Genomic DNA, 72,089 nt, shown 5'->3' with positions numbered 1-72,089 from the left:
TGCTGCTACTATTAAGGGTTGTCCTCTGTAGGTGACTCTTTGTTTATCTCTTGCAGCCTTCAGGATCCTTTCTTTATCCTTATTCCTTTCTATTCTAAATATGATGTGTCTTGGTGTCTTCAAGTCTAGGTTAATTCTGTTTGGGACCCTCTGGGCTTCTTGAACCTTTTATGTTGTCTAGACTAGAGAAGTTCTCAGCTATTATGTCCTGAAGAATGCTTTCTTCCCCTCCCTCTCTTTCTTTCTTTGGTAAGACAATAATGCATATACTGTTTCTTTTTAAATCATTCCATATGTCTCTGTTGTTATTTTCAGTATCTCTTAATCTCTTTTTGAGATCTCTTACTTATTTTTAGTTGTCTCCAATTTGTCCTCAATCTTGCTAATTCTGTCTTCAGCCTTATTTATTCTATTCTCTCTGCCCTCTACTGTTTTCTGGAGTTCATCTATTTTGTTACCGTGTTCTGATACTGCTTTATCTTGCTCAGCTAGTTGTGTTCTTAGCTCAGCTATTTCAGCTTTCAGCTCTCTAATAACCTTGCTATAATTAGTGTTTTCTTCCAGAGTCTTATTTGTTGTTTCTGCATTTCTGACGACAATTCTTTCAGACTCCTTACTCACTCCTTTGATTATTTCCTTAACTAGTGTTTGGATGTTGACTTCACTATATTGTGGTTCAATTTTTGTGGGGGCTTTTAGCTGGACTCTTGTCCTGGTTCATTCCTTCAATATTTCTTCTTGTTTGTTTAACCATTCTATATTGTATGTTATGAGGTCTCTCTCTCAGTACTTTACAAATTACTGATCACTCTTGCCTGGATTGACTTGTATCTAAGTAGGGTACTTAAAGAGTTCACATATGTGGAAATTAGCCATTGTTTCAATATTATCTCAATACCTGAGTTTGAGTACAGTGGTGGTTAAAACCTCTTTTGTTCTTTTTCTTCCCTGTAGACTATGGGAGCCTCAGGGATATTAAACTATAAATAGGTTTCTTAGCTTAATCACTCACTCCTGAGACCAATAGATAAAGCAGGGTGGGGGAGTGATAGCACAGTGGTTATGCAAAAAGACTCTCACACCCCAAGGATCCAAAGATCCAGGCTCAGTTCTGCTTCTCTACCAAGCCAGGTAATATTGCTGGGCCTTGTGAATTTCTACACAAGTCCCATTTATTATCTCTAGTTTCTGAGGCAATTATTCACCATGTTCTCATCAGGACAACAATGTCAAAAGGCTCCAACTATACAGCCCCACTCTAGGCCACCAAGGTGTAGCTCTCCTCCTGAGCTTCCTGGTCAGTTTTCTATTTCCAGAGCCAGCATCAGGCCTCCCCCTTCCTGCTCCAGCCTCTGAGGGCAGTAGCCATGGAGACTCACAGTTGCATTTGGTGAGTCTTAGGGGAGTCCTCTCCTCTGTCAGCCGTCTTTTTGTTGGTAAAGTAGACTAGAGGTGGTGCCTTAACTGGTAAACTACCAGTCTGTTCCCAGCCACTCAATCTCTCCTTAAGCTGTTCCCTGTCCATGAGCCACACATGATTTCACTTACCAGTGATTTCGTGGGTTCCTGAAGTCATTCTAGTCCTGCCTTGTTGCCGTCCCCGGTGATTTTCTTTGGTATTCTGTCTTCTTTCTGATATAAGCATTTAGTACTAAAATGTACTTAGTACTTCATACTCCTTTTAGCTGCATTTCACTGTTTTCTTAAAATAGTTTGTATTTTCCTTTTCATTCCCTCTATGTTTTGAAAAAGCTTCTTTGGAGAGATATGCTCCTTGGCTTACAGTCTGTTTAAGAGATGTCTTGTCTTGTTTTCATGTGTTTAGAGATCTTCCTGTTGTCACTCTGGTTTGATTCTATCATGGTTGGATTCTATCATGGATTATTTAAAATAGCCTTAAATTTTCTAAGCTTTTTTTTATGTCCCTGGACCTATATATCTTTGTGAAATGTTTATGGGAATATATACATATATATTCCCTTTTGTTGCCCTTGTTGTTTTATTGTTGTAGTTATTATTGTTTTTGTTATTGATATCATCGTTGTTGGATAGGACAGAGAGAAATCGAGAGAGGAGGGGAAGACAGAGGCGAGGAGAGAAAGACAGACACCTGAAGACCTGCTTCACTGCCTGTGAAGTGACTCCCCTGCATTGAAGTTTCCAACTATAATTGCGCATTTGGCTCCTTCTAGGTCTGTTGGCTGGTGTTGATTCACTTACTTTGAGGCTCTGTTTTTGGTGCGTCCCTCTCTCCAGAGTTACTGTGTCTTTCTGGTGGATTGATTCTTTTATCACTGTGTAAAACATTCCCTTTATCTTTCCCTCTCTTCAGATAAGTAAAATCTCAGGCTGGATGAAAATTTCTCACCTTCAGTGCAAATATAGGAGAGGAAGACCACAACTGGGGTTGGCAGGCAGCTGGATGGGGTGGGTGAGGAGATTGTGAGGAACAGGCTGGGTGGAGGCAGATGCAGCCAATGGAGAGGAAGGGGGAGGCTGAGCCCAGGAGAGTGTTTGCTTTGTTCCTTTGAGATAAACATGCAAAAGGCAGAGACACACCAAGACAAATTCTCCATTCTCCATCATGTCCAAATTCAGACATTTATTAAAACTGAATTTAAATAGTTTTTAGATCTCTTTCATCCTGGGGGGAGGGAAGTGTGTGTGTGTGTGTGTGTGTGTGTGTGTGTGTGTGTGTGTGTGTGTGTGTCACTGGTGCAGTCTGTAATAATGGCTGCAATTAATCTGTGCAATTCCAGATGCACTAGAGAGAGTCAGGGCAGCTTCTTGGCTTTCCAACCTTTGGCTTCAGAACAAAGCAGCAAGTGTGAGTGGTGGGGATGACACAGCACAAAACCTCAGGGCCACCTTTTGTCAGCTTCTCTGTTACATCTTGCTCCAAAATGTCCCATGGATATCAACTTAGAATGGGTGGGGGAAAGGTTACATTTTCAAAATCAGCTCTTCCCAACTTTTGCTATAAATCTCTTATGGAAATTAAAGATGAAAACCCCATTTCTTTTCCATGGGTCTCATTTGTCTGATAAATGCCTGAGGGATTCACAGCTCAATCAATGCTTCCAATCTCCTGAAATTAAATTATCTGCCATCCGTGAGACAGCTAGAAATAATTTAAGTAGGTGGAATAATTTGACTCTTGGTGTTATTGACTGAATAACAGTCTCACTACTGTTCTCCTTCCTGTGTTACTGTTTCAAGAGCAGGCCATGATTGCTGGGGGGGGGGGGGGGGTGAGGAAGAGAAAGGGAGAGGGGGGAGAGGGGATGGAGGGGGGGAAGGAGAGTTGGGAGGAAGAGAAAAGGAGGGGAGAGGACAGGAAAGAGAAGAGGGGAGGGGAGGGGATAGGAGAGGAGAGGAGAGGAGAGGAGAGGAGAGGAGAGGAGAAGGATTTCTAAGAATAAGTTTCCAGACCAGATAATAGGTCTTTCTCAAGGCCCAGCCAAGTGATGGAACATTCCAGATGCCTCAGAGTTACAACAGGAAATCAAAGGAAGGAGAATAAGAAAACTGAGGGTGTGGGGGGAGAGAGAGACGCCTGTCCTGGGATGCAAGGGTGGGAAGTAGAGAGGAATGGCTATTTTTACTGGAAATCTCTGAGAGGCATTGGTTTCTAAGGTTTCTGTTTGAACAGCTGGCAGCTGGTGGACAACTTCCTTCTCCTTATTCTCCCAGCCTGACAAGTATTTTGAGTCCTGGGACTTTGAGAGACTAACTCCATAGCTGTCCTTGACATTTGAAAAATCTGTTCCTAGTTTCAATTCAGCGGAGTCTTTGGTCTTAAATATGAAAGCTGTTAACAAGAACCAAGGGCAGCTCTTCCTTCTTGCTGTAACCAACCTTCTAAATAAAAACAAACAGTGCATCCAGGGCCTCCTTGTCTTCCGTGAGGGAAATGGAGGAGATTAAAACTCAGTTCTTCAAGCTCACATCTTGCCTTTCCTCTCAAGGACTGGGCTCTGGTCACACTTAAGGCTGAACTAATAAAATCCAAGTTCTTGTTCAACAAAACATATATTCTCCATTTCTTCCAACTGTATGAAATCTTGTCCTTGGAGAAATTTAAACTCAGATATAGGCTGTAGAGTGATGAACTTTCTCCCTTGTTCGTCTAGAAGGAAATATAGACATAGACATTGATTCATTTAAATATCTCCTGATTGATATCGCATCTGCCAATCCCAACCTAATCAATGCAAGGAGTACCACCTCAGCATGTTTCACTTCAGACTGTGTCCAGAGATGTCAGACATGGAATGTCAGCCCTTCACCCTCATTACTCAGGTGAGACCTTTCTTTCATAGTATTCTCTAATTTCATTCCAGGAGGTTCACTTCCTAACAAAATCCCAAAACCTAGATATATACCAGGTCCCATGAGATAGAGCACATGTCCACATGTATCCATAAATTAGGGAAAAATATATACCTGAAATAAAAAATACACAATAGTCTGTAGTGAGTCAGTATAAAGTTCATAATGAAATAGTGTCTACTTACCCTCCTCACCTACTCCCTATTACAGTTCTCTCACTCACTCCAAAGCTGACCTTATCAAAGTAAGGACTGTGAAAGCTAAATAAGGGCAAGAGACTGGCATACTTTAATGATGACTCTTTAATCACTATCAGGCCATTCCATCAGCTAGGGCCCTCGTTGGGGAGTTCTGAGATTCCCAAACAGACTTGATAGGCCTAGACCTCGAATAAATCCCTCTCCCCATTGTTACCAGTCATTTATATCAGGAACAACACAGTAGATTCCTCTGTGGGCCCCCATAGGACCTTGACCTCAACCTGGATCAACAATGGTAGAGTAAGTTCCATCCTCTGAAGGGAGGCTGGACAACATACTCGATGCTACACTCTATGGGTCAATATTGGGGCAGCATGGAATGTTCCTACTCATGACCACAGAATGTGAGGTCAGATCTACAGGGATACAGAGGTCACATAGGCTTCTAAGCTGAATATGGTCCCCAGATCACATCAAATCGATGGGGTTTACAGTCAACAATATTTGTACACCTTTCCCATATTTGGGAGCTATTCTCTTCCCTCATTCAGCTTTCTGGTCCTTTTTCCAACCATGACATCATCTACTCACACAATAACTTGGATCCACCTGAATATCATATTTCAGGCTCAGGGGAAATAATTTTAAAAAATGAGTATAGCCACAGGCCCTTTGGAATATAATTAAAATATGCCCAGTAGCTATCTACAAACTAGAGAACCCCCCTCCCCAACTCTTCATCTGCACTATTCCAGCCTTTAGTTGTATGATTGGTCAACAATTTGTTTGGCTTTGTATGTTAACTCTCTTTTCAACTACCAGGCTCTAGATGCTGGCATGATGTCTTCCCTGGACTTCCCTGGACAGATGACTCCACCAGGGTGTCCTGGAGCTCCTATTCCCCAGAGCCCTTCCCCACTAGGGAAAGAGAGAGACAGGCTGGGAGTATGGATCAATCTGTCAACGTCCATGTTCAGCGTGGAAGCAATTACAGAAGCCAGACCTTCCACCTTCTGCATCCCACAATGACCTTGGGTACATACTCCCAGAAGGTTAAAGAATAGGAAAGCCATCGGGGAGAGTATGGGATACAGTGTTCTGGTGGTGGGAATTGTGTGGAGTTGTACCCCTCTTGTCCTATGGTTTAGTCAATGTTTCCTTTTTATAAATAAAAAAATTAAAAATAAATAAATAAATATCTCCTGACGTCTTATATTAATCTTCTGAAAGCAACTCCTTAGAGATGTGAAACATCCCTCCTTAGGAAAAAAAGAATGCAAAAAAGCTAATTATTAAAAAAAAAATGCCACTATCACCAATGTGTCCAAGAACCTCCCCTCTTCAGATCCCTATCCCAGTAAGGAAAGGTAGAAACAGGCTGGCCGTATGGATCCACCTGCCAGCAGTTGTGTCCAGTAGAGGAGCAATTACAGAAGCCAAACCTTCTAACTTCCACACCCCATAAAGAATTTTAGTTCATACTCCAAGAGTGGTCAATGTTAGGGAAGATGACCAGAGGTTTCTAGACCAGAAATTCATCAGGACATAGAGAGAAAAGAGGGAGAAAATAAATAAATAAATAAATAAATAAAAAGGAAGGATACTCAGAAGTATAAGATATGATCTAAGAAAGGAAGAGAAGAGACAGGATCAAATTGTAAAAAAAAAACAGCAAATATATACAAATATAAACAGATAGTTATAGAAATAATAGTCAATGGTATCTGTGATCTTGGGAGAACTATTGCAGTTTCCAGTGGAGGGAATGAGGACTCAGAACTCTGGTGGTGGAAAAGATGTGGAATTAAGCCTCTGCTATCTTATAATTTTATATATCAATATTAAGTCACTAATAAAATAAAAAAATAAAAAAATATCACTAGCTATGGAAAGCAATGAAAATTAAAGAAATCCAAAAATAGCAATATATAACAAAGTGACTATAAAACCCTGCAGACATTCTTTAGGGAAATTATGTTAAAAATCAAAGAGACAAGCCCAACATACACCAATATGAACTGGAAAGTTATTAGACAATCCAAAGAAGCAGGGGATAAATCATAGCACAAAAAGATGTTTAAAGACTGGCCTAGTTTTTTGCAGATTCTGAGTAATTTAACTCATAGTTCCAAGAAGCTCAAAGAGCTCCAAGCAGAATAAACACATGAAAAACCCTATGAAGTCAAATGCATGAAAAATGAGGATATACAAGAAGTCTTTTTTTGCAGTAAGAGTGGAAAAAAAAGTATACACATGGGGGCCAGGTGGCGGTGCACTTGGTTGAGCGTACAGTCCCCAAATGCAGAGGGAAATCTTCACGAGTGGCAAAGCAGGGCTGCAGGTGTCTCTCTGTATCTGGTTGTCTCTATCCAATAAATTCAAATAAAAACAAACTTAAAAAAATTTTTTTCTGTGTACACAGGAGGAGAGCACTCAGAATGGCCAGTCACATCTCAGTGTCAACCGGAATATACTGAAATGACTTCCGTGGCATTTTAGAAGCGTGACTCTTACTAGAATTCTACCAATGAACAGTGTAGTCAGTTATTTTTATTTAACTCGGGCCATTTCTATTTATTTGCCAAGAGGCTCAAACTATCTAATGCTTACTCCTTAGTGTTAGGAACTAGCATTTTGGGGATCTTTTTGTTTGTTTGTTTCACTGCCAGTCTTTTACAATAACACTGTCTTATTCCTATGCCACCCAACTTCAGATGTATACAATGAGAGTTATTCCAGAATTAGGACCACCAGGCTTTTTTTTTTTTGTTCTATCAAATGTATAAAGTAAGCATTTTCTCTACGTAGTTGTTTGTTCATTTCAAACCAGAAATCCAGATAATAATTTCCATTTTACAGATGAGAGTCTGTGACTTATAGTCTTGCAGTGTTCAGGGTGAGTTCAGATTGCCAAATGGTCAGTTGGACCACAACTTTCATGTGACCTCTCTCTTGATTTAAATATTTTAAGTTGGGAATCGGGAGGTAACACAGTGTGTTAAGCGCACGTGGCGCAAGGTGCTAGGACCGGCATAAGAATCACGGTTCGAGCCCCCGGCTCCCCACCTGCAGGGGAGTCGTTTCACAGGTGGTGAAGCAGATCTGCAGGTGCCTATCTTTCTCTCCTCCTCTCTGTCTTCCCCTCCTCTCTCCATTTCTCTCTGTTCTATCCAACAACGATGACAACAACGATAATAACTACAACAATAAAACAACAAGGGCAACAAAAGGGAATAAATAAATAAATATTTAAAAATATATATTTTTAAGTTTTTTTACTGAATGGAGACAGAAGTCAAGAGATAATGGGGAGATAAAGAGGGAGAGAGGCAGAAAGTCACCATCATCACTGCTTCAACACCAACAAAGCTTTCCCTTTGAAGGTGGGATTTGGGGGCTTGAGCACTGTAATTTGCGCACCCAACCAGGTGTACCACATGCCAGCCCCTATCATCTCCCCTGTAAAGATTCTCTTCCAGTGGGCACTTAGGGCAGAGGCGATAGCATTTCCTGCTCACAAAACATCTTCCATTGCTCTTACAAATGTTCAGGGTCTTGGGGTCAGGCAGCGTTGTATGTGGTTCAGCACACACATTACAGTTTGTAAAGACCCAGGTTCAAGCCCTTTCAAGTCCTTGGTTCCTACCTGCAAGGAGAAAGCCTCATAGTGGTGAAGCAGGGCTGCAGGTGTCTCTCTAACTGTTTTTCCCTCTCTATCTATCTCCTCTTCCCCTCTCAATTTCTCTCTATCCAATAATGAATAAATAAATAATAAAATTAAATGTTGAGGAGTTCAGTAGGTAGACCAGTTATTTTCTTTATCTTTTTTAGTTTTTTAATCTGTATTTATTTGTTTGTTTTGGATAGAGTCCAAGAGAAATTGAGAGGGAAGAGGGAGATTAAGAGGAAGAGAGACACCTGCAGCCTAGCTTCACCACTCGTGAAGCCTTCCCCCTGCAGGTGGGGACCAGGGGCTTGAACCTTCATCCTTGTGCACTGTAACATGAGCACTTAACCGGGTACACCACCGCTTGGCCCCAAGAATTCTTTTTATCGGTGTTGTTTTACTCTAAGCACTGCTTGCTTGATGAACCATCTGCATCATTCTCTAAGAAAAGTTTTAAACAAACCTCCTGGAAGAGGACTAGCCCTTCCCTGTATCAGCTGGTAACATAGTTTCTCTAAGGACCAGGAGCACTGTGAAAAAAAAAGGAGGGGAGCTGAAAAGCTTTGTTGATTTATGTTTTATGAATCTAAATATAGCAGCCTCTTATTTTCCATTTCTTTTGTTCATATTTGGTGATGCCATTATAGAAAAAGAAATGGGGGGGAATGGTGATGTACCCGGTTATAAATAAATAAGATTTTTAAAAAAGAAAGAAGGAAGGAGGGAGTGAGGGAGGAAAGGAAGAAGAAGGAAAGGCAGATAGTCAAATAATACTATGAAAGGAGGAGGAATAAATGTTTCTCTACTAAGTCCACACCAAGTATACCTTAACCTAAAGGTTTATGGAAGGACAATTGGTCTGAAACAGATCTGTATAGATTTCCTGTGTTCGGCACAATAACTCTATACCTGCACACATTATATCACCGCCTCAACCAGAACTCAAAGTCTAATGTCTAATCACCGCCTTACAGTCCAGTTTCTTCCCCATCCCAGCCCCCACTCTGTTCTTCTCTCCTCTGACAAACACGCCATCTGTTCTCAATTCTAGCAAGCTTATTTTTGCCAATTGTGTTTGTGTTTAGCACAATTTTGTTTCAGCCAAGTTAGCTTTTGCCTTGTTTTGTTTGTCGTCAAAACCAAAACAATGTTCAATTATAATGTCTAGGTGTTGATGGGAGTGTTCTATTTTTCCATGCACCTGTTAAACAATATGGTGGCGGGTAGCAAAAGCCTTAAAAGCTAAATAATTCAACAATTCCTCTCCTTCCTGCTCCAAAGCTTTCATTTTAGTGGCACACCCCGTTAATCACAAATGTTACCATGTACAAGGATTTGGGTTCAAGCCCCTGATCCCCACCTGCAGGAGAGAAGCTTCACAGGAAGTAAAGCAGGCCTCAGCTATCTCTCTCTTTCTCTCTTTTTCTCCCCATCCTCCCTCAATGTTTCTTCGTCCTACCAAATAAAAAATAGGTTAAAGTAAATAAGAAAATCTTAATAACAAAGGAATAACCTGAGGAAATAATCATTGGTGTAAGACAAAGTCTAAACGTAAGGAAATCTGTATCTTGTTTTGCTATTAACAGTCATCTAAATGGCTGAGGGAATAAAGTGACAGTTAAGTCATGGTCAGTTCAAGGAATGGAACCACAGTCATGAAGACAGACTAGGAGGAATGCTGAGACCAGAGTCAGAGTGTAGCTGCCGAACAGTGTGACCCTGTGTGTGTTTGCATGAGCTGAGAAAGGACTGTACAAAATGTCATCAGTGGCTACCTCTGAGTGGTAACTTCCTTGTCCAGCTTTCTGTTGCACCCACCTACCAGGAAATGTTCCCTGACTTGTCCCAAGGGTCCTTCAACTAGCCTATAGTTGACTGAGAATGAAAAGCAAAAATAGAGGGCCTGGTTGAGAGCATATATTATAATGCCCAAGGATGTAGGTTCAAGCCTCCGGTCCCCACCTGCAGGGGGAAAGCTTTGTGAGTGGTAAAGCAGTGTTTCAGGCATCTCTCTGTCTCACCCCCTCTATCTCTCCCTCCCCTCATGATTTCTGAATGTCTCTATCCAAAAATAGAGATAATTTTTTAAAAATTATAAAGCAGAAATAGAGATAGAAAAACTGTAATCAATACATTTTTTAATTTCCATTTATTTATTTCTGGGTTTGGGATGTTGGAAGTCAAATTCAAGACCTCATATGTATGAAGCATATATTCTAATACTGACGTATATTGCAATTCTCCATTTGCACTTCATTTACTTATTCATGTAATAATTTATTTTACTGTTTTTTATTGTCACCAGGACTATCACTGTACAACAAATCCACCCCTACTGCTAGCCATTTCTCTCTCTCTCTCTCTCTTATTTAGTAGGGCAGAGAGAAATTGAGAGGAGAAGAGGCAATAGAGAGGGAGAGGGACAGAGAGACACCCGCAGGCCTGCTTCACCATTCATGAAGCTTCTCCCCATAGGTGGAAATGGAGAGCTTGAAACCAGGTCATTACACATGTAATGTGTGGGTTCAGCCAGGTGAAACACTGCCTGTATTTATTTCCTCTTTTTTTTTTTTTAAATTTTCTGTGGTATCCTTAATTTTTTTTAGTTTTTAGTACTATTATTTCCTTTCTTATTTTTTAATTTAATTTTTTATTTATAAAAAGGAAACATTGACTAAGCCATAGGATAAGAAGGGTACAATTCCACACAATTCCCACCACCAGATCTCTGTATCCCATCCCCTCCCCTGATAGCTTTCCTATTCTTTAACCCTCTGGGAGTATGGACCCAAAGTCACTGTGGGATGCAGAAGGTGGAAGGTCTGGCTTCTGTAATTGCTTCCCTGCTGAACATGGGGCGACCTCCGCTCCCCTTAACCTCCCCCCCTTGAAGCTGAATTTCCACCCTCACCCTCAACACAGGGTTTTTACTTTGGTGCCCTACTACAAATTCAGTCAAATCCTGCTTTGAGTTTTCCTTTCTGTTCTTCTTTCTTAACTTCTGTTTATGAGTGGGATCATCCTATACTCATCTTTATCTTTCGGACTTAACTCAACATAATTCCTTCTAGCTCCAGCCAAGATGGGTCAAAGAAGGTGGGTTCATTATTCTTAATAGTTTTGTAGTATCCCATTGTGTATATATACCACAACTTTCTCAGCTACTCATCTGTTGTTGGGCACCTGGGTTGCTTCCAGGTTTTAGCTATTAGGAATTGTGCTTCTATGAACATAGGTGCACACATTTCTTTTTGGTTGGGTGTTAACGGAGTCTTTGGGGTATATCCCTAGGATAGGGGTTACTGGTTCATATGGAAGGTCCATGTCTAGCCTTGTGAGAGTCCTCCAGACTGCTCTCTACAGAGATTGGACCAATTTACATTCCCACCAGCAGACTGTCCCCACAGTCTCTCCAGCATTTGTTGCTGCTGTTCTTTTTGATGTATGCCATTCTCACAGGGGTGAGGTGGTATCTTAGTGTTGTCTTAATTTGCATTTCTCTGACAATCAGTGACCTAGAGCAGTTTTTCATATGTTTGTTAGCCTTTTGGATCTCTTCTGTAGTGAATGTTCTGTTCATATCCTCTGCCTATTTTTGGATTGGTTCATTTGTTTTATTGTTGCTAAGTTTGCTGAGCATTTGGTATATTTTGGTGATTAGTCTTAGTCTCTTGTCTGATGTATGGCATGTGAAGATCTCCCATTCTGTGAGGGTCTCTTTGTTTGTGTGATAGTTTCTTTGTCTGTGCAGAAGCTTTTCAATTTGATGTAGTCCCATTGGTTTGTTTCTGATTTATTCTTCCTTGCAGTTGCGTTTGTTTCTTCAAAGACGTCCTTGAGGTTTAGGTGAGAAAGTATTCTATTAATGTTTTCCTCTAAGTATTTGATAGTTTCTGGTCTAACATCCATTTCCTTGATCCATTTGGAGTTGATTTTTTTTTATGGTGTGATAAGGTGGTTCAGTTTCATTCTTCTGCATGTTTCAACCCAGTTTTCTTAGCACCGTTTATTGAAGAGAGCCTCATTCCTCCATTTAATACTTTGGGCCCCATTATCAGAGATTAGATGTCCATAGGTGTAGGGTATTTCCCCATTTATGTGTTTATTTCTTTCCTTTGTGGATCCAGGGTCTAGCTGCATGATCTCACTATTGCTGGCCTGTTTTTTCATTCAGCTAGAGAAACAGAGAGAGAGAGAGAGAGACCCCAGGATTGGAGATTCCCCTGGCAGCAAGGGACTCCAGTGTGCTGAGGTTCCAGCCTGGGCTGCCATTACAGTAAGCTAAGTGCCCTCTGTGCACCCTAATAATAGTTTTTAAGAAGAATACTATAACAATTAAAAAAGAAAAGTCTGCAGGTATCTGTCTCTCTCCCTCTCTGTCTTCTCCTCTCTCAATTTCTCTCTGTCCTATCCAATCAAATGGAAAAAATGGCCACCAGGAGCAATGGATTTGTAGTGCTAGCACCAAGCTCCAGAGCTAACCCTGGAGGCAATAAATAAATAATATTTTTTTAAATAAAAGACTTCTGCGGCTTTGGCTGGGGTTTAACAAACAGGAGGTTCATCACATCGTGGTTTCATTAAAACATGGCAAAAAATAGGTGTCGGGCAGCCCCCTGCTCTGATGCTGTGGTCTATTTACATAATCATTGTTTTGCCTGAGACCTGCCCTGCCTGCAGGGTATTGGTTAATCCCACTGGTTAGAACCTTATAACAACTATGGAAACTTTCTACCTTCGCGCTCTTTTCTCCACCCCCTCTCCTAGCCATTTCCTTTTCCCACTTGCCACTTATGGTTAAAGATATACATAAAGGTGTTGTTTCTGATCAATAAAGGCATTACATTGCGTTCCCACTCTGCCACGAATTCCTGGTCTCTCTCACGTGTTGCTGAGTAAGCAGCAGCCCAGGTTGGCTCCAGTTGAGTCCTCTCCAACTGAGAGAGCACGTGCCCAGGAAGAAACACCCGCAATGCTAGCCTGGCAAATAGGCAAGGGCAAAGATGGTTGGTCACGATGTCAGGGAGCTGTGTCTTTTAACTAGTTCTGGCACTCGGCTGTGCATGTTCGGGTCCCCAGGGAAGCAGCATGGTGGGTCCCAGGGGAAGGAGAGCAGGTGAAGAACAGTAGGAACAGAAAGAATGGTTTCTGCCAGACACAGGCTTCAATAATTTCCTATTCACCCACATTCCTTGTGGACTTGCCTAAGTCCATTGTATGCTTGTCAGGCTGAAGTCAGCTGGGTGCTAATTACATTTAAGTCCCAACAGAAGACATCCTACATTATTAACTTTCTGGGGATTGTGGGCACTAGAGTGAGAGACAGCTTCTCCATCTCTTACCTCACATGCCAGAACCCACGAAGTCCAGAAGCATGTGGTGGCCTCCACATACAGCCTGTGTGCTTCCCCCATCAGACTACAACCCGTCCTCAGACCAGCTCTGAGGGTGGAAGAGGTGAGAGCCTGATGGAGGGGGCTTGGGTGTGTCATCAGAGTGGCTTTCCCAGAAAACAGGGAAGGAGAGAAGCACTGAAGGGAGCTAAGTATTGGGGGCTGGGCAGTGGTGCACCCAGTTAAACATACGTAGTACGAAATGCAAGGATCTGCACAAGGATTCAGGTTCGAGGCCCTGCCTGGCTCCCCACCTGCAAGGAGAACACTTCATGAGTGGTGAAGCAAGTCTACAGGTGTCTAGGTGTCTATCTTTCTATCTCCTTCTCTCCCTCATCTCTCAATTTATCTCTGTCCTATCAAATAAAAAATGGAAAAATTGGCTACCAGGAACAGTGGATTCCTAGTGTCAAATCAAGCCCTGAGGATAACCCTGGAGGAGGAGAAAGAAGAAGAAAAAAGGAGGAGCTAAGTATTGAGAAAAGAAAGGAGCAGACATGTTGCAGGCAAGGGAGAAGTGTGAGCTAGAATTGGAGACAGGCAGGCCAGGAGCTGATGGAACTGAAGATGGAAGAAGGTGGGAAGGGCAGGTCAGATGAGCCCTGCAGACTTGTGCAGAACCCCCATGAAGAGTGCTGGCAGGGTGTTCTGTCATAGACCTGCACCTCACAGGACACTCTGATCCCCACTGGAGAGTGGACTTAAAGAAGCCAGAGCACCCTAAGATACAAGGGGTGGAAGGTGATGGGACCACCACCCCACCCTACACACACTCTCAAACACAATCCAATGGAAACACTTGGTGACAGGCAGACTATTTTTAAGTGCCTTCTCTGTTCACTCCTTAGCGGGGCATCTCTGGCCTTACAGTTCAAAGGCTGAAACAAAAAGAAGACCAGCTTTTCTACTCCACAGTGACAACTTAGGAATGTAGTTTCAGAACAATAAAATTCCAGGGGGAACAGAAGCCACAGCCACAGAAGCCATTGTTTTGCCCAGGGGGGCACGGTGGGAGGGAATTACAAAGTGTATTTCTTCCTGCTTTGTTCATCAATAACCTTACAATTGGAACTGACATATCTTAGCATCAAAGGAAAAAACAGAGAGTCCCATTTTGGAAAATCATGCGACAGGCAGTAAAATTGTCTGACCCTCTGCGTTGGGGTCATGTGGCGACAGAAAAGGTGCTGTTCATTATACTCTCTGTATCATCAGCCACCTGAGAGGCCTCTCTCTTCCAGACTTTTAATGTCCTGCTTGCCATGGTCACTTCACATTTCTAATCAGAAGATAATGTCCCAAGGACAATCAGGATTTTCATCATATTCTCTCTCTTTCTCTCTCTCTGTCTACCTCTCTCTCTCTCTCTCTCTCTCTCTCTCTCTGTCTACCCCCCCCCTCTCTCTCTCTCTCTCTCTCTTGCCGGGATAGCCTGAGGGTGCTTCTTCCCAAGCAAGTGCTCTCTGGATTGGAGAGAACTCGACTGGAGCCAGCCTAGGCTGCTGCATGGGAGAGGGATCAGGAACTCATGTCGGGCTAGCATGGCAGGAGAAAGACTCTGGGACTCTCAGAGCCGGAAGGCAATTCCAAGTGTGTTTAATCAGAAGAGCAGCTGTATTTATACTCACCAAGTAGGGTGGAAATAGGTTGTGACATAGAGAAGGTGGGGCCAAAAGAGAGTGGTGGAAAACAGGGTGTGACTAGGAGAGGGGGCAGAGCAGAGAGAGAACGTGAACCAATGGGGATTAAACCAGTGCCCTGCAAGCAGGGCGGTGCTTAGGTAACAGTGGTTATGTAAATGACCACAGCATTAAGCAGGGGGAAGCTGGCGTACTTCCCAACTCTCTCTCTCTTTCTCTCTCTCTCTCCTCTTCTCTCCTCTCCTCTTCCCCAATACATCTTTAAAAAACAAAACAGAGGGGCAGGGATAGATACCATAATGGTTATGCAAAGAGAATCTTCTGCCTGAGGCTTCAATGTCCAAAATTTAATCTCCTAAACCACCATAGACCAGAGCAGGGCTCTGGGGGAAAATAAAAAAGAAAGAAAGCAAAACAGAGAAGTTCTGTCACTAGCACCCACTACATTTCAGATCGGAATCAGTTGACTGCCAACTCCCATTAAGTCTTTGCTGCAATTCTTCTGACACTGAGAGAGGCTGGCTCAGATCTGCCCAGTGAAACTACATGGGTCTTTGCTTTTCATGCAGCGTGAAAATTCCCTTGGCTGTCACTGGAAGGGAAACTAAGCATAAGGGGATGGGAGTAGTCAGAGACTTTTCTCAGACATCCAGAATCTAGCTTCTGGAGTTTGATTTCCAGCTAGGCCCTACCATGTGCATGCATGCAGAATAACTACTCATTTTGCAACATTTTCTCATCTGGACGGTGAGGGTTACCATGGAGAAGTCCAGTCCAGAAATCCCTTAAGTGAAATATGTGGGCATAAATATATTTTTTAAATTCATATCTTCCTGAGACCAACAAGTCAGCTCTCTGGGATAGTCTACCAGCTTTGCTGTGTGTAGAACCCTGGGCCCATCACACTGGAGGAAGCATTAATGCTATATTTTTTGCCTCTCTTGTTCTGTTTCTTTCCCTCTCTTTCTATATTGAAGTGTTAGCCTGAAGTGGTGAAGTTCAAGCTATGACAAAAAAACAAAAGAAGTAGAAGAAGAAGAAGGAGAAGAAGGAGGAGGAGGAGGAAGAGGAGGAGGAGGAGGAGGAGGAGAAGGAGGAGTAGGAGAAGAAGAAGGAGGAGGAGAGTAATTAATTAATGAGTGAATAAATGAAGAGGAAAAGAAAGTTTATAGCAGTGAAGCCCTAGCAATGACAAAAAATATCTCCAGAATTTGCTGATTTTAAAAAGATACTAGGACTTAAGAGTTTATCACACTTAAAGGGGCTTTGATATGAGCTCCCTACCCACTAAAGTATCACATTAACATTTCTGTAGTGGAACAAATTAAGATCAATCTAATTGGGGTAAATTGGGACTAAGCTTATTAAACTGATGAGTCAAGAAAAGAGCTCAGCCGGCAGAGTACAGGACTTGCAGGCCCAAGTCTCCTGATTCAAACTCTTGCATTCCATGTACTGAAATGATGCTCTAGTCTCTCTCTTTCTCTCTCTCTCTCTCTCTTCCTCCATATGTGAAACTCTATACTCATAAAATATTTTTTATTTATTTAAGAAAGGAGACATTAACAAAACCATAGAATGAGAGGGGTGCAATTCCGCACAATTCCCATAACCCGATCTCCACATCCCACCCCCTCCCCTGATAGCCTTCCCATTCTCTATCCCTCTGGGAGTATGGATCCAGGGTCATTGTGGGTTGCAGAGGGTGGAAGGTCTGGCTTCTGTAATTGCTTCCCCGCTGAACATGGGCATTGACTTGGTCGATCCATACTCCCAGTCTGTGTCTCTCTTTCCCTAGTAGGGTGGGGCTCTGAGGAAGTGGCCCTCCAGTACACATTGATGGGGTCGTCTGTCCAGGGAAGTCTGGTCAGCATCCAGAAGCTGGTGGCTGAAAAGCATTCACCACACCACACTGACTTTTTCAGATAGTGTCGGGGGGTGGGGGGAGAGATGGCAGTGTTGAAGCTGCCTTCAGTGCAGTGGGGTCTGGGCTTGAATCTGTGTTTTGCATATGACAAAGCAGCTCTCTAAAGAAGCTATTTTGCTAAACCTCACAATGTATATTTTTAAAACTAAAAATGTCTCAACAGTTTAGAGTAAAAGTTTCTACCTCCCCACCTGCAGGGGGAAAGCTTCACAAGTGGTGAAGTTGGACTGCTGGTGTCTCTCTTTATCTCCCTCTCTGTTTCCCCCTTCCCTTCCCAGTTTCTCCTTGTCTCTATTCAATAATAAATAATAATAAAAAAAATCTAAGAAAAGAAAAAAAAAATTTCCACCCTCCCTTTTCAGAGACTTTGAAGTTTAAAGTTACCTGTGTGGGGTGGGGTGTGGTTGCGTGGGGTCATGACACCACAGCGAACTTGCCAGGTATCATGAGAAATGAATGACTCTGGTCCATGACAGTGAGGTCCAGAACATTCTAGTCAGAGGAGAGAGAAACCACAATTACTGCAAAATATGAATGTTTCATTCACCTAATGAGAGAGAGAGAGAGAGAGTGAGAGAGAGAGAGAGAGAGAGAACCACTCTGCCAGGTGCTAGGGGTCCAGCCCAGAACCAGGACATGCAAGTCCTAAGCCCCACTGCTGTGCCCCTTCCTTGATGGTTGCAAAGCTGATTATTTATATGTAAAAAATATTGCTGGTGGAGCACCTGGTTAAGTGCACATTTTACAGTGTACAAGGGTCCAGGTTCGAGCCCCTGCTCCCCACGCAAGCTTCATGAGCGGTGAAGCAGGGCTGCAGATGTCTCTCTGTATCTCTCCTTCTCTATCAACCCCTTCCCTCTTGATTTTTGGATGTCTCTATCCAATAAATAAATAAAGAGAACAAAACAAATAAATATATACTGCTGGGTAAGCTTGCTACTTCAGGGACTGGAGAGGCTCATTGTAATACCTTTCTAGAAGAATTCTAGGTGGACCCAGCAGTTACTGCCAGAAGAGAGAATTCGGGAGACTTTCGAGGAGTCTGATGATAAGAATGGATATATTGGGTAGTCATCAAAATCACGGCTTATTTTTGCATAGATAAACAGGAAAATACATCATGACTTTTCCTACAACCCAATCCTATGTTATCTCAGCTGTTACCTGCTAGTTTAGAAGACTGTGTTCTCAAGTGATGTAACATAAAGGTGGCAATAGCAAATAGCAAAGTAGATAGCTGGGAGTTCTGGGGCCAGCCAGAGTTGGAGGGACATATTGAAACCTTAGCCTAGTGCTCAGGCTACACCAAGAAATTAGGACTCTTCTTCAATCTAGATAAACTAACTCTCCATTCTTTATCCTACTTCCAGCTTCCCTCCTGTTGCTTCTCCTTCAGCTTATAAAAATCCCTTAAGCTATAATATTTTTGTCTATTTATTTTATTTGACATAACAGAGAGAAATTGAGAAGAGAAAGGTATAATGGAAGAGAAACATCGCAGCACTACCTCACTAGTCATGAAGCTCTCCACCATCCCCCCCACCCCATGCTGCCTCTCATAGGTGGGGCCTGGGGTCTTGAACCCGGGTCCTTGTGCATAATAATATTTGTGCTCGACCCAGCCCCTTACCAGGTAGAAACTTTTAAAGCATGCTCGACTTGCGATGAGTTTGAATCTCCGGTTCTTCATTTGTCTCATGCAATGAAGAATTTTTAGACAATGCTCACACTGGACCTGTGTGTCCTCTCTGAGCCTCAGAGAGACACCAATCTGCTTTAGTCACCTATCATGGTGAGTTACCGTTGCCCCATAGAAACTGATGTTGAGGATTTCTACAGACCCCACCTCCTCGTCGAGGTGTAGGTAACGCAAATCAGCAAGAAAAAAAAATCATTGTTGTGGTTTCTCATAAAAATGTATAGAGACACTTAAAATTGAATACTTTATGTAGTATGTCCTTCAAATAGCTGAACATTAATAATGATAATAAATGAGGTAATTATACAGGAAGTGGGGAGTACAGCACTCCAGATAGGCTTGCTATAGCTCGGTGGGATATTACTGGGGAGCTCTGGAGAGTTAACAGTCTGCATCCAATTCAACAGTAATTAGCTGAAAGTGTATCAGAAAATTCACTCCATTTTTTATAAATAAATATATATATTTGAATTTCATTATTGGGGGATTAATGGTTTACAGTTGACAGTAAAATACAATAGTTTGTACATGTGTAACATTTCTCAGTTTTCTGCAAAACAATTCAACTCCCACTAGGTCCTCCTCTGCCATCCTGTTCCAGGACCTGAACTCTCCCCCCGACACCTCAGTCTTTTACTTTGGTGCAATACACCAAACCTACTCCAAGTTCTGCTTAGTGTTTTCCTTTCTGATCTTGTTTCTCAAATTCTGCCTATGAGTGAGATCATCCTATATTCATCCTTCTCTTTCTGACTTATCTCACTTAACATGATTCCTTCAATCTCCATCCAAGATGAGGTGAAGAAGGTGAATTCACCATTCTTAATAGCTGAGTAGTATTCCATTGTGTATATAGACCACAACTTACTCAGCTACTCATCTGTTGTTGGACACCTGGGTTGCTTCAAGGTTTTGGCTATTACACAATAAATACTTTTATCTTTATTTTTTATTGGATATAGACAACCAGAAATTGAGAAGGAAGGGGGAGATAGGCAGAGAGACCAAGAGACACCTACCTGCGGCACTGCTTCACCGCTCACAAACCTTTCCCCTTGCAGGTAGGGATAAAGGTTTCAAACTCAGGCCCTTGATCACTGTAACATGTGTGTTCAACCAAGTGCACCATGAATCAGCCCCTCCAATCTTCTGTGTGTAAGCTCAGCAGGTTTTTTTTAGGAGGCCAGTATAATTTTGCTAAATTAGTATGTTGACTGTTTACTCCTGCTGAAAAGTAAGTTCTGTGAGAATAGGGACTTTTTTCTCTATCTTTCTGGTACATAGAATTGGATCTGATGTGTTGGATTGCTTCATAAAGATTTGTTGAATATGTGAGCGAATGGATCCAAAGCAATAGACAAACAGATGAGCTTTTCTTTTTCTCTTTCTTTTTCCATCTTCTGTAGAAAACATGCTGTTTCCACTTTTAGCAGATAAAGACACATCACATATGAACAAAGACCCATGGGACTTCATGAGGATGCCACGCCTTCTTTGGAATGAGTCCACTGGAAGTCTGAGAGACTGTGGAAAGACTCTAGTGGAATGTCCATTGGGTCAGCCCCAGTGCCTCAGAGACCCCTGAGCCCACCTAACAGTGGGTGTGAACATGGGACACATCTCAGCAAACAGCTGATAGTGTCACTCAGGAGTTAACCTGGCTTCCAGACTTCTCAACAGATCAATGTGGAGCTAAGTTTAGGTGTCTAACAATCTGCAAGACAAAAGCAAGAGGCCCTCTAACTCTTCTCTTCCCTGTGTCCAGTGACAATAACACAAAGACAAAAACATAGAGAAAAGGATCAGAGTGTTGCTTTAATACCAAGGGACCTTCTTTGTCTACAGTATTCAGGGCTACCAAAGCAGAAAAGCTGTAGTTGACAACAGATGGTAATGTCGCCGGGCAGTGGTGTACCTGGTTAAGTGCACACATTACAATATTCAAAGACCCAGGTTCAAGGAACCAGTCCCCACCTGCAGGCAGGGTGGGGGCGGGGGGGATTCATGAGTGGTGGTGAAACAGGGCTGCAAGTACCTCTCTCTTTTCCTCTCTAACTCCTCCTCCCCTCTTAATTCCTTTCTGTTTCTATCCAATAGTAAATAAATAATTTTTTATTTATTTAAGAAAGGATAAATTAACAAAACCATAGGGTAGGAGGGGTACAACTCCACACAATTCCCACCACCCAATATCCATATCCCATCCCCTCCCCTGATAGCTTCCCCACTCTCTATCCCTCTGGGAGCATAGACCCAGGGTCATTGTGGGTTGTAGAAGGTGGAAGGTCTGGCTTCTGTAATTGCTTCCCCACTGAACATGGGCGTTCACTGGTCGGTCCATACTCCCAGTCTGCCTCTCTCTTTCCCTAGTAGGGTGGGTCTCTGGGGAAGCTGAGCTCCAGGACACATTGGTGGGGTCTTCAGTCCAGGGAAGCCTGGCCGGCATCCTGATAGCATCTGGAACCTGGTGACTGAAAAGAGAGTTAACATACGAAGCCAAACAAATTGTTGAGCAATCATGGACCCAAAGGTTGGAATAGTGGAGAGGAAGTGTTGGGGGGGTACTCACTGCAAACTCTAGTGTACTACTGCTTTCAGGTATATATTTTGCAGTAGTTTATGGATACGTGTGAACATATGCTCTCTCTCACAGAAACTGGTGTATATCTAGTTTTGGGGACTTTGTTAGAAAGTGAACCACCTAAAATGAAATTAGAGTATACTATGAAAGGAAAGGTCTCACCCGAGCAATGAAGCTGAAGGGTTGTCATTCCACACATGAAGTCTCTGGACACAGTCTGAAGTGAAGCATTTTTTTAAGAAAATAAATAAAGCTATAATACTCTCCCCAGCAGAGACAAAGGGTGTTTGATCAGCTCATGATAAGGAATAGTTGTCTTCTTATTTGCTTCTGTGGACGTGTAAAGGAAAGTTAAGTTCCCTGCACATGGCCTGAGCCCCCATCGCATCGGCCCCTGAGGAAGTGCAGTGCTCACCCCAAGACTGAATCATTTTTTCAAGGAGACTATTTCTCGACAACACGACTCTGCCCTGTTCTTAGTGTGTGGTTACACACACACACACACACACACACACACACACACACACACACACACACACCTAAATCTCAGCTGAAGTTGTGTGGGATTGATTGCACATTGCACATGCATTCCATCTAGAGTCTATCCCTGCAAGACCAGACCTTTGACTTGTCCAGCTCCCCCTGCCCCCACTCCTTCCCCTCTTTCTCCCTGACTCTCTATGCCAAGTCCAGTCCATCCCATTTTCTCCTTCTCATCTTCAGCATCCCCTTCCTGAGTGATGTGGCTGAGCCCACCCTTAGCATTTCACCTTTCCTCCCTAACGTCTCTCCCTAAACACAGAAACTTTTCTCCCTGAGAACACTGTGATGGAAAGGTATCCTGCTAGGATAGTTGGGCCTGCAAAAGAGGAAAGGCAAACCTCCAAGCAAACCTTGATAAGAAGAGAAAAGCTCAAGACAAGAAGGAAGAGAACTGGCAAAAAAGGAAAAGAGAATTGTGCAGGAGACAGACAAGTACAGCTTGCTGAGGCGCCACACGTCGGCCCCAGAGCCTAATTCTACACAAATATACGATGCTCGTGAAGCAATTCCAGCTGTATTTTACAGTCAGCGGACAGTGTAACCAAGCAAGAGCTCACTGCCCAGTGTACATAGAAGCCAGCACTGGGGGTGGGGTGGAGGGACAGGCAGTGGCTGATCCAGATGAACACTCTTGTTACCATGAGCAAGGACCTGGGTTCAAGACTCTACTCCCCACCCTCACGGGGCATGCTTCATGAGTGGTAAGACAGGTCTGCAGGTGTCTCTCTCTTTTTTGCATCCTCTCTATCTCCCTTTCCCTTTTCAGTTTTTAAAATAGAGAGGAAAGAAAGAAATGTAAGAATTAGGCCACCTAGACCAATAGATTCATCGTGTGGTCAACAAGCCACCTTAGTGGCCATAAAAATATATAATTAATATTGAAGGGGGCCAGGTGGTGGCTCACCAGTTAAGCACACATAGTACTGAATGCAAGGGCCTGCACAAGGATCTAAGTTCTAGTCCCCAGCACCCCTCCTTTAAGGAGGACACTTCACAAGAAGGAAAGCAGGTCTGCAGGTGTCTAACTTTCTCTCTCCCTCTCTACCTCATCCTCCTCTCTCAGTTTCCCTCTGTCCTAGACAATAAAATGGGGGAAATGGCAGCCAGGAGCAGTGGATTTGTAGAGGCAGCACTGAGACCCTGCAAGAACCCTGGAAGAAAATAATAATAATAATAATCCAACACCACTATGACAGTGATTTCTGAGAAAAGAAAAAAGGCTTTTTATGACTGGGAGACCAGAGGCAAAGCTCAAATCTGTCTCCTGGGGGTGAGGGGTGAGGGTAGCATGGCTAAGGTGAGTTAGTCAAAAAGGGTAGTTCAGATCATCTTAAATTGGACATCCTCTTCTTTCATATCTTTCCTGTCAGAATGGACTCCAGCAAGGTGTTCTGACTCTGAGCCATTTGGACTACAGACAGGAGAACTAGACTTCCCTGGAGATTGCATTGCTCAGAGGATAAGGGCCTGGGGATTGTAGAATGTTAGTTTCTCTTTAAACCAATTTTAGGTAGTTCTAAGATGATGCTTCAGTGGGGCATTTTCAATGAACTCTCATGTGAGCTTTATTTTTTATTAGTGATTTAATAATGATCGACAAGATTGTGGCATAAGAGGGATATAATTCTTTTTTTATTTTTTATTAGGGAATTAATGTTTTACATTCAACAGTCAATTCAATAGTTTGTACATGCATAACATTTCCCAGTTTTCCATATAACAATACAACCTCAACTAGCTCATCTGTCATCAATTTTGGACCTGTATTCTCCCCACCACCCACACCAGAGTCTTTTACTTTGGTGCTGTGTCTGGTTCCTCGGGGATAATGAGCCCACTTCTCTGTCTGGCCTGTTGGCCACCAGGAAACAGACAGACAGCGGGGAATCTCAGGCCAGCAGAAGCAGGGGTGAGCTTGCTGGGGGGGTCTCCCAGCATACTGTGGTGATGGGTGGTATGACAAACCCCCTCAGGGTACCGTGGTGGGGGACAGAACCTTTTATTGTCGCAGTTACAAGTTTATAAAGAGGTAGCCGTGCAGGGGAAGTGGCCAAACTAGCCAGTGAGACCAATATCTCCTAAGAGAGCAAGGCAATGAGAAGGTATGGACGGTGATGCAGGAATGGGGAAATAGAAATTTAAAGAAGGCGAAGAAGCCCACCAGAGGGAGAAGGGGTGGGTGATGCGGCGAGGCTGATAGGAAGGTTGGGATTCCCCGCCTACTCTGGCCACATCTCGCTCAACCACAAGGTTGGCATGCCAAGGGGAGTCTGACAGACGTGCTTCTGGGGGGGTCAACCATCCATGTTCAATCACGCATTAGACCCACATGGTGCAATACGCCAAATCCAGTTCAGGTTCTACTTGTGTTTTCTCTTCTGATCTTGTTTTTCAACTTCTGCCTGAGAGTGAGATCAAGAGGGGTATAATTCTATACAATTCCTGTCGTCAAAGTCCAGTGCACCAGTATGCCAGGCTAGCTTTACAGGCGGGAGACAGAGACCAGGGACACACTGCTGAGCGGAGAAGCAGTATTTCTTTATTCATGAGTAAACAGTTCAAAAAACTAATCTAATCTAATCACAACCCAAATCTGTCCTGCATCTTTCTCCTCTGGCAGCAGCATCAGGAACCCAGGAAGTATGGATAGGGGGTGGGGAGAAGCAAGAAGCGGGAAAAGGCAAGGACTAAACCAAAATCTCCTGGAGGCAGGGGGAGTGAGACCAAACCAATGTAAAAGAATGACCATGTAAATAGACCACAACGTCAAGCAATGTAACAAAAGAGATCCCAGAAGCAGAACTAGAAGCATACCAACAAATTCCCACTACCATAGTTCCATATCCCCTCCCCTCCATTGAAAGCTTCCCTATTCATTATCCCTCTGGCAGTATGGACCCAAGATCTTTATGGGGTGCAGAAGGTGGAAAGGTCTGGCTTCTGTGATTGCTTCTCCACTAGGCATGAACATTATCAGATTAATCCATACACCCAAACTGTTTCTGTCTTTCCCTAATAGGGTAGGGCTCTGGGGAGGTGGGGTTCCAGGACACACTGGTAAGGTTCTCTGCCCAGGGAAGTCAGGTTGGCATCATAGCAGCATCTGAAACTTGGTGGCTGAAAAGCATTAAAATATAAAGCAGAAAAAATAGTTTAATAATCAGAAACCAAAAGGCAAACGTATAGCAGATGAAAAATCAAGTCTTGGTGTGGGGAATAGCTAGGGAATCTATTTAAGGTATATTTCCTTGGGTTTCATAACTTTACTAAATTTTGTCTAAACCCAACAGTTAACATTCAGTTGGGCTAGGAGTATTAATGTGAGCTTTATAAAGAGCCGAGCTAAAGCCTCCTCCAAACAGAACAATTGGGTGAACTCAGGGAGCCTTTGCTATTGATCGCTGAACAATCCTCCCTAGATAGAAGGTCACCTGGGTGGGGTTTACAGTTAAAATAGTTATATACTTTCCTATATTTGGGAGCTACTTTCTGCCCTTATCCAGCTCTCTAGTCCTTTTTCCAACTCTGACACCATCTCCCTAGACAATACTTTTAGCCCACCTGCATGTTAGCTGTCAAACTCAGGCAAAAATTAGTAAAAAGCCATGGGCCTCTTGAAATATACCTAAAATAAAGGTTCTAGCTTCTTCAAATATGAAGACACCAAATCTTTATTTTTAATTAATTAATTAATTTTAAAAAGGAGACATTAACAAAACCGTAGGATAGGCGGGGTACAACTCCACACAATTCCCACCACCAGATCTCCATATCCCACCCCCTCCCTGATAGCTTTCCTATTCTTTATCCCTCTGGGAGTATGGACCCAGGGTCATTGTGGGATGGAGAAGGTGGAAGGCCTGGCTTCTGTAATTGCTTCCCCACTGAACATGGGCATTGACTGGTCAGTCCATACTCCCAGTCTGCCTCTCTCTTTCCCTAAGTAGGGTTAAGATCCCAAATCTTGTCTGCTTTATTCTTACATTTGGGTTCCTGATTATTAAGCAAATTGTTCTGCTTTATATCTTTATGCTTTTCAGCCACCACGTGGCAGATGCTACAATGATGCCAATTTGACTTTCGTGGGAAGACAACAATGTGTCACCAGTGTGTCCTGGAACCCCACCTCTTCAGAGCCCTGCCCCACTAGGGAAAGATTGAAACTGGCTGGGGGTATGGATTGACCTGCCAATGCTCAAGTCCAGTGAAGAAGCAATTACAGAAGAATTACCTTTCACCTTCTGTACCCCATAAAGATCTTGGGTCCATACTGCTAGAGAGATAAAGAATAGGGAAGTTTCCAATGGAGGGGAGGTAGGCAGGCAGGCAGAAAGGAAGGAAGGAGGGGAGGAAAGGAGAAGGAAGAAAAAATGTGTGGGGGTGGTGGTGGTAGATAATTCCCCTAACAAAGTACAGTTATTACCAAGCTCAATGACCTGAGGGCTGAGGCCCTAACCACCACATGGCAGCGCCTAGCAGGGGAAATCTTCACGAATGGTGAAGCACTGCTGTGGTGTCTTCCCTTCTCTCCATCTCTCACCCTCTATCTAGAGAAAAGAAAAAAGAAAAAAGGCTGCCTGGAGCAATGGAGTTGCACAGGCCCTGAGCCCCAGAGCTAACCCTGGGGCATGAGGGTAAGCTGCAGGATATGTTCTCATAGCAGGATTCAGTGCCAGTTCCTGGGTCACACACCCCAATAGGCTGTTCACGCATGGGGATAGTTTGACATTCTTAGTTACAGATTTAATGGCTGGGACAAACACACCAGTCAGTCCTCATGCCACTGGAGAGTGCTTCCTCTCAGACCAGACTCAGAACAGGCTCTCAGAGCAAGCTTAGTGGCACTACCCAGAGTTCAGCAGTAAAGTGCATACATTATAATGTCATTATAAAGTCTCCACTTGGTTGCACTATATTGGATTTAACTTCACCTGGTCTAATTAAGACCTGACCAAACATGGAAGGAAGATGCCGGCTGTCTTTGGGACCTTCAGTGTTACACAGGCCCACACCTGCTTCCCTTCCCTCGCCCATTCCACCTGAATGCACTGTCTCCCTATCTTTGATGAGAGTGCTGGGTCTTAAGTCTCCTTCCATATTATATGACTCACAATAAAACTCCTGGAAGATTTTATTTATTTCTTCAATATTTACTTATTTATGTATTCCCTTTTATTGCCCTTGTTTTATTGTTGTAGTCATTATTGTTATTGTTATTGATGCCATTGTTGTTGGATATGACAAAGAAAAATGGAGAGAGGAGAGGAAGACAGACAGGGGTAGAGAAAGACACCTGCAGAACCACTTCACCACTTGTGAAGCGACTCCCCTGCAGGTGGGGAGCCGGGGGCTTGAACCAGGATCCTTACGCCAGTCCTTGAGCTTTGCACCACCTGTGCTTATCCTGCTGCACTACTGCCCCACTCCCAGACTTTATTTTTTTAAATATTTATGTGTACATTGGATAAGAACAAAGAGAAATTGAGAGGTAAGGGGGAACCAGAGAGGGGAGAGAGAGAGACACTACTAGCACCTGCTTTGTCACTTGTGAAGCTTCCCCACTACGGGTGGGGACCAGGGGTTCGAACTTGGTTCTTTGCACCTGATAACATGTGCACTCAACCAAAAGAGCCACCACCCAGCTCCTGGAAGACTTATTATATTAGGCATCTGGTCTCCTTGACCTGATTTTAACCAGACAGGAATCAGGAGGATTCCATTGACCCTGTTAGCCCAAGTGAAAGAAGGAGAAGGGAATGGGGAAAAGACAGAGGAGAAGGGGTAGGAAGTCACCATGAGGGCAAAAGTCTCATCCCCTCTGGAGTGAGGGGATTCTCTGCCCACCACTGCCAACACTTTGTCCTGTAGCCAGTTCACATCAGGAGCCCACAGACCTGAGCTTCCTTGGCTCACACCTTTACTTTGGTCTCTGCGCCTCTAGAGAAAAGGCTCTATTTGAGGTCTCAGCCACCACCCAGTGCAGCCTTCCCCTGTGGGTTCCCAGAGCCCAGGCCCTGGAACAATATGCAAATGCCTCTGTTGTGACAGGCCCTCCCACTGGTTCCCCAAGAGTATCAAATATGAGAAGTGAAAGTGTACTCACCCCCTGAGTGTGTGGAGTGGAAGAACCCCCCAAAAGTCCTTTTTAATAAGCTTGCCTTTTTTTTTTTTCTCTTTCCTGCTGGTGACGCTCCGTTCCCGCCATGAAGACTTTCATAGCCGCCTTCCTGATCTGGACGCTGGCTTCTCCCAGGGATAACTGCCTCTCTGCGTGGCCCACACACACAGCTTGCAAGAGCGGGAACTTGGAGGTGCTCTACCAGAGCTGCGGTAGGATCCCTGGGAAAGGCGGGTTGCCGAGAGGGCTGCGGGGCTGCGGGGCTTACAGGTGAGACCCACTTTCTCCACTCAGAGCTGCTCACACAGCTCTGGGATCCATGAGGAGGAGAGTTTGGGAGAGAGACAGAATCAGCCAGAAAAAAGGAAGTGCAGAGTCAAAAGACAGCAACTCACCCTTTCCGCAGAGCAGAAAAGGAATAAAAATGATCTGGGGGAGGGAGGGGATCAACTAAATCATGAGGACTCCTTTGCTCAAATAAATTAAAAAAAAAAAAAAGTTCCAATCCCCTCACCCTTGTTAGCCACCTGTTAAGAGCTTCCAGGAAGCAGTATTTGTTCATTAACTACTCTAGATTCCAGGGATCTCTTTAGGGCCAGACTTACAAGCAAGGAGAGGGGCTATGCTGTCACCCTAGTGGCGCCAGCCAGAACTGCAGTCTAATGGGAAGGGGCCATGTTGTTGTCTGAGCCAAGGCATCTGCGTGTCGTTGCAGATAACCAGGGCTCTCACAACTGCACACGGTAGGCAGGGTGTGGCGGTCGTGTTTGACAATGACTTCTCAGCCATGGGAGAATACACAGGCTCAAAGAGGCCGGGACCCCACGCACACAGTCACTGTAGCATAGGCGGGGGGTGGGGGTGGTGGGGTGGTGGGGGGGGTGGGGGGGGGCACAGGACCTGGCTCCTACCTTGTGCTGGGGTACTGTTTCTGTCCTTAACTACAACAATAAAACAACAAGGGCAACAAAAAGGAATAAAAAATACAATTTTTTTAAGAAAGAAAAAAATGTTCACTGCAAAAAAAAAAATTACTCCTGGAGAAAAGTGTGTGCATGGGGGTGGGGGGGACAGCTGGATAAAAGACACAAGTATTGAAGCAAAGATGCAAATCCTAAGGGGTGGCTACAGGTGGGTAGGATGGGACAGCTAGCAGTAGTGGGAGAGTGAAGCCTCCTGAAGGCATACGGATATGTATGTATGAATCTATGTATGTATGTATTTGAGATGCAGGTTATTTTAATTGGAAGCAGAGAAACTGGGGCCAGGCTGAGTGTACGTTACAAACCCCCCAGTCCCCACCTACAAGGGCAAAGCTTTGCGAGTGGTGAAGCAGGGCTGTAGGTGTCTCTCTGTCTGTCTCCCTCTTTGTCACCCCCTTCCCTCTTGATGTCTGGCTGTCTCTGTCCAGCAAATAGATAAATATAATAAAAATGATTGAAATTTAAAAAAAGAAAAGAAATGAGAAAACCTTGACGATGAGTCTGAGCTGAAGGACAGACCATGCTGGCCGCTTGTCGCTGTCACACCAACAGGCTCCTTCTGCCTTCTGTTTGGTGGCCGCCACTTAGAAGAGCCAAACCTTCAAGGCAGGTTCAAGACATGGATGCAGACCTCCAAGGTCATGCATCCCAGGGACCATGTCAAGAGCACCTGACAGCCTCCACGAGGAGAATCCAGCAAGGCAGGAGAGCTTTACTAGGGGTTAGTATATTCCCGACTAAAGAGCGTGGAGCTGAAATTGCAGGTTTTGAATGGCCATCCAGTTGATTCTAGGCTTTGTCACTGTGGGGGTCAGCTAGCTGAGCTCCCTGCACTTAATCTTGACCTTTCCAGCTCTTCCCTTCAGATTTTCTTTGGATCCCCATGCCTTTTCCTCTAAGAATATGTTTTTGCTGTGTTGTGATGATGCCACTCATTGCCCCAGCCTCTCTCACAGCCTTGCTGGAAACTCACCCCCCCCCCCCTCGGTGGATGTCAGAAACAGAAAGAGAGTCGGAGGAGGGATTTTGTTTGCACAGTTGAGTTTCAGCCGATTCATCATCTTAAACCATGGCCTTGAGTTGTCCCTCAACTTGTTTATTCCTGTGATTACTGGCATTGACTGAATGGTCGTTTGATATTTTTAATCCACTTTTGAGAAGCAGTCCCTTTGAGTTGCTTAGTCCTTCTGTTCTCTCCCCCACCCCCAGGTTTTTCTGTTCTATTTTCCTTTTCCCTGACTCACAACTTTTAGTCCTTATGCCTCACAACTTATGAAAATAAAGAAAACCACTTAGTTATCTTGAGTCTTCCCATGAGGCTGAAACACCCTGACATCTGAATAATTAACAGGGCTTCCTGCTCATTTAGTTTTTAGCATGTGACTCCATTTCCTCCCCATCACTATTTGGGCTACAGCCTGTTAAGTAGTTGCTGCAAACAGAATTACATCTGTCCCTCTCCTTCCTGGTCACCACCGGGAATCACTAACAGACTTTTCCTCCATCAACAAAAGCAGAGGTTCTGCTCACTTGTTCTGGGCTAGAGGCAAACACTGGACCAGACTCAACTGGTTTTCAGTCTCTACAGTTCCACAGCCAAGCTTGGAAGAGTTCACACTTTCTGTAAACTAGGACAGTTCTGTAACTATGTTGCTGGATGCTGATTTGCCGCCGCCCCCACCCCACAAGGGCAAAGACAGAGAGGTTAACACTGTCATGATCCTTTGTTTCTCCATCAGCCTGCCCTACTGCAGGTGATATGGAGATGCCTGTGGGCAACAGAGCCAGAAAGCTCCACCCAGCTCAGCCCTGTTTCCTCTCCAGCCCAACAGACTCGCTGTGGACTCACAGTGTTAGGTCAGAGATGGGTGTGTACCCAGCCCAGGTCTCCTTCATGCCTTTGACTCCAAAGTACAAAGGATCCTTTCTCTGCAGTCAGTCACCTACATGAATTTGCCTGCCTCCCTTCTCTCCCAGGCTCCTCTAAAACAAAACTCTTTGCATGTATAGAGTTCGTTAAACACCAAGAAGACCAGCACTTTTGTCAGTGTGATGTCCCTGAACCCTTTAGACAGACATAGCACCATTTCCCAAATGGAAAGCTTGCTTTGAATGAGAGAGCTGGCTTCTTCTGTGGGCTGAGCTTTACTGAGAACTCTAAAAAGCATACAGCAGACAAATGGCCAGAGCAGGCAAACAAGCAATAAAGCACGTGACTTGGGTCCCAAAAGCCCTAAAGTTTGATGCCTGCTTCTTATAATTCTTTCTTCATATGTACTTAGCTAGCCCAGTGCAACTAACTTCATCCAGAAGGCAAATACTTAAACCCTTCCCTCCATTGGGATTATCTGGAGGAGTCTGATTTGAATTCTAAAGTAGGGTGCAATATCTCACCTGCTTAAAGCTGTTTAGAATAGAGTTCCAAGATAGAGAAGTCCTGGGATTATCGTGTACAGGGTGGTGATTATAGTTAACAATATTGTATTGCTTATATGGAAAGTGAGCAGATCTTAAAATGAGTCTATTCAGAGAGAGAGAGAGAGAGAGGAAGCTATCCAATGTTCTATATGCCCTTTTTTATGTTCCCTATCCATGCCTTTAAAATACTGACAAGCAAACAATGTCATTCTGTGACTACTAATAAGCTGAGTTTGGCCTCTTCTATCTTTCCTCAAATGGCAACTTAACCCTATTCACAATTCTGAAAACTCTTGCTTCTAAGTATCTGTGAACCAGCCTCTCTTCTTCAGTAGTGACTGCCAAAAAATGTAGCAGGAACACCTGTCCCCATACCCCACACTCTGTTTTCCAAGCTGGAAGCATCTTGGTTTAGTGGAGAGATGTTTATAGAGGAGAAACATGAGGCTATAAGAACTTGGCTTTCCCCCCACCAGGAAAATGTGTGGTCAGACAAAAGTGTACCTAGATTAGATGGGCAAGACTGAAATAGCCCATGATCACCTCTTGGACAGAGGCCACAGACAATACGTCTGTCTCAGATCAGCAACGTAGACGTGGGACATGTCCCTTGATAAACTACGAGCTCCTTGATGAATCCAAATGAAACCCAGTGGTGCAGCAGAACCACCTGCTGTCTGCATAGCACATGTGCCTGGTCACCAGCAAATCAGAACAAGAGCACAGGGCTCACTGGGTCTACTTTTCTGAATGCCCCTGTCTAGTGCTAAGCAGTGATTGTTACTTGCTTTCTAGTTTCTGAGTTAGAATCTTGACTCAGAACTGAGTCTCTATCAACAGAAGGGATGAAAGTACAAGGAAAGATAGACACCAGGACCAACTGCCACTGCCACACTGATGTGTCACACCACTAGTGATGTGATTTAATAATGATCAACAGGATTGTAAGATCACAGGGGTACAATTCCACACAATTCCCACCACCAGAGTTTCATGTCCCATCCTCTCCATTGGAAGCTTCCTTATTGTTTTTTGCCTCCAGGGTTATCATTGGGACTCGGTGCCTGCACTATAAATTAACTGGTCCTGGAGGCCTTTTTTTTTTCCTTTTTGTTGCCCTTGTTTATTGTTGCTGTTGTTATTATTGTTGTTGTTATTGCTGTTGTATAGGACAGAGAGAAATTGAGAGAGGAGAGGAGGGCAGAGAGGGGGAGAGAAAGATAGACACCTGCAGACATGCTTCACTGAAGTCAACCCCTTGCAGGTGGGGAGCCAGAGGCTTGAACTGGGATCCTTATTTAGGTAATTGTGCTTCACACCATGTGCACTTAACCCACTGTGCTACCACTGGCCTCCTGATGCTTCCCTATTCTTTATCCCTTTGGGAGTACGGACCAAATTTCTTTATGGGGAACCGAAGGTGGGAGTTCTGGCTTCTGTAATTGCTTCTCCACTGGACATGGACGTTGGCAAGTTGATCCATACCCCCAGCCTGTTTTGATCTTTCCCTAGTGGTATAGGCCTCCAGAGAGGGGAGGACCAGCGATGTTCATTCTGTACAGTGATGTACACACTCTGACAACCCTACTGACTGATGGCAAAGGAAAAATATGCCTACAGACAGCAGGGGAGGTGGGGGCTTACAATGTACAATGTCAGTAGGTTGGATTTGGAATTTCGTGCTGGCTTACATCTGCAGAGTGTGTGTAAGTCTCCACGAGACACAGAGAGACAAATGAGACAGTGGAAAAAGCACAGCTCCCCTGCTAAACCCAGCTCTCCTGGCTCAGGTAGGCCCAGTGAAGACAGTAGAAAAAGGTAGAGGAAATGGAATATGAAACAAATAAAACAAAAATTGGCCCTTGACATTTAGGCAGTTTTTGTTTAGATTAAGTATTGTAGCCAAAAAAAAAAAAAAATCAAAGAGCAAAGTGCAAGGTGATACATGTTCGAACCCCTTAAATGGCATTGCTCGTGTCCCTTCATTCAGAAAAGCAAATGAATTTTTTAAAGTTATTTGAATGTGACCTCTTTTTTTCATTTATTGTATAGATACAGAGAGAAATCAAGAGGTGAGGGAAGGAGATAGAGGCGGAGAGAGACACCCACCACACTGTTTCACCACTCGAGAAGGTTCCCCCTTGCAGCTGGGGACCAAGGGCTTGAACCTGGGTCAGTGATGATTACAACATATCTGCTCTATCAAGTGCACCTCCACTTGGCCTTGAAGCAAAAGAATATTTAGGGAGAGGGGGCCAGGTGGTGACACCCGGTTAAGCGCACATAGTACTATGCAGAAGGACTCATGCAAAGACCCGGATTCAAGCCACTACTCACCACCTGCAGAGGCAATGCTTCACAAATGGCCAAAGCAAGTCTGCAGAAGTCTTTCTCCCTCCTCTTCTCTCTCCCATTCCCCTCTCACTTTCTCTCTGTCCTATCCGATGAAATAGAAAAACAAAAATGGCTGTTGGGAGCAGTGGGTTGTAGTGTCAGCACCAAATCCCAGAAATAACCCTAGAGGCTAATATATATTTAGGGGGACTCTGAAAGCAGCCTTCACAAAGCTGGGACTCACCAAGCTGCAGCACAACCACATACCACAAGCAGGAACTATTGTAAGGAATATGGTGGTAGGGGATTTCATGCTTGTGAGAAGCCATAGAATCCCATGGTCACGGGGTGTAGTTACAGAAAGCTAAATGGCAGAACCTTTGAAACATCTCAGCTGCATGGTGGAGCCCACCAGCACCACCATCACAAATACAGCCCCTGATGACAGAAACACCTTTAGTCCAAAAAGGAGTGTAGTTGCACACCAGCCAAAAGCGAGCAAGGCGACAGGAAGTAGAAAGTGGGTCTGGGAGGTGGTGCACCGGGTTAAGCGCGCATAGTATGAAGCACAGGGACCGATGCAAGGATCCCGGTTCAAGCCCCTGGCTCCCGACCCACAGGGGGGTCACTTCACAAATGGTGAAGCAGGTCTGCAGGTGTCTGTCTTTCTCTCCCCCTCTCTGTCTTCCCCTCCTCTCTCCATTTCTCTCTGTCCTATCCAACAACAACAACAGCAACAACAATAAAAATGGAAAAAATGGCCACCAGGAGCAGTGGATTCATAGTGCATGCACCAAACCCCATTGATAACCCTGGAGGCAAAAAAAAAAAGAGAGAGAGAAAGAAAGAACAAGAGAGAGAGAGAGAGAGAGAAAGAAAGGAGGAAGAGAGGGAGTGAGGAAAAGAAGGAAGGAAGAGAGGGAGGAAGGAAAGGAAGGAAGGAAGAGAAGAAAAGAAAAGAAAAGAAAAGAAAAGAAAAGAAAAGAAAAGAAAAGAAAAAAGAAAAATAATTTTAAAAAAGGAAGTAGAAAGCATGTGAGAAACCGCAACACTGCTGGCCATTGCTGGGTGCCGACATAGCCCCCTTGACCTCAGGGAAGGGCAAGTGGGGTCCTGATGTGACATGTGGAAGGTGATGCCAGCTAAGAATTCCTTCAGGTGCTGAGGCAGAGGAACCACTGGACATCTGGGCATGAGCAGAAGTTCCCTATGGAAGGATTACCCTACAGTACTGAGCAGAGCAGCTGGCAGATACCTCTATCTGTCATCCAGAAAATGGTATTACACACACAGGGACAGGATTAGATGGTCTAGGTTGGAACTGTAAAGACACGCTTTCACTTGGGATATTTGCATCTGTTTCCTTCTGAGTGTTTTGTTTGTTTTGTTTTGTTTTGTGCCATCAGGGTGCTAGCCCTATGTATTCACTGCTCCGGGTGGCCATTTTTCCTATTTTATTCAATAAAACAGAAATTGAGAGAAAAAGGGGAGACAGAGAGGAGGAGACACAGGCAAGAAAAGACAGAGAAAAAGGGGAGACACAGACACCAGCAGACCTGCTTCACCACTTGTGAAGCAACCCCACTGTAGGTAGGGAGCGCATGCTCGAACCCCCGTCCTTTCACATAGTACTTTGTGTGCTTAAACCAGGTGTACCACTACCTGGCCCCCATTCCTTTCTGTTTTAATTGTAATTAAAACAGACTTTGTGAAATGTGAAATGAGCAGATACAAGGAACTATTCAATAAAAGAACTGGAGCAGGGATAGAAGTTTTCACAAGTCAAGACGTAATCCTCTCATGGAAACACTGCTTGTCTCACAGTCTGGATTCCTGCCATCTCAGAGAGTAAGACGCTGGCCAACATTGACAACAAAGGGCCCGGGAGAGACAGTTGACAAGACCGTGAACTTCGGCAGGAACAGTACTGGACATGACGTTTTTATCAATTTTAGTGATCCACATAAAAAAAAACATCACACTATGGTTGGCATGGAGTTTGTCTAAGAGTTCACAGAGTGCCACAATGTAGTCACACATAATCTGTTGTTCTTCACAGATCCGTCTCAAGATTTTGGCTTTTCTTTCGACCAGTGTTCCAAAGAAATAAAACCAAACCTCAGCATTAAATTTGGACTCATTTTGAGTAAGTAAAAAATTATTGACTTGAAAGAAACCATGTTAAGTCTCTTCATAACATGTGCGCACACCCATTACTTGCATCAACACCAGTGGCTGGCTAGTAAGCACCGTTCCCTAGCAGTCCTTGCAATTAGCTGTCTTCATCTCCATTGTATCTGTCTGGGCAATATTCTACTAGTGGAAAACTCATTTAAGACTGTGTTTTTCTACTTCAAAGACTCTAGGCACTCATTTGGATGATTTAAGTCCCTGGAATCAGTATATCCATGGGGGAAGAAGAAAATATTTGGAGTCTAAGTATTGGCATCTTCTCAGGAGAGAGCCTATAAATTTAGTTATCTCAGCAACAAACTAGTCTATTACCAATCGTACACTTGCTTTATTTCATTTCCCAAACAGTTAATATAAGTCCTCAAACATTAACAAAGGCAAAGACATGTAATATTTTCCCCTCCACCCTAATCAATAAGGCAGGAAACATTTTCTGGTGGTTTGTTTTTATTGGCTCATGCCTTTATACTTAGTCATTATATTGCTATAGCTACTAGAGTATCTCTTTCTAAAACAGTTTTTATCAAAACCAGAGCAGAAGGATTTTATAAACTTAGCATGTGGACCCATTCCAGGGAAGTAGAGGGAACATTCTCAGAGCCAAGAACTTTCATGAATCTCCGTATTTCCAGATGCTTGTGCAGTATCTGGATTCTATAGAGGCAGCTCAAGAAATGTTCTAGGAAGAAGTGAAGAAAGAAATAAAAGAAAGAAAGAAAGAGAAAGGAAGAGAGAAGAGAAAGAGAGAGTGAGGGAGAGAGAGAGATTGACAGGCAACATGGATAGAGGAGAGGACAGAACATAAAATGGTGGAAGGGAAAAACATCTTTAGAACCCAGCACCATGTAACTGTTACAATTGGTGCCCAGCAGCAGAGCAGAGGGGAAGCAGGCTTCACCACCCTCCACACTGTCCTAGTGATGCCATACTGCTAGAAGTTTCCAGAAGCCAAAGCCCAAGGCTTCACATCAAGTGGACATCATGGAGGTCAGGGGACAGCAGAAAGCTCTGTGTGAAGGGCACATTTCAGACCCAAGGCTGCAACCACTGTCACTTGTAGCATTACCAGAATATTCTTCTTCTCCAAGGAGAGGAGAAAAGGCTTCATCACCTAGAACTGGCAATTACTCCTGGCAATTGGTGGGGTTTGCCTGAGGAGTCATAAACTTGGAGTGTGGTGATAATACAAAGTCACACTACTGCCTCTCCTCCTCTTTAGGAGAGGACATCAAGGAGTTGTTTCTGGACGTGGCCCTCTTTGTGAAAGGTGTGTCTTTTCTGAATTTCTCCTACCCTATCTGTGAAGAGGATCTGCCCAAGTTCTCCTTCTGCGGGAGGAGAAAAGGGGGTAAGCTACCTTTCATGCTCATGGCCTGAGCAGATCAAGGGGGACACTCGTAGCTCTTTTTCTCCCCTTATCCTTTGCACTGCTTCCTTCCTTCCTTCATTTCTTTTTCTAATTTCTTTCTTAAAATTCATTTTATTATGGTTTACAGTACAGATGTTGACAGGTGGGTGAGATTTCTCAACTCCCCATGATAGGTGTTTATAAAACACATTCACTTCAGCTTAGGTCACCCCCCCATCATCATGTATCGGACCCCAGAGGACCCTCACCCCAGTCTCCTTCCTGTTATTTTTCCCCAGAACCCACCGTCTGAGGGAAGTCCACCAAATTCTTTCTTGTTTCAGCACTAAGTCCCTGCCCTTTACCTATCCTGTACTTTGGGAAACCTGAAGATGAAGAATGGCCTTTTTTTTTTCTTCTTCAATTTCTTAAATCAGACAGAGACAGTCAGAAATTGAGAGGGAAGGGGCAGATAGAGAGAAAGAGAGACAGAGAGAAACCTGCAGTATTGCTTCAACGCCAGCAAAGGTTTCCCCCTGCAGGTGGGCACTGGGGGCTTGATCCTGGATCTTTGTGCATTGTGACATATGGGCTTAACCTGGTGTGCCACCACTTGACCCTGAATGGAATGGTCTTTCTTTCTAGGAATATTTATGATCAAAGACTTGCAAAACTATCCCATATCATTGTGTGTGATTGTATACACTAAGGAGATAAAATGTCAAAGAACATTTTGAGGGGGAGCCCAGCCTGAAGTGTCCAGCTTGGTGAATAATAGGCAGTCTGGTAAATTTCATACACAATTATTTTCCTGTCTGTCTTTCTGTCTTATGGTGATACAAAAGGTCATGAAAGGCATCCCAGACTTCCCAATGTGTGTGCGTGTGCAAATGTGCATGTGTGCATGCCTAGCAGAACACCTAGAGATTTCTGACTCTACGGAATGTTTTGGGAGAACTCACTTTTTATGCTGATAATTGGCTAAAAAATCTTCTAGAAATTGCAAGACTCTTTTTGTCTTTATTTATTTATTCCCCTTTGTTGCCCTTGTTGTTTTATTGTTGTTATTGACGTCATTGTTGTTGAATAGGACAGAGAGAAATCAAGAGAGGAGTGGAAGACGGGGGGGTGAGAGAAAGATAGACACCTGCAGACCTGCCTCACCGCCTGTAAAGAGACCCCCCCTGCAGGTGGGGAACCAGGGCCTCAAACCAGGATCCTTACATCGGTCCTTGCCCGACTCCCCTGCAACAGACTCTTATATCTGAGGCTCCAAGTTCCCTGGTTTGATCACCCTCACCACCATAAACCAGAGCTGGGCTCTGGTGTAAATATAGATATCAGGTCTAAATACCCCATACCATTCCCTACCTTCCGTATTCCCCATTCTGTAGAGTAAGTTTTAAATTCTTCAGTGACCCAAGTCTGCACAGTTGGAGTCTAGCATGTTTCTCCTGCCACATCTTGTCCTACCTGCACCTTAAGTTCATTCACAGTGGCCCTGTCACAGAAGAGCTTTTGTTGGGTATGTGTTAGGAGGTGAATGCTTGCCTGCTAGCACAGCAGCCACGTCAGATCACTTGCATTTGCAAGGAACACACAGTGTTCTCACATAGGAGATGCTGTTTGGACAGTTCCCTTTAAACTCTACTGTCCACTCCCCATCTGTCTTCCATCCATGCCTCTTTCCAGTCAAGTGCTCCCAGAAACCTTCCTAAGGCCCCAGTCAAATGCATCGCTCCATCTTGGTGATCTTGAAACATCACATCCTTATTTCAGACAAAATTGTCAATTGTGATCTATAGTTAGAGAGAGAAAGAGAGGAAAGAGAGAGAAAGAGTGTGTGTATGTGTGTGTGTGCATGTGCGTGTGCATGTGCGTGTGTGTGTGTGTGTTCTCTCTCCTTGAAGGCAGGGATATTTATTGCTTCTGTCCCTGCAGACTTGACAAAAAGAGCTTGGCATGGAATAAAGATGCAATCATTGTTTTGTCAAATTTATATAAGGACATATTATGAACTGAATATAAGAGTACCAGTCTACCTCCAGAGAGGCTGTCTAATAATGCTTATGCATGGCACAAAGACACAAAGCCCATCAAATCACAGAAAACAGCAAATTGTCTCGGGCCTCCCGGTTTATGCAAGCCTATTTGCTTTTTCCTCCTTGAATGGTATTAACAGAATTAATGGAACAAAAGAGCTATTGTTCCGTCAACACTGTGAAGTATCCAATTTGGTTTAGAGGCTTGAAAGGCTGGTGTTTGCCTCAACCAAATGCTGGACAACCCAGAAGCCATTTATTTGTTTTATTGCCTTTGGAGTTGATACTTACAGAAGCAAGAGCTTGGTCCTGGGGGAATTTCACAGAGTATAAAACGATCAGAAAATTGATGCACAAATGCTGCATGAACAAATAATTATGTAAATTGCATGTCAGAGAAACTAAAATCTGACACTCAAAGTTTTCTTGGGTTATTAGGGTTTTTTATTTTTATTTTTAACCTACTCACAAATCTACTGCATCAATGGTTCTATGAATAAAGAAGTGACTCATTAAATCCATGTGAGGAAAAATGGGAACAAGGAAAGGTTAAGCAAGCAAGGCTCAAGCTATTGGGGACTTAGTAGCCAGCAATCAGGGTCCCTTGTGGCTCTCCAAATACTTTTTTAGCAGAGTAGTGAGAAAACGCAACAAGTTGGGGGCATGGAGGGTGACACATGATGGTGACAGGTGTGGCTGAATGGTATAATACCACTTCTAGGCATCACCATACCTTTCTTCAGCTATCTGCACAGCTGGTCCTGTTCTCCAAGCCAGTAAAACTTGCAATGTGTCAGGCTAGCTGAGGTCCAGGCCCAATATGCTCTTTCCTTTACTTCTGAATCCCCTCACCTCACTCCAAGGCAAGAGCACATTGTATTAAAAGATCACAGTGTTCTCTTAGCGTTATCATGTATGGTGTGATTGGTAATTCAGTGGACATAATCTACATGCCCAGCTGTAAGTGATTATTTAAGTAGATTATGTTCAAGCAACAAAGATAAAATATGATATGCCTTTGGACATGTTGTAGATTATCAAATCACATTAAAACATACACATAAAGATAGTGTTAAATGACAATGAAACTTGCTACAAAAAGTACTTCTTATTGAATCCTGCTTTTGTTAGCAGGTATATAGATTACACACCAAAAATGCCCTGAAATATGACACACTAAGGTGCTGATCATGATTATCTAAACAGTAGAACTGCAGGTCTTTATTTTAATCTTATTTTCTTGGATTCTTCTTTGCTTTGTATAATCAATTGGCAGAGTTAATCGTTTTTTTAATTTTATTTATTTAATTTTTGAGAAAGATGCAGAGAGAGAGAGAGAGAAATACCAGAGCACTGCTCAGCTCTGGCTTGTGGTGTGGGGGATTGAACCTGGGATTTAAGAGTTCAGGCATGAGAGTTAATCTTTAAAATGAGAGTGGGTCATGGCAAGAAGGAATGCTTTTCCTCCATATAGTAATTAAACATTTTCAAAGAGTCACATTATTCAGTTATATGTGGAGTCACATAGAAAGCTCTGAAACTGCACAAAATGTCAAGGGATTATCTAATGTCTACCTGTCCTCTCTCATTGCCATCCTCCTTTTGCCACTCACTGTCAACAGCTCCCTTTATCAACTGTAGACTCACTGAGAAGAAAGCAATGCAGATCACCTATTGTATTTTCAGCTTTGTCAGTGCTACTGGTTCCTGTCACTTGACTGACAGTGATATTTGGTCCTATAGACTCTTCTGCTCTCTAGGGTCTTTTTTTTTTTTTTAACAAAATACAAACAGGATTGATTCAGAAACTTCCTAAGATACAGGTAAGTGCAGACACGTGTGGTCAGTGAATAGTAAAATATGTGAGGGATTCCCAGGACTCAAGAAATGCAATTAGTGATGGCTGGTGCCTAATTGGAAGTTAAGCAGAAGAGCACACTGTCAGTGGCAGGAAAGTGAGTCTGGTTGCTTGATCTTCTGCCAGGCTAGCTTCACCAGAGAGAGAGACAAGGAACTCGTGGCTGCATAGTGATACAATTCTTTATTGATGCAGACACCCCAGAGTTATGTATAAGCACAGCAGGTTTAGGCCATGTGGAACTAGCAAAATGGCCGCCTCCTGCTATGCATGCCAGCCCTTCTCCAGGTCTTCTCCAAGTTGGGACATGGAAGAGAAAAAGAGAGAAAACCAGGAATAGCAATAGGCTTATAGGGTAAAAACAGAAGTGACAAGTCAGGAATGGGATTGGCTAGGAAAGGGGATGGAGAAAACAAGGCACTCTGGGAAGGTAGAAAGCTTCCATAGCAGCTGTTGCGAAGGTTCTAACCAGTGGGATTAACCAATACCCTGCAGGCAGAGTGGGTCTCAGGCAAAACAATGATTATGTAAATAGACCATAGTGTCAGCAATGGAGCGGGGGGTTGGGGAGGGGCTGGCTTTAAGGCCCAACAAACTTCCCACAATGATTCACTAGTGTTTTCTGTTTGTTTCTTTGTCTTTGTTTCCTTGGTCTTGATACTTTCAAATTGGCTCCATTAGCTTGATATTTCTTTTATGATTAAATTTAATATTCTTATGAGTTAGCCTCACTTGATTTATAACCAGAAGGAGGGAAGTTGTAATATAATCTTTTAATGCTTGAGTTAAGAAATGATGGTGGGGGGTTGGGCAGTAGCTGAGCGGGTTAAGTGTACGTGGTGCAAATCACAAGGACCGGCGTAAGGATCCCAGTTAGAGCTCCTGGCTTCCCACCTGCAGGGAGTCACTTCACAGGTAGTGAAGCAGGTCTGCAGGTGTCTATTTTTCTCTCCCCATCTCTGTCTTCCCCTATTCTCTCAATTTCTCTCTGTCCTATCCAACAATGAACAACATCAACGACAACAATAATGGCCACAATGGGACTACAACAACAGGGGCAACAAGAGGGGAAAAAATGGCCTCTAGGAGCAGTGGATTGATGGTGCAGGCACTGAGCCCCAACAGTAACTCTGGAGGCAAAAAAATAAATAAAAATAAATAAATGATGGTGGTTGAATTCCAGATGGTCAGACAAATCAAGGCTGGAACCCAGTTGGCAGTCAGGCCTTTACACCCAAGGTTTCTCCCTTATCTACACACAGATAAACCTGTGTTGTTGCAAATGTGGGCCACAAGTCACAAATGGCCACACAGCTGCTGAAATGTAGGAAATCTCATATTTGTTATGAGTGTAGAATGCAGACTTGATTTTTAAAATGTAATATACAAGAGAAAGTAAAATATCTCAATTGTTTTTGTATTGATTGTTGAAAGTAATAGTAGTTTGCATATACAGAGTCAAACAAAATATATTATGAATTATTTAGTATGTATCTGTAGCAAAGAATATTAATATGTTAAAATTAATTTCCTATTCTTATATGTAACTAAAAGAGATTAAGTTATGCATGCATTATCATTCTATTGGAATGTTTTGCATTATAATTTTTAAAATTTAAAGGATTTGGCCAGGTGGTGGCACACCCATTAAAACTTACATTTTATAATGCTAAAGGACCTGGGTTCAAGCTTCCAGAAATTACCTGCAGGGTGAAAGCTTCTGGAGCAGTAAAGCAGTGTTGTAGGCATATCTTTTTCTCTCCCTCTTGATCTCTCCCTTCCTCCTCAACTTCTCTCTTTCTCTATCTAATAAAGCAATAAAATATATTATAAGAAAATTGGAAGCTCTCAACACCCTACAATCTAGAATAATTAAATTGGAATCTTTTACAATAGGAATACCCAAGTCAGGTGATTTCAGGGCTCAGGTAAGAAAGACACTGGCCATGACAACTAGCATTATTGTATTCCTAGTGTATATGGCAGAAACTTTCCAGAATCTCCACTCTATTCACTCATTTACTGTTTTGAAGTACAGAAACTATTGTTGTTCACCTCCATGATCAGAGGAGGGCACTGAGGCCTGGGAGGTTATACCTAATCAGAGGTCACAAAGGAAGGAAAAGGGAGCTGGATTTCTCTCCCAGGAATCAGGCTGTGGAGACTTATTCTAAATCTATCTAGTGCATATCCTGTTTGCATACGAAAACAAAACAAAATAAAATGAAATGAAATATCTGTCACAGAAGAAGTCAAGCTGATTTCAACCCTCCACTTGTCCTAGAAAAAAAAGCAACTGAAAGTTACAACTAAATTATAGCATGCAGCAATCACTGGGATATAACCAGCCATTATCTAAGACATAGTGGTTGGTGTCCAGTGAAACCACATCAGCCCCATCTAAGAAATTATTGGGAATGCACAATTTTGGTTGCTCTCCAGACTTACTGAATTAGAAACCTTGGACTCTGAACTAAGAACTCTGTATTTTAACCATTCCTTTCAATATCATGTCAGCAAATTTCTTTCTATATAGGGCAAGGCAATAAATAATTTAGAGGCTGAGAACCATTCTGTCTTCTTGCAAGTTTCCAACTATGAGGTTGTGGGGAGGAAGATTCTAAACAACATGGACAAGTGTGGGTATGGCTGTGTGAATGTGCCAGAACTTTATTTTTGGACACTTGAGATTTAATTTTTAGATCATTTTTCTGTGTTGTGAAATAGATCTCTTATTTTGATGCCTTTCTATTATTTGAAAACAAACACAGAAATCCATTCTTTGCTCAAGAGTCTTCAAACTCTAAATATGTCTCTGTGTGGTGGGAGAGGGTGGCCCAACAATCATAGCTATCTGTATTATTCTAGGAGGATCTGTTGCCCTCTCAAGTCTGGGAATGACTGTGGGAGAAATCAGATTGCAGACTCTCTTTTCAGAAAGTTTATTTATCATGGGGAGAAGGAAACCAGAGAACTGATCAGCTCTGGCATAAGAGGATGCTAGAAATTAAAGCTGAAGCCTTTGGAATCAAGCAAAACTATCTCCAGAAACTGAACACAGGTTCACTTTCTTTTTAATTTTTATTCAGAAAAAGGAAACACTGACAAAACCATAGGATAAAAGGGGTACAACTCCACACAGTTCCCACCACCAGAGCTCCGTATCCAATCCTCTCCCTTAATAGTTTTCCTAGTCTTTAACGCTCTGGGAGTATGGACGCAGGGTCATTATGGGGTCTGGCTTCTGTAATTGCTTCCCCACTGAACATGGGCATTGACAGGTTAATCCATACTCCCAGCCTGCCTCTCTCTTTCCCTAGTGGGGTGAGGCTCTGGGGAATTGGAGCTCCAGGACACATTGGTGGGGGTGTCTGCCCAGGGAAGTCCAGTTGGCATCATGGTAGCATCTGGAATCTGGTGGCTGAAAAGGATCGACCTGTCAACGCCCATGTTCAGCAGGGAAGCAATTATAGAAGCCAGACCTTCCACCTTCTGCATCCCACAATGACCTTGGGTCCATACTCCCAGAGTATTAAAGACTAGGATAGCTATCAAGAGAGGGGATGAGATTCAGAGTTCTAGTGGTGGGAATTGTGTGGAGTTGTACCCCTCTTATCCTATGGTTTTGTCAGCATTTCATTTTTATAAATAAAGTAAAATTTTAAAAAGAGTTAATATATAAAGCCAAGAAAATTGCTGACTAATCATAAATCTAAAGACTGGAATATTGCTGATGAAGATTTGATGTCTCTGTTTTGAAGATAGCTAGTAGGCCTATTTTAGTTATATTCCAAAGGGCCTGTGATTATACTAGTTATTTTCCTGAGCCTGACCTCTGATACAGGTGGACCCAAGTTAATGTTGTTATTAACACAGGTTCTTAGCCAGCAACATGAACAAAGCCACCAAATAAATAATAGAGATGGGGAGGGGGGAGAAGTGTTATTCAAAAGAACAGCCCAGTGTCTCAGATGTCTAGAACATGTTGCTGAGGGCTACATAGACATAAGATTCTCAACCAGAAGTGAACCTAAAGATTTGGACAAAAACCATGTTAAGGTCATAAAGGAAGCAGAATAACACATTATTTTCCTTCTTAAAGACAAATCACTGGTCAAGCAGTTTCTGACTGAACCTCTGTGCCCTGACCAGAAGAGTTCAACAGGGGCCAGGGGATTCATAGCACCACATAAGAAGTTAGCTTACAGAATGATTTCTTGTTTTCTGGTTTAACAGTGGCTATATCACTTATACCTAACCTCTTAAGAAAACCTACTGAAATTAAGCTAGAGGAGTGAGTTGGGTAAATAAGGTGTGTGTGTGTGTGTGTGTGTGTGTGTGTGTGTGTGTGTGTGTGTGTGTGTGTGTGTGGTGAGCTTACTCCTAAAGACATTTGGAAAACTTCTGATTAAATGAAATATTACAGTGATGCCCAAGCCAGCAAAAGCATTTTTCAGGGGAGAAAATAATTGCTCTCTGGTTTATCTTTTGTGAAAATATGAATTTTTCCAACTTTCCATGTTTGTCTAATGTGGGGAATATATCATAATTAGGTGAATTTCTCTGTTCAGCAGAGAAGATCTCCTGAGAGCCATGTGGAGAATCTGGCACCATGCTGCCCACAGGTAGTCCTATCCTTGGTCACAGTCCTGGGATGCTGCTGGGATACTCATTGATTTTACTGCACAAGTGTGACAAAAGTGACAGCACAGTGCCCGGTGTGTTGGCTGGTGACCAGCCCTCTCTAATGCAAGATGGTTCATGCATCCTCACACCTCTTTGATTATTACTTGCAGAGCTTCCCTGGACTCATCATCTGCACCTGTCCCAAATTCTTTCTAGTTCTTCACAGTGTCAAGGGTTTCAAAAGTCTCCACAGTCCTATTTTTCTTCTAGCGTTTGCCCTTCTTCCGTAGCCAGTCAACAGCGTCAGGTTGAGCCTGATGTAAAGTTTCGAGACCTCCTTTGAATCTGGAGAGGTGGCAGTCGTTGACTATGTGGGTCATAGTCTGTCTGGAGCCGCAGGGGCAGTTCGGGTCGTCTCTGGCTCCCCAGCCATGGAACATAGCGGCGCACCGGCCATGGCCTGTTCGATAGCGATTGAGGAGGGCCCAATCATAACGTGCTAGGTCAAAGCCGGGTTGACACTTACAGGGGTCTGTGATGAGGTGTTTGTTCTTTACCTCAGCTGACTGCCAGCTCTGTTTCCAAGAGACTGGAACAGAGAAGTTCAGTGTAGGCGTAGGGGACCAGTCCTATGAAGATTAGAAAATCAGATTGCCACATCCAGATTTTCTGGCCCTAGTTCTCATTTCTGTCTTTCTAATATATGTGTGTGTGTGTGTATGTGTGTGTGTGTGTGTGTGTGTGTGTGTGTGTGTGTGTGTGTGTGTGTGTGTGTGATTTTTATTTATAAAGTGAAAATATTGACAAGACCATGGGATAAAAGGGGTACAGTTACACACAGTTCCCACCACCAGAACTCCATATCCAAACCTCTCCCTTGAAAGCTTTTCTATTCTTTATCCCTCTGGAAGTACGGACCCAGCATCATTATGGGGTGCATAAAATGGAAGGTCTGGCTTCTGTAACTGCTTCCCTGATGAACATGGGCATTGACAAGTCAGTCCATACACCCAGCCTGTCTCTCTCTTTCCCTAATGGCCAGAGTTCTGGGGAATTGGAGCTCCAGGACACATTGGTGAGGTTGTCTGCCCAGGGAAGTCAGGTTGGCATCATGGTAGCATCTGGAACCTGGTGGCTGAAAAATAATTAAGATATCAAACCAAACAAATTGTTGACTAATCATGAACCTAAAAGCTGGAATATTGCAGATAAAGATTTGGGGTCTCTGTTTTGGAAAAAGCTCATAGGCCTATTTTAGGTATTATCTATTTCAAGGGGCCCATGACTTTACTATTTTTTTGCCTGAGCCTGACAGCTAACATGCAGGTGGACCCAAGTTATTGTCTGGGAGATGATGTCATAGCTGGAAAAGTGGCTAGAAAGCTGCATCAGGGAAGAGAGTAGCTCCCAAATATGGGAAAATCGTTTATGTGGTTCTGATGTGTGTTTGAGCATGGATGGCTTACACTCCCACCCCCAGAAGCTCATCTATCAGTCTCCCCTTAGCATGCCAGCCTTGCGGTCAAGTGAGATGTGGCCAGAGTATGCGGGGGAATTCCAACCTTCCTAACAGCCTCACTGCATCACCCACCTCTCCCCCCTTCTGGTGGGCTTCGCCTTCCTTATATTTCTATTTCCCCATTCCTGCATCATCATCCATACCCTCTCATTTCCTTGTTCTCTTTTCCCTTATGAGGAGATATTGACCTCATTGGCCAGCCGGCTACTTCCCCGGCACAGCTACACCTTTATAAATTTGTAACTGCATCAATAAAGTTGTTCCATTCCCCACAACAGGACCCTAAAAAGGTTTGTGTATTGTCCACTGCCACGGTATGCTGGAAGACCCCTTTATCAAGCACACTCCTGCCTTGTTCCCCTCCAATGAACCCCGACATCTGACACCCAATATGGGGCATCCAACATCTGGCGCCCAATGTGGCACCCCAACATGTAAACTGTAAACCCCATCGATTTGATCTGGGGCCCATATTCAGCATAGGAGCCTGTGTAACCTCTGCATCCTTATATGTCTGGGCTTGCATTCTGTGGTTCATAAGTAGGAAGGTTCCAGATTGCACCAAATTCTGTCCTTTTATGTGAGGTGGAGAGAATTTGGTAATTGCCTAGTTATGGTGACATTTCCATAAATATTATCTGCAAAAATTTCTCACACTTTGCCCACTTGTAGGAAGACATGAGACAAAGCTGTCTTCTGGGAGAGGGATACCTTAAAGAACCCCCTTCCCATTCATCTCTCCAGCAAGCACACCCACTGCCACATGTCCCCACCATGGCCCCCACCTTCCAGCTGTCTTCGGTTGCCTGCACACACTGCAGCACAAGCAGATCCTAGGAGCACAGCCATGCCTTCTGCTCTGAGAGGATAAGCATGAGTAGCTCCACTGGCAGCCTCCATTTTAACCTCCACCTGCTCTTGGGATTACTTCTGTCCCACTGGCTGGCTTATTCACCTTTGATTTTAATAAGGAAAAAAAGATGGCTTATACACTGGAGCATAATAAACCAAGCTCAGCCTACACAGCTGGGCCTCCCCTGCAGTTTTTTCAGCTGTCACTGCAGGCAAGTTACTTCATCCCTCCCAGCCTCTGTTTTTGCATCTGTATGGTAAGAAAAATGGGAGCATTGTCAGGATGAAATGGAATCGTAAGCACAGAGCCTGGACAAAAAGCTTAGCATGGGGGAAGCACATGTAAAATGGAGTAAAATGGAGGGGTTCCTCAAACAGGAGCTCTCAAAACCTCAAGTCACCAATCCCTGACAGAAAGTCTGCCATGAAAACAGGTCTAGCAAAGCAGGACAAGCTCCCAGGATGATGAGTTAGAGACCTTGTTTCTCAGTGGCAGCAGGGACAAGAGTCTGGTCCAAGCTGCAGACCCCAGAAGCCAGCCCAGTGGGGTCTCCATGACCTTGGCCCCTGTGGGAAGACAGCCCCTTGGGGGTCTCTCAGGAAGCCCGGGACAGGAAACACCACCTTCTCAGTCTTCAGCCTTCCTTCCCCTCACGTTTGATTCTTCTTCTGCAGATTTCAAGAAACTGAGGGTATTATCCTACTGGTGATTACTGGGCCGTGCTGGAGAATCTATAGAAACAGTGGTTTGTGATCACATGGGCAGACAGCTATCACTCTGGAACTGGTTAGAGGGGGTCAGTCCCTCCCATTTCTAGTCCACAGTGAGGCTATGGTCCTGAAGAAGTCCACTGAAGGCTTTATGATTATGTATCCAATGGATGTGACCAGTGATGAGATCTATTTTTTTAAAGATTAATGTCTATTTTCTTTTAAGAATATTTGTATTTTTTTTTGGAGAGAGAAAGAGAAATTGAGGGTAAGAGGGAGGTAGGGAGGAAGAGACACCTGCAGCAGGGCTTCAACTCTCACGAAGCTTCCTCTTTTAAGGTCTCCCCTGAAGGTTGAGACCTAAGGCTTGAACCAAGGCTCTTGCTTCCTATAATGTGTGTGCTTAACCAGGTCACATCTGCCTGGCCCCCCAAGATACTTAATTTTAAGGCTTTGTGATGTACTGAAAATAATTAAATGTAAATCATTGTGATAATATATCAAATATGTCAACTTCTTTTGTGCTTAAGGAATGAAAGAAACTTTCATCTCACTCACTTAAGAAGTAAGGCAGAAAGGGAAAACAAAATGAAACTTGGATGCATTTGCTATATTGCCCTAAAGCAGGGGACTCTGTGGAGGGGAGGGAGGAGGTCGGAGGACTTTGAGGTCCTGGTGCAATATGGTAGAGAGGGGCCCAGGGTTGGGGGCGAAAGTGTCTTGTAGACATGTTATCATTGGGATATGGGATATGGATATGTGACAATGACTGTAGTGTCATCCATTAAGCACTCAATAAATAATAAACAATAATAGGTTTTCCATTCTAAGAAGAAGAAGGAGAGGGAGAAAGAGATGGAGAAAAAGAAGGAGGAGTATGAGGAGAAGGAAAAGGAGGAAAGGGAGAGGGAGAAGAAGGAGAAGGAGAAAAAGGAGGAGAAGGAGGAAAGGAAGAGGGAGAAGAAGGAGAAAAAGGAGGAGGAGGAAATGGAGAGGGAGAATAAGGAGGAGAAAAAGGAAGAGGAGGAAAGGGAGAAGGAGAGAGAAGAAGAAGGAAGAAGAAGCAGGGGAAGTAGTAGTAGTAGAGGAAGAAGTAGACAAAGTCACTGAAGAAGGAACTAGCATCAATCAAGTAGAAAGGGATTTTTTTTTTCTTTTTTGCCAGTGCGTTAAGACAAAAAAAAAAGGAAGTTGGTTGCCTCTTATGAAAACCCACAGTGGTTTGGAACTTTCTTCAGTCCTCAAATTCAAGTCCTTGTGTCAAAGTCAGTCACGTGTTGGCTTCTGTCAGTCCTTTGTTTTAGACAGTGGAAAACCAGGATTCATTCATTATTCTAGGACAGGACATTCAAAATGTTAGTCTGCAGTGGAATGTCCATTCCTCCAGCTGAGTGACCCACATACTTTTAGGAAATAATCACCTAGGGAGGACATTAAGAATTCATCATTACAAGAAGCTCTCATGGCCCACTTGAGGGCTCTGTTGCTTCGGTTGCTGGTATTTTCATTTTAACAAACATCCCTAAAGCTCTGATGTGCCTGCACCCCAGAGGCCCCCAATCTGAGAAAGGCTGCCCTCTGCCATGTCTATTTCCTCATTTCCAATTTCCTTCCACTTTCCAGTGGCAGCCGCTGCTGCAGGGTTCTCGAGATCAATCCAATTTCTTCTGCTTTCTTTCCTCCCATCCCCGTCTGCTTCATTTCCATTTCTGGGAATCCAATCAGCACACCCAATTCACAAGTTGTATTTTGAAAGCGATATTAAGTGTTTGTCCATAGAAACCCAGAAATAGGTTCAAAGGGGAGTGAGGAGTGGGGCTGAAATTCTCCTTCCTTTCTTATTACCAGAAGTTATTAAATCTCTCAGGGGTAGCCTGGGTGGCAAAGACAAAAGGAAGGTCATGCAGGAGAAATAAAGTGGGAAAACAAGTCATTTTACCTTCTGAGCTTCGATTCCCTATTGTTAGCTTCATAACTGGCACTGACTGGGGTAACAGCCACAGGGCACCCTAAACGAGTGTGCTCTGAGCAGAGAATGTCCACTGAGTTTTAAGGACTGCCGGTGGGTGGAGGGTGGGAGGGAGGTGTAAGGAATGTAAAATAACTGCCTAGTACTTTTTATCTTGGTTATACATACCAAGATGGTAATGGCTTTACTATCTGGGTTAAAATATTTACTATTAAATGAATGCCCTGGGGACTGGGTGGTAGTGCACCTGATTAAGTACACAAGGACCTGAGTTTGATTCCCTGCTCCCCACCTTCAGGGATGAAGCGTCGGGATTGGTAAAGCAAATATTGCCGGTGTCTCTCTGTCTCTCTCCCTCTCTATCTCTTCATCTCTTCAATTTCTCTTTGTCTTATCAAATAAAAAAGAGAAAAAGAACTTGAATTATTTGCCTCTCCAGCCTTTTTTATGTATTCCCTCATGACCCATGTCCAATGTGACTACAGTTTCCATAGCTAGATCAGGAAAGAGTGGGAAGGCTGCCTTTACTTGGCACATTTCACAATGGTGTTTGTTTGTTTGTTTGTTTGTTTGTTTTTGCCTCCATGGTTATTGCTGCCAGCACTATGAATCCACTGCTTCTGGCAGCCACTTTTTCCATTTTATTGGCTAGGACAAAGAGATATTGAGAAAGGAGGGGGAGATAGATTGGAGGAGAGAAAGAAACACCTGCATATCTGCTTCACCACTTGTGAAGTGTCCCCCCCAAAGGTGGGGAGCCAGGAGCTTAAACCTGGATCCCTGCAAGGATCCTTGCATGTCAGGTCTTTGGCGGGGTGATCTCCAGGGGAAAGGTAACAGACCAGTTCTTTCTAGAGTAACAACATCAGGGAGCCCTTCAGCGTGCTCAGAACTCGTTTATTAGCAGGTGGACATGAGTTAAATAGAAAACCAAACAAAGGGAATTATTATTGAAATATGTCAGAAATTACAGGTTTCAACTTGCCCTTATGGCATAGGGGGCTGGAATTGTTGAGATACAAGACAGTTATTCTCCATGACGCAAGCAACTTAATTATCCAAAGGTATTTGAGAGAAGCATAGGGGTTAAACCAGTAGGGTGAGACAGAGAGAAGATGGATATCAAAAGGCCATATAGTTTGGAATTTCTCTTGTCTGAGGTCTGAGGTGTATGATGGAGTGTGTGATAAGGTGTGTTCTTCTGTGATCAGAAGGTGACTTTGAATAAGTGAATCTGCAGCCATGTGGGCTGAAGTTAATAGGAAGAAGTACTGGGGTTTCTATGGGCCTGAGAGTCGAGAAGGAAAGAACTAAGTCTGAGTTTCCCCCCTTTTGCTCACCTCAATTGAGAGAGACTTACCAAGAGGGTATCTTCTCAAACCTCCATCCAAGGATGGGGGTAGTTCTCCCTAAGCTCTATCAAGCTTACACATAGTCCCAACACTTGCACTTAATACTAGATGCAATTAGTACTATGTGCATTTAACCTTGTATTCCGTGGTGTACACCACACCTCATCTGCCCCTCATCTCTTGTTGGGCATCTGTGTTGGGTTATGCACATAATCAGCATATGACTGAGGTCATCCTGACGAGCATACAAGGCCTCCCCATTGGGCCATCAGGTTAAAAATGGACTCATTTCTTTTCAGATGGGTTACCTGAATAGTTTTTCAAAAACTCTTTGTCCTAAATATACATTTGTTTATTTTAATAATTTCTGCATAGACAGAGCCTTGCTTACATATGATTTCACAACTCCAGAACCACTTTTTAAATTATTTTCACTTTTATTTTATTTTTATTTTATTAGTGATTTAATATTGATTTACATAACTACAAGACAACAGGGGTATAATTCTGCACTGTCCCCACCAAAAGAGTTCTGTATCCCACTCCCTTCACAGAAGGTATGGCAGTCCTCCCAAGGCTGACTATATGGGTTGACTATTATTTCTATAACTATCTGTCTATATTTTATATATTTGCCCATTTTTTTTCCAATGCTCCCCTTTCTCTTCCTTTCCAAGTCACACATACACCATTACACATACACACATACACATACTACTTCTGAATGTCCTTCCTTTTTTTCCTCTTCTCTCTCTGGGTTCTGATGGAATTGGAGTTCAGAACCCTCAGGTCATCTTCCCTCTATCATGTCTCCCCTACTTTTGGAGTATGAACTAAAATTCTTTTTGGGGTGCAGAAGATGAAGGTCTGGCTTCTATAATTGCTTCTCCGCTGGACATAGACATTATACCCCCAGCCTGTTTCTCTCTTTCCCTAGTGGGATAGAGTAGGGACACTCTTTTGTTTACAGAGGAAGAGAGAGAGAGAGAGAGACCACAGCATTAGAGCTTTCTCCAGTGTCACAACACCTCCCGTGTGGTGCTGGGGCTCAATTCTGGGCTGTGTGTATGGCAAGGCACATACTCCACTCACTGAATCTCTCCAGATTCTCTTCTGCCCTCCCACCTCCCACCAAATAGACTAACAGACCTGTTTCTGACAGATCTAAGTGTTCTCACAGCACCTAGTATCCCTGCAATGCTTAAGTGTCAATGGCACTTTTGTAATCAGTGTAGGAGGTGGAGCGAGTATGAGTAAGACACCAGCTGGGGTAAGGAAACAGGGAAAGTGCTCCCAGAATGCACCTCTCAACCTCAGTGCCACCATCCATGCCACCACCTCCCTCAGAAGACACAAGGAAGGACACACTCCCCACAGACTCCCCTCAGGGGAGTTTTACTTTCACACTTTTTAACAGTCAGTTTCTTCTTGGACCATGGAGATAACATAATCACTGTGGAAACACACTACTGGGTGAGGCCACCAGGCCCCAATCCCAGCACTGTCATAATGGAGGGGATGGGACAGGGAGTTCTAGTGGTGGGAACAGGATGGGATTGTACCCCTGTTACCTTACAACCTTGTTAATCATTATTAATTCACTAATAAAAATTAAAAGGCAATAATAATAATTTAGAGCTGAAAAGTCCTCTGGAAGGTACAATAAATAAATAAGGAAAGAAATAAAATTTCCTCTATAAAAAGACATGAAGGGCAAGGAATAAAAAAAAAAAAGTGATTTGTAGAAATGAGTTCAGAGCAGAGGGAGGAGGGAGGGGTGAATTTCTTTAATCAGCTCCACATTGAAAACTGGTGAAGATTTCCAATGAAGGGAAGGGAGAAATGAGTTTTAAAATAAGAGGTTCTTTTTATAGGAGTGAGGTGTTAGAGTGCTAATTAAAGGAATCTCAGAATGGGAGAGGACCTGGGAAGGGAGAGGAACAAGAATTTCGTTTGAGATGTTATTTTGTTGAACTTAAAAGAAAAAGGAAAAAAGGGGGAGGAAGAAAGGAAAGAAGAAAGAGAAGAGAAAGAAAAGCCCATTTAGTGACTCATCAGTGATTTTAGCAATTCTTAGGAAACTTATGTCCCTCACCCCCAAAAAGTTCTGCTTGAAACTGTAAAATATTTTTTTTAAAAAAGAGTTGGTTTAATAGGATACCTAACCCAGGAAAGAATGGTAGCAAAGAACAGGATTTTTTTCCCCTTCTGTTGCCCTTGTCTTTATTGTTGTTGTAGTTATTATTATTGTTGTTATTGATGTCGTCATTGTTGGCTAGGACAGAGAGAAATGGAGAGAGGAGGGGAAGACAGAGAGGGGAAGAGAAAGACACCTGTAGACCTGATTCACAGCCTGTGAAGCATCTCCACTGCAGGTGGGCAGCTGGGGGCTCGAACCGGGATCCTTAACACCAGTCCTTGAGCTTTGTGTCACGTGCACTTAACCTGCTGTGCTACAGCCCGACTCCTGCAAAGAACAGGATTTACAAATCTTGGGACACTAAGTAAACATGACAAAAATGCAATCTTGCTCAAAAGATTTTCAAAGAATGGTGCCCATTTATATATTCAAAACCAAAACCAAAATTTTAAAAAGTAGGCCCGGGAAGTACCTATATGGGTTGACTATTATTTCTATAACTATCTGTCTATATTTTATATATTTGCCCTTTTTTTTCCAATGCTCCCCTTTCTCTTCCTTTCCAAGTCACACATACACCATTACACATACACACATACACATACTACTTCTGAATGTCCTTCATTTTTTTTTGAATAGTATGTATTTTAGTTTGGCCAAAAAATTATCAAGGGCAGAGGAGACAGCATAACAATTATGCAAAAGACTTTAACACTTGGGCTTCCTAAGCCCTAGGTACAATCCATGGCACCACAATAAGTCTGAGCTGAGAGGTGCTCTGATTTCTCTCTCTCTCTCTCTCTCTCTCTCTCTCTCTCTGTATGTGTGTGTGTGTGTGTGTTGTGTGTGTGTGTGTGTGTGTGTGTGTGTGTGTGTGTGTAGATTTCTGTATATCTTGTTAAGATAAATAATTTTAAAATAAAAAGTTATCAGTGCTGGTTCCTATTGGTTCCCTGGCCCTCCCAGGTAAGCTTTCAGTAGTTACTCTCTTTCACGTTCAGTCAATAATAATGCAACTATCCAAATAATAACGTTCAGGCCTTCTGTAGACAAGATATTCTACTGGAATATTCTACTGGAATGAAAACATGCTGTAAGACTTGAAGGATATGTCATGTTGATTAAATCACAATATCCAAGAATGTTCTCAACTGGAAGGAATCTTGAAGGCTGTGGAGCCCAAGCTTAGTGCTAACAGAGTCTGGGCACCAGCTCTTGCTGCTTTCATTGTCAAGCCCCGCCCACTGTCCCCTGAACTCTCTGCAGACCTTCCTCTGTTCTCATACAATGCAGGGGCTCAAACCTAGCACATGTATTCTACCAACTGAGCCATATCCTTGGCTCCCTATTTTAATTTTTATTTATAAAAAGGAAACACTGACAAAACCCATAAGATAAGATGCCACAACTGAACAATCCAATGTTGATATTTATTGGACAAGGGGATTTCAGACTTTCAAATTCCTTTATGACAATAGCCAATGAAGAATGTTCTCTGGCAGAAGGTGTCAAAACTTCCCAAATTTTTGTTCATTTATGAGCAATTATTTTTGTATATTCTTTTTTCTTTTTTCTTTTATTTATAAAAAGGAAACTGACAAAACACAATTCCCACCACCAGAACTCTGTATCCCATCCCCTCTCCTGGTAGTTTTCCTATTCTTTATCCTGCTGGTAGCATGGACCAAGGGACATTCTGGGGTGCAGAAGGTGGAAGGTCTGGCTTCTATAATTGCTTCCCCGCTGAGCATGGGCCTGGACAGGTCGATCCATACTCCCAATCTGCCTCTCTCTTTCCCTAGTAAGGTGGGGTTCTAGCGAAGTGGGGCTCCAGGACACATTGCTGGGGTCATCTGCCCAGAGAAGTCCTGCTGGCACTATGTTAGCATCAGGAACTTGCTGGCTGAAAAAAAGAGTTAACATATAAAGCAAAACAAATTGTTGACTAATCATAAACCTAAAGGTTGGAATATTGCTGATGAAGATTTGGGGGGTCTCCATTTTGGAGATAGTTAGTAGGCCTATTTTAGTTATATTCCAAAGAGCCCATGACTATACTAGTTTTTTTTTTTTTATTTTAAATGAATCAGTAGGGCCGATAAGACAGTTCACCTTGGAGAGTGACTGATGGCTGTGCCAGGCTAGAATCCCTCCCCTGGCACACCAGGGGAAGATGTGATGCTGTGATCTTTGTTCTTCTGTCTTTCTGTCTCTAACTATTCGAGGAAGTTGGTCCAGAAACAATAAGAGGGGGGAGAGAGGGGAGGGAGGGAGGGAGGGAGGAAGAAAAAGAGAAAGAGAGAGAGATACTGAGTAATGTCATTTTTGTTCTGCATGTTTTCCAGAGCAAATTTATTACGCCGGCCCTGTGAATAATCCTGGGTTTGAAGTTCCTGAGGTAAGGTTCTGGTTTTCTCTTGTGTTCTGGGAGGCATTGTACTGAACAGTTTCTCAAAGGAGGGGAGGCATTAAACAGTGTAAACTTTTTCCCCTCACCTGTGGCATCCCCAAGCAATCCCTTTTCAATCTACTGGCAGCCCATGCAGGTAGTTACAAAGGTTTGGGGCACTGGTTCTGTCATTTGGAGATTTCTGTTCTACTGCATTGTTCACAATAGCCAGAGAGTAGAAGCAGCCTAAATGCTCAATAACAGATCACAGGCTAAAAAAGGTATAGGACAGAGACTTCATGGAATACTACTCTGCAATCAAAAAGGATGACATTATGTCCTTTTGGGATACAATGGATGGAACGGGAGATGATTCTGTTTCATGAAATAAGTAAAGCGATGAAAGACGACTTCCAGATGGTTTCATTCATATGTGGAGTCTAGAGAACTAACACACGAGTATGCAAAAAAAATCAGAAGCAAACTGTTTCTAAGCCTTGTGAGAATGCTGGTGGTTATCTTTGAGAGGTGAGGGTATACATGTCTGTCATGCGATGTGACTGGCTTTCTGTCTTGTAAGATCATCCTAGTGGTAGAAATAGGGATATTCCTGTAGTTGGAACTAACTGCCTGAGGATGGCTAGCAGCCACAGACTGCCTGAGACCATCCCACCCTGTCATCCTAGCTGTGGACAGAGTCTGCAGTGTTCTCACACTGAGGGAGGGCTCTTTAAATAGCTGCTATCAGAATGCCTTTTCTGTCCTTGTTTTTCCATCTGAACAACTCTACAATCAAAGATCAGGGTCCCAGCAGACCAGCGTCAATGACTGCAACGCAGGTATCACTCCTTTATGCCTGTCTTTCTCTGTCATTCACCCTCTATCAAAAAGAAAGACATGGGAGTCGGGCTGTAGCGCAGCGGGTTAAGCGCAGGTGGCACAAAGCACAAGGACCGGCATAAGGATCCCGGTTCGAACCCCGGCTCCCCACCTGCAGGGGAGTCGCTTCACAGGCGGTGAAGCAGGTTTGCAGGTGTCTATCTTTCTCTCCTCCTGTCTGTCTTCCCCTCCTCTCTCCATTTCTCTCTGTCCTATCCAACAATGACAACAACAATAATAACTACAACAATAAAACAACAAGGGCAACAAAAGGGAATAAATAAATAAAATAAATATTTAAATAAATAAATAAAAAAGAAAGAAAGACAAAAAAAAAAAACCCAAGAACAGTGGAGTCATGCAGGCACTGAGCCTCAGTGATAACCCTGGAGGCACAAAAGTGAAAACCAAAAGGCTAAATAGCACTGTGTCAGTGCTTGTCCTCCCAGCCCTGTCCTCTCCCACACCTGGCACCCCATGGCAGACATGGGGCCTGGCAGAGAAGCCAGCATTATGTAAGCTGCCGTCTCTGCCGGGGGCCTGTGAATGTCACAGAGCAGACTGACCTCTGAGTTCTTAGTCCTCAGAGTTCAGAGCATGACCTGCACAAACCTGTGGCTGACACTTGCTAAGTACTCTGTTCTTCTGAGGCCCAAAACTCATACTTTCTTTTCTATTTTTTAAGCTTTAAAAAAAATTGTATTATCTTTATTCACTGAATAGAGACAACCAAAAATCAAGAAGGATGGGGGTGATAGAAAGGGAGAGAGTCAGAGAGACACTGCAGCCCTGCTTCAGCACTGCGCAAAGCTTTCGCCCCTACAGGTGGAGACTGGGAGGCTTGAACCTGGGTCCTTGCGCATTGTAACTTGTGTGCTCAGCCAGGTGTGCTCCTCACGCTCGCATGTTCTGTGTCCTTCACAGGGAGAATACCAGGCATTGCTGGAACTGTATGATGAAAAGCGCTTTGTCCTGGCTTGTGCCAACGCCACCATCATCCGCTCCTGAGCCTTCAAAGGCACAGCTCTGTCCCATGGACACGCCAAGCCCCAGACTGAAGCTGACATGTGAGGAGAGCCGCCAGTGACACGGGTTGGCCCATGGGTGCAGGGACTGAAACCAGGCTTCCAGATGAACTCCAAAAAGTATCACTTTGGAGAAGCCTCCTAGTGTCCATGAATCAACCTGAGAGGTCTATCCATCCTTGTGTCTCCTTCTATCACCCCCTGCACTAGCCTCCCCTGATGTTGTCTCCCCAGGACAAGGAAGGCTGTTCTCCCTGGCTCAGAGCACCTCGGTGCAATGCTGTGCTGTCACGTCACCTCCCTGAAGACCTGGGCATGGGGACTGGATAGGTGTCTTATTCTAAGAAACTCAGGAGGAGGATGCCCCCATCTAAAGTCTGAACCCCAGAAAGTAGCACTCTTTTCCTGGGGAGGTCTATGCTCTTGGCTCTGGAGGTTTGAGGTTGAGGAATTCACACAGAGCAGTGCTGGGTTCTCACATGACCAAATGTATTATGGTCTCTGTCATTTCACGTGCACTCATCAACTCACGCATCACAGCTGACAGCTAGGTGCCTGGCCTGTTCTCGACATCTGCAGACTGCACGGAGCAGAGCAGGCAGCACTCGCTCCTGCAGAGAGCTTTCCATCCCCTGAAATATGACAAATGACAGGAACACCAGAAGACACGTGTACGTACATTTCAAAAACAGCTCGTCCGATGCCCTCTGCAAACAAACACGGTATCCATCCTATTGCCAGAGACACTGACACCCCACTATTTCCTGTCCGGTGAATAAAAGAAAATGGATTGTGCTATCATTTGCAGGTTACTATCATTATTAAACGTGTCACTCTTAAAGATTAAAAAAAAGAGGGGGGAGGCAGAAAGAACTCACCCAGATAGTGCTCACCTGCTTTGTCAAGCATGGGGGCCAGTTTGAGCTCACCACACACACACACACACACACACACACACACACACACACACACACTGGAGGGAGTCTCCACGCTGTGGTGTCTTTCTTGCTCTATGTCTCTGTTTCTTTCTGTCTGAAAACATCAACTTGGAGCAGTGATGACAAAAAAAAAAAAGAAACAAAGGAAGCCAAAAAGAGAAACAACCCAGATCCCAAGAAATATCAGTTACAGTAATGACTGCCTGTGTATAACTCAGCTACCCAAATCAGCAGGCCATATGCCCAGGAAACCAGAACTAAACATCAGCATGTGAGTCTATCTGGGTTACAGGAAGACTCAATTCTAGCACCTCCTCTCCTGTGCCCATCAGCTTCAGGACAGGGAAGCCTGCTCTGGCAAGCAGTCACTATTTCAAAATCACCATCAAGTAGTCTAAAAAGAAATCCATCCTAGATCAGTATCCCTCAAGAAATAATAACCAAGCAACCCACCCTCAGTGCCATTCTGAGGCCCACAGACACTTCCTTTTATTTTGAGGAAACCTCTTGTACTTAGATATTTTTAAATAATATCTGCATGGGTGGGGAGGGTGACAGGAAATGCTGCCAGGCGCAGTGTGGGCAGAATGCTGGGGATCTTAGGCCCAGCGTGACCTCTCCTCTCCTCTCCTCACGATGTTTGGGCTGAAGCAGCCGCAGAGCACTCACTGCACTGGGGGCCTCGCTGGCCTGGGGGCTCTTGGGCCACCCGGGGTCTGTGTGCAGACTCAGCCTGTGCACCTATTATATCTCACTACTGTTCTTTCATCAAAGGCGCCCCTGAATACTGCCTTCACCAAACAGCCTTATTGTATAGATATCAAATAGTTTCATGCTTGTCCAAAATACCTTTATTTCAAACTTCAGCGGTTTGGCCTGGGTGCAGTCACGTGGCCGCTTCTGACCAATCACAGCCCTGCACTGATAGGTTTAGCCTGTGTTAGCTGCCCCCCCCCCCCCCATCAGCCTGCACTGGGGACCTGGGCACAGGTGATGCTGGGCCTCCAAGCGTGTTGCAGTGGGACAGACTAGGTTTTGAGCCTGACACTGGCCTACCTTGTGACTGGGGGAGGGGGCAGCGTTGCTCTGAGCCTCAGTTTCCTCCTCTTTTGGGCAGCAATGTTCGAAGAGCCAAGTTATAACGTGAGTTTGGGACACAGATAAGAAAGGCATGTGAGTCTTGTTATAATGTGTGTTGTTTGCACTGCCATCGGTGGCTTAGGCAGTGGGGCAGCTGGTTATAACAGAACACAGTTTTGCAAGCTGGAGTTCCAGATCAAAGGCCAAGATTTGGGGTATGGTAAGAGCCTGCTTCCTGGACCCTAGATTACTTTTTTATTTATTGGGGGGAGGGGGCAGTGACTAGGGGGTGCGGAGCCAAGGCCATTTCCCCCTTCACCGTCCCAGGGATTTTTTTTTTTTTTCAAAGAGAGAGGGAGAAAGAACGAGACCACAACACCAGATCTTACCCTGATGCCGTAGCACCTACCATATGCTTCTGAGGCCTGAACTCAGACAACATGAATGTGCTTCCTACCTAGTGTCTTCAGATATCTTCACGTGGCAGAAGGAGTGAGGGAACCATCTGAGGTACTAATTCTATAAACAGCTTTCATGATCCCGTCCTTTTCCAAAGGCCCCTATATACCGGGGCGGGGGCGGGGTGGGGGTGGGGGTTGGGGGGGTGAGGTGGTGTTTGAGATTGAGAGATCTCCACATATGGATTGCGGGGATAGGCCACAGACCTTTAGTCTGTAATGGATGAATATCCATTCATCAATGGAGGTATAGCTCTTTCTCTCTTTAAATTTGTTTTAAATGTCATTATTGGGGGATTCATATTTTACATTATACAATAGTTTGTACATAAAGTTTCTCAGTTCTCCACATAATAATACAACCCCCAGTAGGTCCTCAGTCATCCTTTTTGGGCCTGTATTATCCAGCACTCCACCCCACCCCAGAGTTTTTTACTTAGGTGCAATACGCCAATTCCAGTTCAGGTTCTAATTGTGTTTTCTCTTCTGATCTTGTTTTTCATCTTCTGCCAGAGAGTGAGATCATCCCATATTTATCCTTCTTTTTCTGGCTTATTTCACTTAAAATAAAATTTCTTCAAGCTCCATCTTTGGCTAAAAACAGTGAAGTCACCGTTTTTAATAGGTAAGTAGTACTCCATTGTGTATATATACCACAACTTGCCCAGCCACTCATCTGTTGTTGGACACCTGGGTTGCTTCCAGGCTTTGGCTATTACAAATCGTGCTGCTAAGAACATAGGTGTATACAGATCTTTTTGGATGGGTGTGTTGGGTTCTTTAGAATATATCCCCAGGAGAGGAATTGCAGGATCATAGGGTAGGTCCATTTCTAGCCTTCTGAGACTTCTCCAGACTGTTCTCCACAGAGGTTGGACCAATTTACATTCCCACCAGCAGTGCAGGAGGGTTCCTTTGATCCCACAACCTCGTCAGCATTTGTTACTGCTACCTTTTCTGACGTATGACATTCTCACAGGAGTGAAGTGGCATCTCATTGTTGTCTTTATTTGCATTTCTCGGACAAAAACTTGAAGCATTTTTCCATGTGTTTCTCAGCCTTTTGGATCTCTGTCCTGTCCTCTCCCCATTTTTGGATGGGGTCATTTGTTTTCTTGTGTTTGAGTTGGCAAGCTCTTTATATATTTTGGTTATTAAACTCTTGTCTGATATATGGCATGTAAAGGTCTCCCATTCTGTGAGGGGTCTCTTGGTTTGGGTAGTGGTTTCTTTTGCTGTGAAGAAGCTTTTTACTTTGATGTAGTCCCATAGATTTATACTTGCCTTAGTCTTCTTTGTAATTGGATTTGTTTCATTGAAGATGTCTTTAAAATGTATGCGGAAAGGAGTTCTGCCAATATTTTCCTCTAAGTATCTGATAGTTTCTGGTCTAACATTCAAGTCCTTGATACACTTGGAATTTACTTTTGTATTTGGTGAAATATAGTGATTCAGTTTCATTCTTCTGCATGTTTCAACACATTTTTTTCCAACACCATTTGTTGAAGAGACTCTGCTTTCCCCGTGTAATAGTCTGTGCACCTCTGTCAAAGATTAGATGTCCATAGGTGTGGGGGTTGAGTTCTGGGCTCTCAATTCTATTCCACTGGTCAGTGTGTCTATTCATGGTCCATCACCAAGCAGTTTTGATGACAATGGCCCTATAATGCAATTGGAGATCTGGGAGTGTGAGGCCTCCAGTTCTGTTCTTTCTTCTCAAGAATATATTGGTAATTCGAGGTCTTTTCTGGTTTCAGATAAATATTTGTAGCATTTGTTCTATTCACCTAAAAAATGTGGTTGGGATCTTGATAGGGATAGCATTAAATCTGTATATGGCTATGAGTAGTATATTCATTTTGATGATGTTAATTCTTAGAACCCATGAACATGGAATATATCTCCACTTCTTTTTGTTTTTTCCAATTCCCTTGAGTAGTGACTCATAATTTTCAGTATACAAGTCTTTTATTCTTTGGTTAGGTTTACACCTAGATATTTTATTGTTTTTGTTGCTATAGTAAAAGGAATTTCTGAATTTCAACTTCTTCAAACTTAATGTTTACATAGAGGAATGCCACTGACTTTTGAATGTTAATTTTGTAGCCTGACACCTTACTGTATTGCCTGATGATTTCCAAAAGCTTCTTGCTGGATTCCTTAGGTTTTTCTATGTATACTATCATGTCATCTGCAAAAAGGCAGAGTTTGACTTCTTCTCTTCCAGTCTGGATGCATTTAATTCCTTGCTCCTGCCTAATTGCTATGACAAGAACTCCCAACACTATGTTGAATAGTAATGGTGTAGTGGGAAGCCCTGTCTAGTTCCTGATATGAGGGGAGATGCTTCCAGTTTTTCACCATTGAGTATTGAAGGTCCCATCCCACGGGACCTTCAACGTGGGTAAACCTAGGAGAAGGAGTGAGGACAAGGGAGAGGGAATGGGGACAAGAGACGCAAGAGAGAAATGAGACAAGACAGGATTCTGATCAAGTCTGTTTATTAGCACCAAAGGTGCTGTTTTTAAGGCCTGGGTAAGGGGGAGGTTAGCAGCTGGGGGCTGTTGGTTGACGTGGCATGTTGTCATGGTGATCAGCCTTATCTGGAAGGTCCTGGGTGATTCATAGGGAGGTGGGCAAGTTACCTGACTTACGAGAAACTCAACAGTGGTGACAAACAGAAACTTTTCTTTGTCAAGACTCTAGTTAGGAAACAGAAACTTATCTTGTAAACAAGGCCTTCTGTGAACAATGGCTATGTGGCCATGCCAATAGCAACCTTGAGGGCACATGTGGCTCCCCACAGAGTATGATGTTGTCTGTAGGTTTGCTATATATAGACTATACTATCTTCAGGAATTTTCCATCTATTCCCATTTTTGTAGTGTTTTGATCATAAAGGGTTGTTGGATTTTGTCAAAGGCAAGTAATTCTCTGCATCTGTTGATATAACCATGTGGTTTTTGTTCTCACTTTTATTGATGTGGTGGATCACGTTGATTGATTTACGTATATAAACCAACCTTGCATCCCTGGGATAAACTCCACCTGGTCATGATGTACAGTCTTTGTAATATACTCCTGTATCCAGATGGCTAGAATTTTGTTCAATATTTTAGCATCTATGTTCATCAGAGATACTGGTCTGTAGTTTTCGTTTTTGGTTATGTCCCTGACTGCTTTTGGTATCAGAGTGATGTTGGCTACATAGAAGCTGGAAGGGAGTATTTCAGTGTCTTCAATATTCTGGAAACTTCTAAAAGTAGAGGTATTAACTCTTCCTTGAAGGTTTTGTAGAATTCATTTGTAAAACCATCTAGTCCAGGACTTTTATTCTTGCGAAGGTTTTTGATAACTGTTTCAACTGTTTCAATTACATTGACTGTGATGGGCCTATTCATGTTATTTAGTTCCTCTTTATTTAGTTTTGGAAGTTCATAGGTATCTAGGAAATCATCCATTTCTTCCAGGTTCTCTAGCTTGGTGTCATATAGTTGTTCATAGAATCCTCGCATGATATGTTGAATTTCTGCAGTGTTTGTTGTGATAGCTCCTCTTTCATTTACAATCCTATTTATTTGGGTCTTCTCACTTTTTTGCTTTTCTGAGTCTGTCTAAAGGTTTGTTGATTTTGTTCACTCTTTCAAAGAACCAGTATTTACTTTCCTTGATCTTTTGTATGGTTTTCTTATTTTCAATGTTATTTATTTCTGCCCTAACTTAATTGATTTCTGTTCTTCCAGATGCTTTAGGGTCCCTTTATTCTTCTTCTAGGTCTTTAAGTTGTGCAATCAGGTACTTTATTTGTGCTTTTTCTTGTTTCCTAATGTGTGCTTGTATGGCTATTAACTTCCATCTCAGTACTTCCTTAACTGTGTCCCAAATATTTTGATAGCTTGTGTCTTCATTTTAATTGAACTCTTAAAACATTTTGATTTCTTCCTTTATTTCCTCTTTGGCCCAGTAGTTGTTAAGGAGTGTACTGTTGAGCTTCTACATATTGGGACTATTACTAATCTTTTGTTGCTTGTTAAGTGTTAGTTTAATTCCACTGTGGTCTGAGGAGATTCTTGGGAAGATTTCAGTGCTTTTGAACTTGTTGATGCTGGCTTTGTGGCCTAACATAAGGTCTATCCTTGAGAATGATGGCATGTGGACTTGAGTAGAATGTGTATTGCAGTTTCTTGTGGTGAATGACTCTGAAAATGACCAATAGTTCTAGTTTATCTATCTCCTCATTTAGCCCCCTCAATTCTTTACTGACTTTCTGCTTGGATGATCTGTCAAGTTGAGAGTGGGGTGTTGATGTCCCCTGCTATGACTGTGTTGCTGCTAATACATTGCTGTAGCTCTTTAGGTAGATGTTTGATGTATTTAGATGGCTTCCCATTGTGTGCATAGATGTTAACAATTGTTAAGTTCTCTTGATTGACTGATCCTCTGAGCATTAAGTAATGTCCATCCCTATCTATTTTAATTTTATTTATTTTAAAGACTATCGTGTCAGGTATAAGAATGGCTGTCCCTGCCCTTTTCTGTGGGCCACTGGCTTGTATGATAGTTTTCTATCCTTTCACTTTGAGTCTGTGTTTACCTTGTTGAGTTAGGTGGGTTTTCTGTAGACAGCATATTGTTGGGTTGTGTTTTCTGATCCATCTTTCTACTCTGTGCCTTTTAATAGGTGAATTCAGGCCCTTGACATTTATTGATATCATAGATTGAAGATATTCTAATGCCATCATTATAGTTTTTAAAGTGTTCTGATAGATGTCATATTTATGGTGGTCTGACTGTTTATAGGAGACCTCTCAGAACTTCTTTCAGGGCAGGCTTGAATGCTGGGCTAGCATGGGGGTGCCTCTTCCTGGGAGTGTACTCTCTAAGCTAGAGAGAATGTGACCAGAGCCAGCCTGGGCTGCTACTCACTCATCAACATGAGAGAGATGACCCAGGAACAGAGCTTGTAGTGGTGAAGTATTGGTATGCTTCTAAAAACCCCTTCTGTTTCATCAGTTTAATACCCCCTGCTTAACACTGTATTCTGTTTACATAACACTGTATTCTATTTACATAACCTCTGTTAACAAGCACCACCTTCCCTCCAGGGCATTGGTGGTTTAGTGGTAGAATTCTCACCTGCTCCGCCCCCTCTCCTTGTCATACCCTGATTTTCACCAGTCACTTTTCTCTCCACCCTCTCTGCATCGCATCCTGTTCCCACCCTACTGGACTAGTATATTTATAAGGACAAGATTGTTTGTAGTTTTTAGTTTAGCTTAGCTTGGTATAGATTGTGCTGAGTCCTGCATGAATAAAGAGATACTGCGTACAACCTAGCCATGAGTCCCGGGTCGTCTGTTACCCGCCCGTGAAGCCAGCCCAGAGAAAACAACATAATGGCGCCCAACGTGGGGCCGGACCTGTGCAACTCCCAGATAAGTGAAGACTTTGCCTACCTATGCACTATGGTCTTCTCTTCTACTTATGAAGAGGTTTGCCAAAGCCTCTACTGTTTCATCATGAGACAGTTACTCTGTCTCTGGAACATTTTGCTCTGGGCCACACTTCGGTTCCCTGACTGGGAACTTCGGTTTCTTGTGACCTTAATCATAGAGCTTGGGAGATTCACGGAGATTTCTCCTTGGACTTTCTGGATTCCCTCTCCCATGTTTCCTGAGGAAAAGGACTACATTTTGCTCCCGGCCACAATTTGGTTCTTTATGACTGTCGTAGACCTTGGGATATGCATGGGGATTTCCACTGGGACTTTCTGGACTTCTCGCATGTTTCCCATGGAGAAGGACTACTTTAATTTGAGGAGCATTCTCCAGTACCCTGGCAGTCCCCAAGAATGGAGACACATGGTTAGTTCTACTCTCCTGATTGGATTCTATCTTCAATGGGAAGACACTTTTAAAAATGGGTGCCTGAAACAATCCAGCAAGAACAGTCAGAAGCACCCTAAATGGAATTTCGAGGAGCTTTTTGGACTAGGACACCCTCCGGGGACTCTTGATGCTACATGGTGAGATCTGTTTCATAAGAGAGTGATTTGAATGACTGAATTTTTGTATGACATTGACTTAAAAAAAAAAAACTGGACACAGCCATGATTTCTAGAGACATCCAGAAACAATCCAAAAATTGTTTTTTTCCTCCTTTGATTTCTTTTTTACGTCTTGGCATAAATCTGAAACGTTTAATCCTGAAAAGGTATGAGTTATGGGCGGGGCAGATAGTGCGATGATTATGTTAATTATTCTCATGCCTGAGGCTTCAGCCGTGGTTCTTCTGTTTACCTTTCCACATTTTATTGAGTTTAAACTGTTTAAACAACCTTAAAATCATACTAGAAAGGACTTCTAATTATAATGGAGTTATCAATTATAGTAAACTTCTAATCTGCTACAAGTTTTGTTTGACAAGTAAGTGAATTTCAGCTGTCAAGTCTGCACATGAAAAAACATCTACTCAAATGGAATTCCTGGAAATCCATTTGGATCCTGTTCTCTGACATCACCCACAAGATGGAATGACTACAACACACCCCCGGAAACCAATGATGTGACCTGGCACGACCTGAAGAAACAGATTCACAGACTCCAAAGATCACTCTCTACAGAAAAGCAGAATTCTGGTGGCCGACATTCCCCATTGAGACAGACATGCAGCGTTTCATCCCTTGGCATTTTCTTGTGTGGTCAGCTACTTTGGACTGACACCTCCATCGGACTTACTGGTACACGCTGCTGTGTTTCTCAAAAACTAACTTCATCCAATTGCCTTGAGACTTTATAGACAATGTCCCCTTGCCTGCAGGCTCTGTTCCCAGATTCAGAAAACTCCCGCTCCTTATTAGGTTATGCCCACAGAGGCATGAAGCTCCCCAAAAGGCAAGAGATGCCCACAGAGGCAGGAAACGCCCTTTGAGGCAAGAGACGCCCCCAGAGGCATGAAGCGCTACCAGAGGCAAGAAATGCCCTTTCACCTGCTAGGCCTTGCCCTTTGAGGCAATAAACGTTCCCCTTGGCATCACACTGGTTATTGCTGCTCGCCTATTTTGTTTTCCATGTCTTATGCCAGTTCTTTTGAAAACGCCTGTACGATATAGGATTCTGTTCACCCCACAATCCTGATACTATGGCCATTAGTTAAAAAGAAAGGGGGAATTGTTGGTATGCTTCTAAAAACCCCTTCTGTTTCATTAGTTTAATACCCCCTGCTTAACACTGTATTCTATTTACATAACACTGTATTCTATTTACATAACCTCTGTTAACAAGCACCACCTTCCCTCCAGGGCATTGGTGGTTTAGTGGTAGAATTCTCACCTGCTCCACCCCCTCTCCTTGTCATACCCTGATTTTCACCAGTCACTTTTCTCTCCACCCTCTCTGCATCGCATCCTGTTCCCACCCTACTGGGCTAGTATATTTATAAGGACAAGATTGTTTGTAGTTTTTAGTTTAGCTTAGCTTGGTATAGATTGTGATGCATCCTGCATGAATAAAGAGATACTGCATACAACCCAGCCATGAGTCCCAGGTCGTCTGTTACCAGCTCGTGAAGCCAGCCCAGCAAAAACAACAGTGAAGTGATTCAATTCTTTATTGATCAGAGAGCCAAGGCTTTTAAGAGTCAGACCTGGAAGTGGCAAGTCAGAAATGGAAATGGCTAGGAAAGAAGTGGAGAAAGGCAAAAGAGATCTGGGAAAGGTAGGAACTTCCTTAGCTACTGTTGTGAGCATTTTAACTGGTAGGATTAATAATACCCTGCAGGTAGGGAGGGTCTTGAGGGTAAAAATCAAAGATCAAAGGAGTGGAATGTGTGGGGATCTTTTAGGAAAATCTATGATTATGTAGATAATAAGGGAGAAGACCATAGTATCAGGAATGCAGGGTGCTTTGTGAGGTAGGGAGTCTGATAAGATGCTGGTCCCTGTTCAGGCGCCAGATGCCGGGCTAGCTTTGCGGGTGGGAGACAGATGACCAGGGACTCATGGCTGAGCTGGGATGCAATGAAATGCCATGCTGCCTTTATTCATCTGCATTTATACACTCCAGGAAGGAAGTGGTAGAGTGTAAAAACAGGGTGTGACTAGGAGAGGGGGCGGAGTGAAAAGAGAGTTCGAACTAGTGGTATTAAACCAAAGCCCTGCAGGCAGAACGGGTCTCAGGTAAAACAGTGATTATGTAAATAGACCACAGCATTAAGCAATACAACAGAAGAGGTTTTGGAAGCAGAATTAGAAGCAGACCAACAATAAGACAAGGCAAACCTTGGGGGATTTTGTCCCTCCTTGTTCATCCTCTCAGTACAGAGAGAGAGACACTGACAGGATGGATGCCCACTCAAGTAAAGTCCTGCGAAGCTCAACCACATGCTCACAACTTCCTGACACTTGGTTATAGTTAATTCTTTCAACTGTTGCTTGTCTGAGAAGGTTTTTATGCCTCCATCTAGTCTGAATGACAGACTAGCAGGATACAGAAGTCTTGGTTGAAAGCCTTTCTCATTGAGCACTTGATAGACATCTTGCCATTCTCTTCTTGCCTGTAGTGTTTTTGTGGAGAAGTCTACTGCTAATCTTACGGGTTTTCCTCCTCTGTAGGTGACTCTTTGTTTTTCCCTTGCAGCCTTCAGGATCCTTTCTTTATCCTTATTCCTTTCCATTCTAAATATCATGGTGTCTTTAAGTCTGGGTGGGACCCTCTGGACTTCTTTAACCTTTATGTCTTTGATGTTGTCTAGACTAGAGAAGTTCTCAGCTATTATGTTGTGAAGAATGCTTTCTTCCCCTCCCTCTCTTTCTTCCTCTGTTAAGCCAATAATTTGTATATTATTTCTTTCGAAGTCATCCCATATGCCTCAGTTGTTTTCAGTATCTCTTAATCTCTTTTTGAGATCTCATACTTCTTTTTCAGTTGTCTTTAATTCATCCTCGATCTTGCTAATTCTGTCTTCAGCCTCATTTATTCTATTCTCTGTCTCCTGTACTGATTTCTGTAGTTCATCTATTTTATTACCCTGTTCTGATACTGTTTTAGCTTGCTCAGCTAGTTGTGTTCTTAGCTCAGCTATTTCAACTTTCAGCTCTCTAATAACCTTGAGATAATTAATGTTTTCTTCCAGAGTCTCATTGGTTGTTTCTGCATTTTGATGACAATTATTTCAAACTATTTACTCACTCTTGTGACTGTTTCCTTTAAAAGCATTTGGATGTTGACCTCACTATTTTGTGGCTCAATCTTTGGGGGGCTTTTAGCTTAATTCTAGTCCTGGTTCATTTCTCCAATATTTATTCTTATTGGTTTAACCATTCTATATAGTATGTTATGAGGTCCCTCTCTCAGTACTTTTCAAATTACTGATCACTCTTGTCTGGACTGACTTGTGTCTAAGTAAGGTACTTAAAGAGTTCACAGTTGTGGAAATTAATGGTTGTTTCATTATTATTTCAATCCCTGAGTTGGAGCACAGAACCTGTTAAAAGCCCCTTTTGTTCTTTTTCTTCCTCTAGGCTATGGGAGCTTCAGGGCTTTTAAGCTATAAATAGGCTTCTTAGCTTAATCACTCACTCCTGAGACCAAGAGATAAAGCAGGGTGGGGGAGAGATAGCACAGTGGTTATGCAAAGAGACTCTCACATCCCAAGGATCCAAAGTTCCAGGCTCCATTCAGCTTCTCTGACAAGCTGGGCAGCAGTGCTGGGCCCTATAAATTTCTAAACAAGTCCCATTCATAGTCTGTAGTTTCTGAGGCAATGATTCACCATGTTCTCATCAGGAGAACAATGTGGAAAGGCTCCCACTACATAGCCCCACTGCTAGGCCACCAAGGAGTAGCTCTTCTCCTGAGTTTCCTGGTCAGTTCTCTGTTCCCACATGTCTGCACAGGGCCTTCCCACTTGTACTCCAGCCCCTGAGGGCAGTAGCAATGGAGACTCACAGTTAATTTGGTGAGTCTTAGGGGAGTCTTATCCTCCCTTCAGCCATCTTTTTGTTTGTAAAACAGTCTGGAGTTGGTGCCTCAACAGGTAAACTGCCAGACTGTTACCAGCCGCTCAATCTCTCGTTAGGCTGTTCCTTATCCATGAGCCACACATGTTTGCACATATAGTTTGGTGTGTTCCTGAAGTCGTTCTAGTCCTGCCTTGTTGTGGTCCCAGGTGGTCTCCTTTGTTATTCCTAGTTGACCTGGGAGAGGAGAGGAGAGAACACAACTGCTGCTGGTCCATAGCCCCTTCTCCAGAAGTCCAGGTATAGCTCTTTCTTTTCTGACTTTGTCTCCTGTCCCCTCTCCATTAAAGAGCTCACCCATGGACTACATTCTTTTTTTAAATCCTGGAACCATTTCAGCACCTCTATTTCTTCCAGAGGTAGCCCATTTGATCATGCTGAGCCCAAGGGTGTGTTTACCGGAAAGCATCTAAGAAACACAGTCAGGTTCAAGTTACCTTATGACAGGAATGTTACAACCAGGTCAAGGGAGCCTAGAATTGAAAATTAGTTATTTGTTTATTTATTTATTCATTTATTTATTTTTGCCACCAGAGTTATTGCTGGGACTCTGTGCTTTGCAAAAGAATCCACTACTCCTGACAACTACCACCCCCCTTTTTTTCTTTTTATTTGACAGGACAGATAGAAATTAAGATAGGAGTAGTAGACACAAAGGAAGAGAGATAGAGATAGGTAGATAGATAGACAGACAGACAGACAGACAGATATATCTGTAGCCCAGCTTCACCAGTCATGAAGCTTCCCTCATGCAGGTGGAAGTAGAAGCTTGAATCCAAGTCCTTACGCATGGTACTATGTGGACTCATATGGTTACATCACCAGTCAGTTCCTTGGAAATGAGTCTAATTTTATTC

The 72,089-nt window shown here is 43.4% G+C and overlaps 1 protein-coding gene across 1 annotated transcript; it reads left to right on the top strand.

Annotated features, from left to right (window-relative positions):
* The first annotated feature begins 28,091 nt into the window (after window positions 1-28,091).
* LY86 (lymphocyte antigen 86) lies at window positions 28,092-59,539 on the top strand. Its single transcript, XM_007523294.3, has 5 exons — window positions 28,092-28,312; window positions 35,895-35,981; window positions 37,248-37,376; window positions 56,791-56,843; window positions 58,638-59,539. The coding sequence occupies exons 1-5, from the start codon at window positions 28,186-28,188 to the stop codon at window positions 58,719-58,721; spliced, it is 480 nt and encodes a 159-aa protein (XP_007523356.1). The 5' UTR covers window positions 28,092-28,185; the 3' UTR covers window positions 58,722-59,539.
* The last annotated feature ends 12,550 nt before the right edge of the window (window positions 59,540-72,089 follow it).

This window comes from Erinaceus europaeus, chromosome 4, assembly GCF_950295315.1.
Source record: "Erinaceus europaeus chromosome 4, mEriEur2.1, whole genome shotgun sequence".
NCBI lineage: Eukaryota > Metazoa > Chordata > Mammalia > Eulipotyphla > Erinaceidae > Erinaceus > Erinaceus europaeus.
This window is presented reverse-complemented; position numbering and strand designations above follow the sequence as displayed.

What these genes read in the sequence shown, in the direction of transcription:
- LY86 (XM_007523294.3), top strand. Translation starts at nt 28,186, where the DNA reads ATGAAGACTTTCATAGCCGCCTTCCTGATCTGGACGCTGGCTTCTCCC. An exon ending in GGTGCTCTACCAGAGCTGCG is followed by an intron (nt 28,313 to 35,894) that starts GTAGGATCCCTG and finishes TGTTCTTCACAG; the next exon opens with ATCCGTCTCAAGATTTTGGC. An exon ending in CTGCGGGAGGAGAAAAGGGG is followed by an intron (nt 37,377 to 56,790) that starts GTAAGCTACCTT and finishes CATGTTTTCCAG; the next exon opens with AGCAAATTTATTACGCCGGC.